Source organism: Bos indicus x Bos taurus, chromosome 13 (genome assembly GCF_003369695.1).
Source record: "Bos indicus x Bos taurus breed Angus x Brahman F1 hybrid chromosome 13, Bos_hybrid_MaternalHap_v2.0, whole genome shotgun sequence".
Taxonomy (NCBI): domain Eukaryota; kingdom Metazoa; phylum Chordata; class Mammalia; order Artiodactyla; family Bovidae; genus Bos; species Bos indicus x Bos taurus.
In genome coordinates, this window is record NC_040088.1 from 56,976,256 (window position 1) to 57,048,344 (window position 72,089).

The 72,089-nt window shown below is 42.3% G+C and overlaps 1 long non-coding RNA gene across 1 annotated transcript; it reads left to right on the plus strand.

The window, feature by feature from the left end:
• The first annotated feature begins 14,799 nt into the window (after positions 1-14,799).
• Positions 14,800-37,570, plus strand: LOC113903573. The gene is made up of 3 exons (XR_003514184.1): positions 14,800-14,953; positions 29,667-29,724; positions 37,235-37,570. It is a non-coding gene; the product is annotated as an uncharacterized LOC113903573 (long non-coding RNA).
• The last annotated feature ends 34,519 nt before the right edge of the window (positions 37,571-72,089 follow it).

The window sequence follows — 72,089 nt, forward strand, 5'->3', positions numbered from 1 at the left end:
CCAATATTCTTTGTGGGTGGGGGTAGTTTTTACCTCATATCCTTCTGGATGAACATCCTAATTAATAAATAAATAAAGTTCTAGGAAGATCATTTGGGGAAATAGATTTTCTGGTACTTCTTAAAAGGCTAGCCTAAATTGGAAAATTATTTCAATTTTCCCCCAACTTTCCTTTTCTGCTTTTCATTTAGAATAAGAACATGTCTTTCTTTTATAGTCAAAGAAAATAGCTGTCAGCAGTGACATTGTACAAGAAATGCCAAGCTTTTTCTTCTTCCTTGTGTTCTCTGAAGAGAAAATAATTACACTGTAGCTTGCCATTGATTAACTAAAATCATCCAACTATAGAGAATGTAGCACAGAAACCATAGCAACCTCTATGAAAATGATTCCCATAATGACACACTCTCAGAGTGTCCAGGCTCCCAGGTGGTAATTGCCCAACCTTTTTTCGTATGTTGCTGGGTCAAGCACAGTGGAGTTGGTTGGGACTCACTTTCGAGGGCTGTTCTGATGATGAAGAGGGAACTTATACTGGTTACTGAGATGTGGCAACAGAAAAATTGGCTTTTGATGTACTGAATTTGATGTATTGATCAAGATGCAAATATCTAGACTCCCATTACTGCATTAGGAAACTACATGCATCTTGTCTTAGTCTGATTAGGCTGTGGTAACAAAATATCTTAGAATGGATGACCTAAATAACAGACATTCATTCCTCACAGTTCTGGAGGCTGGAAAGTCAAAGATCAAGGCACTGAAAGATTTGGTGTCTGGTGAGGACCTCCTTCTTGCTATGTCCTTTCATGGAAGAAGGAGCAAGGGAGCTTGTCAGGGTCTCTTTTATGAAAACACCAATCCTATCCATGAGGGCTCCACCCTCATGACCTAGTCACCTCCAAAAGTCATCACCTCCAGATACCATCGTGTCGGGGATTAGATTTCAACATTTGAATTTGAGAGTAAACAAACACTCAGTGTACTACATATCTGCAAGCATTAATTGATTTTTAAAACAATTTGTATTTACTAAGTTATGGCTATGCTGGGTCTTTGTTGCTATGCAGGCTTTCTCTAGTTGCAGTGAGCAGGGCTACCCTTTAGCTGTCGTGCCCAGGCTTCTCACTGTGGTCGCTTCTCTTGGTGCAGAGAACAGGCTCTAGGGCACACGGGTGCCCATAGTTGTGGCCTGTGGGCTCAGCAGCTGCAGCTCCCTGGGCTCTAGAGCACAGGCTCAGTACTTGCAGCACACAGGGTTAGCTGCTCCACAGCATGTGAGAGCTTCCCAGACCAGGGATCAAACCCATGTCTCCAGCATGGCAGGTGGATTCTTTACCACTGAACCACCAGGGAAGCCCCATTAACTGATTTTTTAATTTCACTTAATCAACTAGAATTTGCTTTCCTTTCTGAAGAGTTATTCCCATTTTGTGGATCACAGATAGCTCACTCATCAGGGACTGCTCTTCAAGCATAGTTAAGAGTAAGAGTATTGAAATTTGCCAATGTTGTTTCAACCACTTATTTTATAAAGACATCTATTTCACTGCCAACCATAAACTTGAAAGATGAGAGACTAAAACTCTAGAAGTAGTATCACCTGGAGACCAGGAGGAAAGACTAGAAATAATAAATCTTCTTTCCTTAAATCTGAGGATATTTTCCCCACCATTTGGAATAATCATTCTTACTAGATTTTCAAAAGAAATGAATCCCCATACTTATACATACAAAGCCAAAAGAATACAGAGTCTTTCAACATCCTTGCTCTAATATTTAAGAATTTGTTGATGTATGGTGCAGTCATTGGAAATATAGATCATTTTAAATGCAAGCTCTTGCATTTAGAAGAATCAAAAGACATCTTATTCAAACTTTTATTATGTATTTAATCTTACATTTTAACATTGTTCTAAAGGAGACACTTATTTATTCACTCATTTTTTAAAATCAAACAAGCAGATAATATTGTATGTCTCAGTTCAGATCAGTTCAGTTCAGTCGCTCAGTCGTGTCCGACTCTTTGTGACCCCATGAATCGCAGCATGCCAGGCCTCCCTGTCCATCACCAACTCCCGAAGTTCACTCAGACTCACATCCATCGAGTCAGTGATGCCATCCAGCTATCTCATCCTCTGTCGTCCCCTTCTTCTCCTGCCCCCAATCCCTCCCAGCATCAGAGTCTTTTCCAATGAGTCTAGCATGTGCTAAATACTTTTCTGAGCAGGGGGACAGCCAAAGTAAACATTACCTTTCTTAAAGAAGCCTATAGTCTACAAATCCTCAAATTGCTACTGATTAAGAAATCAATGGATGGGACTTCCTTGTGGTCCAGTGGTTAAGACTCTGCCTTCTAATGCAGGGGATGCAGGTTTGATCCCTGGTTGGGGAGCTGAGATGCCACATGCCTCACAGCCAAAAAACCAAAACATAAAACAGAAGCAATATTGTAACAAATTCAACAAAGACTTTTTAAGAAAGAAATCAATGAATATCTAAAGAGTATAAGATATTTGCAGAATGAAGTTGGCTACCAGTTGAAATGGTCCCAGACACATCATTTGTTTTTTCTGAAGCTCTTCTTTTCTATACGCTGCTTAAGGCTTGTGTGCTAATCTTTTATTAAAACTACTTTCAAAACAAGGGATTATCATCTCCCTTGTTTTGAGAGTAGTTGTAATCTCCCATTTGATAAAGTTATAATCTCCCATTTGATAAAGAAAAACATGCCTCTGTCTAAGGTTTCTGTAGGCTGTGGTTAAACTGGAAAGAGCTAGCTTGGGCCACAATTAAATGAGAAGACAGAGTCAAGAAGTAACAGAAAGATTGTAGAAGCACATCATACCGTTTAGAAGTCATGAATTTTGAGTCATTTCTATACAATTTTTTTATTCATCTGTAACTGTTTCCATATGTCTAAGTCTTCTTCCTCAGTAAGACTTTACTTTCTGGGTAGACAAACTGTCTTACACTCCTATTTTCAATTCACAGTAGATAAGGAAGCTTAATAGATATTTATTGACTTGACTCCCATAATTTAAATTGTGATTTAAATGAATGGAACAATAAGAAACATAATGAGTGCAACCTGTGAGTTCAGAAATTTACAACACATTCTTTTGAGGTTTCATATCAGCTTCAAACTTGAAGCTGGGTTTTGGTTCAGTCAAATCCACTTTGGAGTTATGTAAGACTGTTTCTTGAAGCTAAATATGATGAACACATAAGTTTGCTTTTCACATTCTCCTTTTAAAGAACTAATTTAGCTTATCTCTCAGAAACAGGTTTGATTAATTTAAAATATGCCCTTGGATATTGACTTTTCAAAATGAAAGTCTGCTGTAGCTCATAAGCTGTGTACTGATCAGGGAAAATCAGAAACAAACCATGGAGTCAGCAGAATTCCTGCCACTTTCCAAGGGCTTGACCTCCAGCATCCTATAGTTAATGCCCAATTCTTTATCATCATTAATTATTGTTTTTAAAATGATCAGTTAATATGCAGGATGGTAGAATGGATATATAAATTGTTACATGAAAGATTTTTATGCAAAACAAATATATTATGAGGCAAGAATTCATGTAGGGAGTCTCTTAGCTAATCTTTTCCTTTGAGGTAAGCAGTATTTGTGGGGGACGGAGGGATAAACTGTTTATTTAATACTCACTGGCTGGCAGATTATTACAGTTGAAGTCATCTTAGAGATGATTTTGCTTACATAAGTAAAAATTGTATTTATCTGTACTACTAGAGGCAAAGAGGCATGGAAAATGAAAAAATTACTGTCCACTGATATTGAAATGCAACTTGATAGATAGGATTCTGAAAGAGATGACGAGTCAGAAGTTTTTTAAAAGGGCTTTTGCCTTTCATGATGATGAAAAAACATCTTTTTCTGGGGACTTCCCTGGTTGCCCAGTGGTTAGGATTTCACCTTCCAATGCAGGGGATTCAGGTTCAATCCCTGCTTGGGGAACTAGGATTTCAGGTGCCTCACAGCCAAAAAATAAAATGAAAATAAAACAAGGCAGAAGCAATATTGTAACAAACCCAATAGAGTTTAAAAATGGTCCTTGTCATTAAAAAAAAAAAAATTTCTGTATCTACCCTGTCTATAATGTGCAAAGAACAGATTTGTTAGTTGGTTTTTCTTGGACCTTGTGGGCATTACAGAGTCTGACTAGTAATTGCAAATTATTTAGTTCATGTACCTACCATTTATGTTTATTGGACTAGACATTTCATCAACTGGGCATTCGTTGTTCTGCAGGGAGCAAGCATGGGAGTCTGATGGATGGATGAGAGGCCACTCAATCTGGTTTTTAATCCTGGTTCTACCAGCTACTTGCTTCATGTCATTATACAAGTTACTTAATCTCTACAAAGTCAAGAATAAGCACTTAGAAAATGGTAATCATTGCACGATTTTATTAACATGATGGAATGTTGAAGTTTTAGTGTGGTCTGGAGTCACTGAGAGATGGAGTGGTGGTGAGGGGAAGAAGAAAATGTTTGATCCCTGGTTTTGCTCTAGGTAAGTGGAATTGTGTTTTAGTGTAAGGGTCCTTCAATAGCAGTACCTGTTTCCATTACACCAGAGACACTCGGAGATTATTTTTGACGTAGATTTCCTGTGCCTTCACTCTGTCTGCAGAACTGCTTTCTCTACTCCCCAGCTTACAAATGAACAAAACAGTAGTCTAGCTCCAACCCTATGTCAGTTTTCAGCAGTAGTTTTCATGACTATTTAATCACTTGGGATAAAACAAAATGAAATGCTTGCCTACATAACTCCAGGGTCAAAACAAATCTCAGCGTAATTGTGGGATATTAAGAAAGTGACAAACATATTGCAAATCAAACCCATACCATGAAGCTAAAGCTGTACTCAGAGACGGGCTTAACGCTAAGTCATTTACATTATCAAATAAGAAATAACTTTTTACATGAGGCATTTAAATAAAAAAGCTAGAGATATTATACCACAGAAATATAAAAAAAACCTGAACAAATGAGATAAAGTGAGTTATTAAACAGAAAAACAAGCAAAAAATAAAGAATTTTTTGTTTTAGTTGGGATGGAGGTGACAGACGTGTGTGCCATTAAGGAAAGGCAGGATACAAGTACAGTGAATGTGGAACCAAAGTAATGAAACATCAGCTGCTGCTGCTGCTAAGTCGCTTCGGTTGTATCCGACTCTGTGCACATCAGACGGAATGGTAATTACGATTACAACAAAATATTATATAGAAAGCCATTCTGTATAATCAATTGAAAATATCAGGATTGAAAATTTCCTTTAAAAAATAAAAAGTGCAAGCATTACTCCAAGAAATAGTGAGCCTCAATCGACCAATGGTAAAGGAGGAAATTCAAAATGCTGTCCAAAAAAAAAAAAAAAAAAATGATCTGCTGTACAGTAAAAACTAACACAGCACTGTAAAGCAACCTATACTCCAACAAGGATTAATTTTTTTAAAAAACCTTGAAAGCTTCCCATTATTCCTAAAATGTTCTAGAGCATTTTACATGTCAGAAGAACATATTTTTGTTGAATAAACATAAGGTTTCCCAGAGTCACTCCTCATGTTAATATCCTTAGAGGTGTTTCCATGAACATGATTCATGTTCCGAAGGGGAAGAATGGGTGCCCTGGTACGATCACGCATCACCCCCTTTCCAGGTGAAATTGATCAGACCATCTGACTGGAGGGCAGAGGACTCAGAATCATGTGTTCCCTGTGTGGTCTCCTGACTCTGTGGGCAGCCTATGATCAACCACACCACCCCCTGGTGACCATCTCCTGCTAAAGTCACTTCTCTGGAGATCAGGGGAGGGGTTCTATCCGGCGAGGGGTTCTGTCAGGGTGCAGGCATGATCAGACCCAATTTAGAAGGAGGTTGTAGCTAACTCAACCGCTGTTCATGACTCCGGGTGCTGCTAATCAGAGGCCTATTGTGAGGTGCCGTCTCTCCAGCAACTCTACTTTACATGCAAAATGATGTCCATTCCAGGAAAGTTCCTCCTGAGAAATGATCCACAGATCATGCAGAAAAGGTTCTCTAAGGGGCCAAAGTGTTGCCCCCCAGAACTGGTTCCTTCGACACGTTTCTCACTGAATGATGGCAAGAGGCATAGAACCAGCCATATGGTTTTAATCCCAGAGAACTTATTACTCATCTATTTTACAGATGAGGAAACTGAGGTCCACAAAGTTGAAATCACTTTCTTAAGGTTTCTCTGTTACCAGTGACTCAGTGAAGTTTCGAAACCAGGTTTTTTGGTTTTCTCCCTTCCCCCTTCACAACTCTCTTGGTCCACCAGTAAGTAGAATTGAATGTTCTAGACAAGGACCCTTGCATTTGGCTGTATGGTTCCAGGGATGGCCTTTATATAGACTAATATACAAAGAAAGCATGGTGCTGCTTCCTACCTATGGCCCTTGATTTGTACGATGCCAGGGACTCTCTCGGTGAAGGTGGGCATATACCTCTTCCCTGATTTTTGCTCTGATGTGAATTATTTTGTGAACACAGTTCCCTCTGCATAGTTACTCAAGAGAGACTGAGTTGAAAGATGTTCATGGACTGACAGAAAAATCACCCATTTTTTATGAAAGGACTGATGCTGAAGCTGAAACTCCAATACTTTGGCCACCTGATGCGAAGAACTGACTCATTAGAAAAGACTCTGATATTGGGAAAGATTGAAGGCAAGAGGAGAAGGGGACGACAGAAGATGAGATGGTTGGATGGCATCACTGACTCCGTGGACATGAGTTTGAGTAAGCTCCGGGAGTTGGTGATGGACAGGGAAGTCTGGTGTGCTACAGTCCCTGGGGTCACAAAGAGTTGGACATGAATGAGTGACTGAACTGACTGACTGACATTCTTTTTAAAATTATTATTGGAGTATATCTGATTTGCAATATTGTGTGAGTTTCAGGTGTACAGAATAGTCTTTCAGTCAGTTTTTTCTGATTGTATTCCATTAGAGGTTATTACAAGATACTGAAGATCATTCCCTGTGCTATATAGTAAATAGAACATAACATGTTCTTCCTAGTCCCATTACAGGAACTAATTCATGCCTCCTTAGGGTGAGTTATTTTGCAAAATTTTTTGTTCTTTGTGCAAAAAAATCTTTGGCTGGTTCATGCTTTTAGCCCATCAGTCAGGTATGTCTGCAAGTCAGCAGTGAATATAACTCAAGCTCAAGCTGAGAGTAGCCTCAGCATGATTATAAAGTAGATTTTCTAAAAGAATAGAACCTGCCAGACGAGACTTCTTATGAGTCAGTGGGTAAAAAAAATTGAACAAAGGGTTCAGGAACTCTGGGTTCTTATCTGACTCCAGCATGCACAGCCTGGGTGGTTGGGAAAGTTATTTCACCTCTCCAGACCTCATTTTCCCAACTCTGGATCAATACGATCTGGTTCATCGTTCCTTTCCTACAGTAAATAGGTGATTCCCATGTCATTTTTTTTCTGTGGTGTCTCATTCTCCAGCAACATTCCCATCAACCAGAGGTGAGAGCCCCCGCCAGACACCTAACTTTCCTATCACTCTGAATCAACAACCTTTGCAGTGGGCATGTCAGCTGCTGGTCCTCAAGCTTGTGGACTGTCGTTGCCCAGGGTCAATGTGAGCAGATCAGATAGGTAACTGGTGCAGCTTAGAAGGATGGTGGGAACTCACCTGAAAGTCTGTTTGTGGCTCCAGCTGTGGGACATGGGGCTGACAGGCCCCTGCAGTGACTGGAGAGGGACAATAAAACCTCTTCACCTGTCACTTCCCCTCTTCCATCCTGTCATGATCCAGGAGAGACTGGGCCTTGAAAAGGGATTCAGTCAGCAGGAATGCCCTGAGGACGGGTGGGGTGAGGCCCCATGTGACACCTCTGATAGCGACAGTGTTAGTCGCTCAGTCATGTCTGACTTTTTGGACCCCATGAATTGTAGCCTGCCAGGCTCCTCTGTCCATGGAATTCTCTGTGGGAGAGGGAGAGGGTGGGAAGATTTGGGAGAATGGCATTGAAACATGTAAAATATCATGTATGAAACGAGATGCCAGTCCAGGTTCAATGCCCGATACTGGATGCTTGGGGCTGGTGCACTGGGACGACCCAGAGGGATGGTGTGGGGAGGGAGGAGGGAGGGGGGTTCAGGATGGGGAACACATGTATACCCGTGGTGGATTCATTTTGATGTTTGGCAGAACTAATACAATTATGTAAAGTTTGAGAATAGAATAAAATTAATTAAAAAAAAAAAAAAGAATACTGGAGTGGGCTGCCATTCCCTTCTCCAGGGGATCTTCCCAATCCAGGATGGAACCCAGGTCTCCCACATTGCAGGCAGAGTCTTTACCATCTGAGCCACCTGGGAAGCCCATGACACCTTTAAGACCTGTATTTAACATTGAGTCCAGTTCCAGTGCCATCAGGGCTCCACTCGGGCATAAGCTGAGCCGCCACTGAAGGGACTGGGGCTCCCGAAATGAGAAAGCTCCAAACCCCAGCCTCGCCCACACTGTCCAATCCACCCCCCAGAACTGTAAAGTTTTTCAGATGTCACTGATGGAACAGGCAGTGAAGTGAAAGTGAAAGCGTTAGTGGCTCAGTTGTGTCTGACTCTTGGCGACTCTGTGGAATGTAGTCCACCAGTCTCCTCCATCCATGGGATTCTCCAGGCCAGAATACTGGAGTGGGTAGCCATTCCTTTCTCCAGGGCATCTTCTCCACGCAGGGATCGAACCTGGGTCTCCTGCCTTGCTGGCAGATTCTTTACCATCTGAGCCAGCTCCAAACTGCAGCCTCACCCACACTTTCCAATCCCCTGAGAACTGGGAAGGCTTTCAGATGCCACTGACTAAACAGGCAGAGTTGGCCTCAATTACCTCCTCTCATAGAAAAAAGCTCCCCTACCATCTGCACATATTAATTACAAATTTCAGGTTCGCTTGGCAATCTGAATAGTCGGGTCCCTCCTCCCATCACACGCCAGGCAGCAGCTGAAGGCACTTACTGCTCCATTCTATGCCAGAGTCTGAGCAACGCAGGCGGTGTGACTTCTGTTTCTATATGATTTCTGCCCGCTCTGCTGCCCTGAGCTTATCAGGAATCAGAACCTTCCAGAGGTTATTGTACAGATAATGCCAGCTCATCCTCATTTTCAGTTTCAGTGTTCATTGCTGTAATATCAAGAGTGTTTTCTTCCTTTTTCTCTTCCCCATCATGCCTTAAATGGCCACTTCCAACAAATTAGGTGAAGGATGAAAGATAAGATAGGTACGGGCAAATATATCCATGTGGAAGAAAAAAAAAAAAAATCCATGGACTAAAAAGTCAGTGCTTTGTGGCTACACATAATTTTCTTCTCTCACCAGCCATCCACAAAGAAGTAAGAGAAGGCAACATGAAAGCTTTATAATTTCACTATAATGTGTCAAACCTGGAGAGCAAAAGGAATATGTGTTCTTCAGAGTTATTTCTTCCTCTATTACTCATAATGCTAAAGATGAGTTTATCTGACAGCTTCTTCCTCCTAAAAACCACACCCTGAAATTGGAAAAGCCCAGTAAGATCCAATTAGAGTTTCTGACATCGTTGTCTTCCCTGAAGATAAGCCCTCATGAGGATGATAGGAAAAGGATAAAATAAACACAAGAAACTGTTCGGCTCAGAGTCTGCTTTTGCATTTCCGAGGGGACAGATTGTGCTGCGTTGAGCCAGAGGTTTCTGTGGAGTAGATTCTTGAGAGGAATGTGAGTCAGAGGCTGGAGGTAAGACAAGAGCTATGAATTCAAAAGGATAGGAAATGAGGGTAGGTGCTTACATTTAGCTGTCTCCACAACATTTTTCCCTAGTGTTAAAATCAGGCTCACTAATGAACCTTACTTTGCCAACAAAGGTCCGTCTAGTCAAGGCTATGGTTTTTCCAGTGGTCATGTATGGATGTGAGAGTTGGACTGTGAAGAAAGCTGAGTGCTGAAGAATTGATGCTTTTGAACTGTGGTGTTGGAGAAGACTCTTGAGAATCCCTTGGACTGCAAGGAGATCCAACCAGTCCATTCTAAAGGAGATCAGTCCTGGGTGTTCTTTGGAAGGGCTGATGCTGAAGCTGAAGCTCCAGTACTTTGGCCACCTCATGCGAAGAGTTGACTCATTGGAAAAGACTCTGATGCTGGGAGGGATAGGAAGCAGAAGGAGAAGGGGACAACAGAAGATGAGATGGCTGGATGGCATCACCAACTCAATGGATGTGAGTTTGAGTGAACTCTGGGAGTTGGTGATGGATAGGGAGGCCTGGCGTGCTGCAATTCATGGGGTCGCAAAAAGTCGGACACAACTGAGCAACTGAACTGAACTGAATGAACATTTTGATGGAAATTTTATCCATTGAATAATGTCAGATTAAGAGCTGTCAAGGATAAGCACAGGCATTCTTCACTCACTAGCTCTACTCTTCATACTAAGACTTAAAAATTTTTTGTTTGATAAAAGTTTCCTTGTCCTTCAAATAGTTGAAAGTGAAAGTCGCTCAGTCATGTCTGACTCTTTGTGACCCCACGGACTGTAGCCCGCCAGGTTCTTCTGTCCATGGAATTCTCTAGGCCAGAATACTGGAGTGGGTAGCCATTCCCTTCCCCTAGGGATCTTCACAACCCAGGGATCAAACTCAGGTCTCCTTCAGTGAAGGGGAATTCTTTACCATCTGAGTCACCAGGGAAGCTCAAAGAGCTAGACTGAGACGTTGAACAGTCATAACTGAGCCACCAGGATATTATGGAATAGCTTAAAAAATGTGGAATGAATATTTTCCTTCTTCTGGGATAGTTGGATTTAGTTTTATCTACCCATTGACAGTGGAATACTGGAAACAGGATTAGAATGACTATGGGCTTGGGTCTGTCCTCCATCCTCCCCTACGAGGTCTAGGTAGTAGGTGCTTGACTAGAAGTCATGAGTCTAGAGCCCTGACATTTTACAGGGCTGCCCATGGGTCCTATCTATGGAAACCAGTAGGCGTCTCATTCATTCATTTAAAAACCGATGTACCGGGACTTCTCTGGTGATCCAGTGGTTAAGATTCTGCACTCCCAGTGCAGAGAACCCAGATTCAATTCCTGGCTAGGAAACTAGAGCCTGCATGTCACAACCAAGATCACGCATGCTGAAACAAAGATCCCATGTGCTGCAACTAAGCCCCGGTATAGCCAAATAAAAACAAACAAGCAAACCTAGTGTTCTGAATGGCTGCTCTGTACCAGGTACTTTCCAGACAAGACGCATCGGTGGAGTAAAGACGCTTGTCTTCGTGGAGCATATGTTGTAGTGAGGAGACAAGCAACATACAACAAACAGTAACTAGTGTGTGGGAAACTGAGAAATGCTTTGAGAAAATGAATGAGCAAAAGGGGTGGGAAATGCATGGACACACGTGAGCGTGGGTTTCATGTTCTTAGTAGGGTAATTGGGGAGCTCTCATTAGAAAGGTATCAGTTGAATAAAAAACTGGACAGATGTGAGGACCTCAGCCATGTGGATATCTGGAGCAGAGCCTTCCAGGAGGAGAGAATCACTGATGTAAGGCTACAACAGAGAATAAGGAGGTAAGTTGGCTGAAGCAGAGACAGCCAGGCAGAGAGCAGGAGAGATGACATCAGACACAGACATAAAGCAAAAAAGGCGTAACTCTCCTAAGCCACTGTGGGAAGCTGGGCTTTTATTCTGAGTGAGTTGGAGATACTGTGGGTTGTGGACCCCATTATATATTAAATAGAGACTTTCATACATCAGCTGGGAGAGGAGCATTTTAGGTGATCATTGTGCAGGCCAACAGTTTGGTTTCAGCAATGTTGCTATTTGTGCAGAATGCTGGTGTAATTATGCATTAATTTTATTACATTTTTATTTCAAAATTAAATTCTGGCCCTAAAACAATTGAGATAAAATAGGAAATCGTATCTGTTGTTTTCAATTCTTACAGTGAATTAAAATGCCCTGAAGGGTTTTTACAGCTAATAAAGCCAGCACCCACCCCCAGAGATGCTGATTTAAGTGACCTGGGAAAGAGTCCAGGAATCAGCACTTAACACGCATGCACACAAACCAAAACAAGGAAACAGACTCTCCAGGTGATTCTAATGTGCTACCGGCATTGAACAATTTTACCTTATCTGTTTTGAAGGCAAAGATCTTTAGCTCATCGGCTCTAAACCAGCAGACTGTGTGTTTATTAGGATTTTTAAAAAACCAAGTCTCAAGAATATGTTTAAAATCCTCAAAGGTATCATCAGATATTCTGTTAAAAGGAATGATGCAATTAGAATCTTTATAATACTTTCCTCCTATGTAAAGGAAAACTCTACTTATGACATGGAGGGCTGTGGGAATTCCTTGCATTTTATTCTACTTAACAGTTTCTCACTAGTTTTTAAGAGTGAGGATTTGGGATCTCTGAAAATGTGCTTCTCTTTGATGATGACAGCTAGGGACTTAATTGTGTCCCCCTCATGAAATTTTTCTCTAGAAGCCCTGAACCCTAGTGTGATGGTTTATGGAGATATATGGAACGTTTTGGAAGTAATTGAGATTGAAGGAGGTTGCAAGGATTGGCCCCAATCCAATAAACTAATGGCCCCATGGAAAGAGGAGCAGAGTATCTGTGTACCAGGAAGGGCCATGTGAGGACCCAGTGAGAACATGGACATTGACAAGCCCCACAGAGAGCTCTCAGCAGAAACCAAACTAGCTAGAACCTTGGGCTCCTAGTCTCCAAGAACTGTGAGAATACAAGTTTCTGTTGTTTAGCCCTCTCGCTCTGTGGTATTTTGCTGTGGCTGCCCTAGCACACTAATGCAGTGACGGAGCCTGCAGAGGATGTGGGCAGGCCAGGCCTAAGTACACAGTGGACCCCTCGCTGGCCCCTCTCCTCAACAGCAGGCCCACTGCCCAGGCTTCAGCAGCAAGGCAGCCACTCTTCTTAGCAAGCATTTCAATTAATTAATTAGCATGTTAAAATAAAAACAAAACATCCATGTGTAAGGACAAAGCAAAGTAGTTGATAAAGAGCGTGAAGGGTAATTATTAGAATTGCCATGCAGCTCTTTGCCTCCCTGTATCTTAGGACAAGCAAGTAGGAGGAGTCTGTCTAGTATCCTCAGACACGGCATCATAGTAAAAGCACCTTTGCTTACTTCAAAGTGGATATGGCATTTTAAAAATCATCATCAGGGCTTCCTGGGGGTCCAGGGGTCAGGACTTTGCCTTCCAGCACAGGAGATGGCATTCAATCCCTGGTTGGGGAGCTAAATTCCACATGCCTCGGGACCAAAAACCCAAAACATAAAACAGAAGCAATATTGTAACAAATTTAAAAAAGACTTTAAAAACAGTCCACATTAAAAACATATTTTAAAAAACCATCATCATCATAGCTATATATTCATTATCTTATGTCATTCTCATGACAGTCTTAAAAACAAGTTATTCTACCTCCTTCTTATATATGAGGAAACCACATTTTAGAAAATTTTTCATTGGAGCAGCTAGTACAGAGAAGTAACTGACTCTGAGCCCCATACTCAGCCTCTCTCTCCTGTCCTATATCACCTCACTACAAATAAAAGCTGGGTTCTACACCCAATACAGTTCCTGTAAATTCCTAATAAACAGAAAATAGGCTGTGGTTGGTTTTGCTCAGTATTTTCTAAAGCTAAAATAGTCTCGGAATTCACATGTCAACTACTCACTGTAAAAATGGACAGAGTCCCTCCTGTTTTCCTCTTACACTAAATGACATGGGTGGCACCAGACACAGGCCTCTGACATCACAGGTAAAATGAACTATTTTGTGACTAACACTAGGTAAATTTCATCTTGTCCCTTCTGTCTGCTCATTTTGCCTTGATATGATCACTGCCCTCAAAATACAGCAGCCAAACTCCTATAGCATTCGGGTGGGGGAAAGTCTATTCTGGAGACAGGAGATCACCCAGATGGAACAGAGAAATCTGTTCCCGACCTCCAAATATCAACAGCGCATAATTAGCAGCTGCTAAAATAATAGAAGTCAATTGAACAAAAATATGGTAGGCTTAGCATTGATTTATTAAATACCTTATGTTTCCAAACACTGCTTTCCACAGTAGCTGAAAAGCCCATGCAGGGCATGACGGCATGTCAACCTGGGCACCAAACACAGAACAGACAGAGTTTTTGGGGGGGTTTTTGTATTTTTTTTTTAATAAATTTTTAAAATGAGCTATTACTACATCCCACAGACAAGCACAGACATGGCTGTTTTACATCTGCCTGATGAAAAAATACATTTGTTAAAAGCAGCCTTTAAGAGGGCTGCTGTTCTCAAAGATATCAGCCGCTGGTCTCCCTGGGAGACAGCAAAACCCTGCATTTATCTAAATTATCTTAGTAATATGACAGAGTGATTGCTCACTAATGGTCAGTAACAGTTTTCTTTGTCATTTTCCTAGCCATTACCTCCTCAGAATGAACTCCAGAATAAACTGCTTGCCATCGTGACTTGAATTCTAATTTCCCCCTTGGATCCGTGGATGGTTTTCTAAAAACATCTGTACTTGGCTATGACATTTTGACATTCCCATTTTGTGGAAAAAAAGAATACCTGCCTTAGAAAGCCTGATGAACACACAGATACTTTACATGCAAACAAGCAAAAAATACATACACTGTTTTTGTATTCCTGGGTTGTGAATTCTGTCTTTCATCTGCTAAAGCCTGTAGGGGCCGCCTATTCAGAGAGGGCTGCTGGAGGAATTTGCAGGGGTGGGCTTCACTCCTGTGGTTTTACCCAGCTATGCCTCAGATTTCCTTATTTCAAGCCATCCTCTGTTGAAGATATGGATGATACAGTAAAACCAAAGGCCCTTGAGAGCAGATTGCATGAATATTTTACTGTAGCCACGTGAGTACATGAATCCCTGGTCCTTTTGGAGGTGGGGGGCGGGCAGGGTGGTGACCAGCTGTTTGTCGTTATGTGTTTTTCTATCCAATAAAAGCCACAGGGAGAATGGTCAGAAAGCAGAACTTTTTTTCTTCCAATAAATAGAACTGAAGACTTTTTGGGAATTTTTATTTTGTATTGGGGTAATTAACAATGTTGTGATTGTTTAAGGCGAGCGGTGAAGGGACTCAGCCACGCATGTACATGTATCCGTGCCTACGTGCATGCTAAGTCACTTCAGTCATGTCCAACTCGACCCTAAGGGCTCTAGCCCTCCAGGTTCCTCTGTCCATCGGATTTCCCAGGCAACAATACTGGAGTGGGTTGCCATGCCCTCCTCCAGAGGATCTTCCTGACCCAGAGATCGAATCAACGTCTCTTACATCTCCTGCATTGGCAAGCAGGTTCTTTACCACTAGGGCTACCTGGGAAGCCCGCATACATGTATCCATTCTCCCCAAAACTCCTCTCCCACGCAGGCTGCCACATAGCATTGAGCAGAGTTCCCTGTGCTCTACAGGAATTCCTTGTTGCTTATCCACTCTAAATAAAGCAGTGTGTACATGTCCATCCCAAACTCCCTAACTATTCCTCCCCGTCCTTCCCCTACCCACAACCCCTCAACTTCCCACCACTGGCAGCCACAAGTTTGCTCTCTAAGTCCTTGAGTCTCTTTCAGTTTTGTAAATAAGTTACAAATGATACATTTCTTTTTAGATTCCACATACAAGGGATGTCCTATGATATTTCTCCTTCTCCATCTGACTTCACTCAGTATGACAATCTCTAGGTCCATCCATGTTGCTGCAAATGGCATCATTTCATTCTTTTTAAAGCTGAGTAATAGTCCATTCAGAGAAGGCAATGGCACCCCACTCCAGTACTCTTGCCTGGAAAATCCCATGGACGGAGGAGCCTGGTAGGCTGTAGTCCACGGGGTCGCGAAGAGTTGAAGAGTCGTACACGACTGCGCGACTTCACTTTCACTTTTCACTTTCCTGCATTGGAGAAGGAAATGGCAACCCACTCCAGTGTTCTTGCCTGGAGAATCCCAGGGACGGGGGAGCCTGGTAGGCTGCCGTCTATGGGATCGCACAGAGTCGGACACGACTGAAGCGACTTAGCAGCAGCAGCAGCAGTAGTCCATTGTATATATGCACCACATCTCCTGTATTCCTGAGGGTTTTTTTTAAGTGAAGATTTTTAAATGTCAAAGAACTGGGCAAAGTAGGTCATTGTAGTTCCAGTGGCCCCTTCACTGGGCAATTCAGCGATAAGAGCCAAAACAATTAGCCAGGACTCAGAAAGGGGGCAGCCGTAGCCTCTACAGGCAGGACAGGCTGTCTCTGCTGTCCCCCTTCCTAGGCAGAACTGCTAGCTCATGAAAGATGAAGTGAAGTGAAGTAAGACTTTGTAGAAATAAATATCTGGAAATATTACAACCAGTGTATTTATGTGCAAAGGATGTGGTGAGCAATTCAACAGACTGCTTGGCAACCCAGCTTCACTGCCTCTTTCATTGTTTTGACCACTTGTTTACTCACTTAGAAAGCAACTGTATGACCAATATTTTCTGCAACAGTCTTGACTTGAAAAAAATCCCTAATACTTGGATATTCTTGGACATATTATTGTTGTTGTTTAGTTGTTAAGTTGTGTCTGACTGTTTTGCAACCCCATGGTTGCAAAACCCTATAGCTCACCAGGGTCCTCTGTACAAGGGATTCTCCAGGCAAGAACACTGAAGAAAGTTGCCATTTCCTTCTCTAGGGGATCTTCCTGACCCAGAGATTGAACCCATGTCTCCTGCATTGGCAGGTGGATTCTCTACCACTAAGCCCTCTGGGAAGCCCACTTGGACATACTCTTGTCAGAAAAAGTATCCCACTTTGGGCTGGGGAAACTACGGTTACTAAACCTGCACTGTTTTCAAACCTGTGTTCAAACTCAGACGTATGCCCTGTCCCCTCGCCTTTACCTCCTTCTGTTCCATCTGGTCATGTGACCAGTCACTCAGCCTCACTCCCTAGAGCACACATATTCCCAACCACCAGTTATAACTGGCAGCCGCATGCCCCATGGGCATCCCGAAGATAGTTTATCCAGAACAATAAACTCAGTGTGTGTTATAGTCTATTAAGTCTCACAAGTCAGCGAACCAGTAGTCTTTCTAGAATCCATCTCCTCTTTCCCTTCCAATCAAACCCCAGGCAATTCGGCCTCACTCTCTGGAATAACTTCTCATCTCTCTGCATGGCTAATGCCACTGTACATTAGTCCTCCAGCCCTTGTGTAAACTATTCCAGAAACTCTTAACTGGTCTCTCTCTTACCAATTTATCAAATTCTTGACTGCTTTCAACACTGCGTTCTTTCTCTCTCTTTTTTTTTTTTAGTTAAAAAAACTAAAAATTACCTTGGCATTCTCCTAATTTAAGATACATAATACCCTCTCCCCAGTTTTCCAAATGACCTTTCATGGCATTTGATTTGAGCCCAGTTCAGTCTCTGCCATTCAGTCGCTAAGTGTGTTAGTGGTTCAGTCGTGTCCGACTTTTTGTGACCCCACGGACTGTAGCCCTCCAGACTCCTCTGTCCATGGGATTCTCCAGGCCAGAATACTGGAGTGGGTTGCCATTCCCTTCTCCAGAGGATCTTTCAATCTCTAAACTCCACTCTAAAGATCTTAGGCTCTCATCACACTTGTGTAGATGTCACTTTTCCTTCTGTTAATCACTTTTGTCAAAATTATCTTTCCCTATTCCCTCCATTTTAGTGCATCTTTTAAAAACAACTTTTGGGACTTCCCTGGCAGTCTAGTGGTTAGGACTTTACTTTGCCATGGAGGGAGGGTAGTCTTGATTCCTGATCGGGGAGTTAAGACCCCACATGACTCATGACCAAAAAACCGAAACATACAACAAATGCAAGATTTTAACAAATTCAATAAAGACATTTTAAAAATGGTCCTTAAAAAATTAAAAACAACCTTAAATCCTATCTTCTTTGTTTAAACTCCATTCCATCCCTTAAGTTAACCATACTTAACACTTTTTCCACTTGATTTTTTCTCTCCTTGCTTTCCTAGCTCAATCTCCATGCCTGTTACAGCACTCAGCACACTAGATTGTAGCTGTTGGCTTATGTCTTTGCTTCCTTCTAGTCTGTCAGCCCCTCAAGGGCAAAACTACTGTAACTCATCTGTGTATCTCAATACCTGGCATATCACAGAGCCACAATGCATGTTAAATTGAATGAGTACAGATGGTTATATTCGATATTTTGACTTGAGCTTATATTTTTCACTTAAAACAAGGCATTAATCCATTTTTTAAAAAAAGATACTACTTTTCTCATATGTTAGTTTTTCAACTCCGATGGTATTTTCTAACTTAATGATAATAACCTATCTTTTGTTTAGTGGTCAGGTATTGGCTAGTTTAGTCCCTCAGCAAGAATCCCGAATAAGAGTCTCTGAAGAGCAGAATCATGAATAAGGAAATGGACTAGACACACGGTTTGTGGGGCTGTGCAGAAAGCCAGTGGCCCCTGACCAGTGTGAGCTCAGACCTTATGTTGCCCTTTCAAAACTTTTTTCCCTAATCTGATATTTTTGCTTGAACCGGGAGTCCCTTGTTAGTGGAAAGTGATGTAAAATTGGGGGAAATTTGCTAAGGGCTGTTCATATTATTCCTCTCCTGATTAGAAGGGCTCTTGGCCATGCCAAAACCCGTGAACTTTGCTCTGAGAAGAGGCACATGGTGACCTCATTTCAGAGGAATGGGCTGAGAACATCATATATTAAATTGAGCTGAATCATACACTCGAGATCCCAATAGAAAGCCAACAAAAGCTGAACTCTTGAAGAGAATAAGCCCTGATTATAACAGAAACAGCCTTACCAACTCAGTGGGCCCAGAGAGCATGGCTGTATTATCACCAGTACCAGGACTGATATCCACAATGTTGACAGTGAGCCGCCGATGAAAGGTTAAATTATGTTCTGTCCATCTATTAAAGAAACCAGATGAGGAATTACTCTCAACATGGTATCATTCTGAGAATTTTATGGGTAAAGGAGGGAACTGCTGTTGCTTAGTAATTTACTTTGGGTCTGTTAGCTCTTTCTCTATTCATTCAAAATAAACTGAGGTCTTTATCATATCAATATACTAGCTGCAAGCTGGAAACAATCTTGAGATTCATTTTTAGGTGTAAATGGTTCTGAAGATTATTTATCCTTGTGAGAAATCCATCTATGGACCACCATCTATGTGGAAAAATGAACTCTGAAAAAATGCAAAGCATGTAAGCTAATTCCACAAGTCAGCTTTCAGTTTTGCCTTATTATAAATTATGGACTCTGTTTATGTCTTTGCCTTCCTGTCAAACTAGAAGAAAAGCTATTTGAAGCTGGACTCTGTGTAACTCTTCGTGTCTTGAGCAGCACCTGAAGGATATGGCTGACACTATTAACATTCTCAACGTTCCTAGCAATAAGGGACCACTAACAGGGAACGCTACCCTGTTCATCACACCAGCTCCTAAATTTATGAACCAGGTTTATCTCTTATCTGGAGCACCCAGTGCCATAAGATGTATCCTTAATGCTTCATGAAATAGAGGAGGAGGAAGTGAATTATGGTTAAAACATGGCCAAATACTTGCAGAGTCTAAGCTTATGTTAAAATAGAATGTAAGTGATAGCCACTTTTGGTACCACAATTAACTGTAATCTAAACCTCTGAATATCTTGAAATAACATCAACTAGAGAAGTTTTCTGGAAAAGGCAATGGCAACCCACTCCAGTACTCTTGCCTGGAAAATCCCATGGACGGAGGGGCCTGGTAGGCTGCAGTCCATGGGGTCGCTAGGAGTCGGACACAACTGAGCAACTTCACTTTCACTTTTCACTTTCATGCATTGGAGAAGGAAATGGCAACCCACTCCAGTATTCTTGCCTGGAGAATCCCAGGGACGGAGAGCCTGGTGGGCTGCCATCTATGGGGTCGCACAGAGTCGGATATGACTGAAGCGACTTAGCAGCAGCAGCAGAGAAGTTTTCCTTCTCTCACTAGTGCATATAAAGAGGATTGACTGAGATGATGAGGGCGTGAAACCAAGCCCTAGGGGAAAGTTTATTTAGCAAAAAGAAAGTAAATCCAGATGCCACGATATTTGAAGAACCATCATGCAAAAGAAAGAGAGAAAAATTGCTTCTCTTTTTTATTGAAGCTGGTGAAAGTAGAATCAATAAGCGAGTGACATTACAGACTAGCAGAGAAATGCATGTGTGAGTGTGTGTGTGTGTGTGTGTGTGTGAGAGAGAGAAACAGAGATGGGGAAAAGAGAGACAAAGAAAGCAGCTGAGGAGACAGGAAGATAGAAAGAGATGAGAGAGAGAAAGATAGTCCTATTTTCAGGTTTTCTGGGAGGGAATTTATAAAAGCGATTCTTCCCATTAGTAAAAGATCACACTAGCCGACATTTAATGTCCTTTCCAACTCCCAGTTCCATGATTCCTTGTCTGGATGCTAATTTGGCTCAGAAGGGAATGAATGATTGGCAGAAATAAAGACTCAGCTCCAAATGGAATCTTAACAGCTATTTTTTGTTGTCACAGCTATTCAACCCCCAACTTCTTAAAAAAAAAAAAATCCAGTAGCAGCACCCAGACAATAGGTCTCCTTGGATGTCCTTCCATCAAACAGCAGCAGGCTTCTGGGCTATACCACAGACACAAGTCTGCTGTTTGTTTACAGCAGTCACTGCAGAGGATCCTGGCAGGCTGCTCTACACACTCACACAAACTCATTTAAACCCAGGGGACACGATCGGTCCTCAAACTGACGGATTCACGTCCCCCTCTGTGCTGCCCGCCTGTGCTTCCGGATTCCGCTGCACTGCTGTCTGCATCTGTTATGAGACAAGCAGCTTGGTTTAAAAATCTGTTTACTGTGCAGAGAAACATTCTCAAGGAGTTGAACTCAAGAGTGATTTCACCAGCTTGGAGAATGGGGGTGCAGCACATGTGATGGGTTGCTCCTGGACCATAAACCATGGTTTGGGAATTAGTGACGCAATCAGTTTGGTATGGGCTAGGAGTCTCCCTTAAGAGATGGTCCTGAAGTTCCAGGGGCATCGAACCTCTGGAGAAAATGACGACCCATTTCCATACAGAGGCACTGGGCCTATCGTGGGAATATAGCTATATATCTTGTGATATAACCATCATCTGTCCCCAGGCTGCCTGTCCCCAGACTGCTTGTTCCCAGCCCATAGGCTTCTATGAAACAAGGACATTCTTTTCCTATTCGTTTAAAGATTCCGAGGTCAGAAGCCATTAGCTGGTAAATAAACCTCATGAATCTAGACATTCAGAAATTATCTATTAACTGTTCTTCAGAGCGGAAGAACAGGCAGTTTGTAGGAAGACTGCCACTCCGTTATCATGGAATGGTCTACAGTTGACATGGAATGTGGAAATCAACAACACATTAGCACTCCCAGATCTGTCAGAGCCAGCAGGCCTGCCTGCCATTCTCCCATGAACCAAGTTTTTGTCTTTCTAGAATAGGCCAGAGACACCACTTTAATCGTCCGTCATCCACTGTGCCTGTCTCCCCAGGTTCATTTTGCTCTAGGGGTGTGTGTTTTAATGGATAAGGCAAGACTCCCTAACCGTAACCCTTTGAGCAGGGTGACAGAGCACATTTACTTGCTCAAATGCCCTCGATACCAACTGTCAGCTCACAATGGCCCTGGAGGCCCTGGCACAGACTCCTCATTAAAATAATCCCCCCAAAACAAAATTGATAAATATATTACTTTCCTTTTCAGCTTTATTAAAAACCTTTACTTTTTGGCTTTGGAATATGATATTCTAATGAAAGCTCTTTGCTTCCAAAAACAAACACAAAACAGAAAAGGGTAGAACGAAATACAATAAGTATGTCTCAAGGAAATGAAGTCGGGCTTCATGGAAACAGTACTTAAAATCTGGGAAGTTAGGATCCAAGTTCTTTCTGTCTGTCTCTCCCCAACTCCCTCCCTCTTCTGTATGCGTGGGTCTCTCTGGCCACATGGCCTCACCCCTCCCCACAGTTTGATCTCTGCATGTTAACTTGACCCGTTTCCTCTTAAATGACTCCCTTTTCCTGGGGTAGTTGTAGCTTGTTCGGTGACCTTTCATTTCTAATGACCACTTCTGGCCTCTGAGTTCAAATAGTTAGAGATAGTAAGACAGTCACTGGCTGTTCAAATGACTTGGCATTTTTTGAGCTCAGTCACCCATCCCTGGCTTAACTGGTTAAAACATAAGATAAACTATGGGCCCTTTTGCCTGGGCTGGGGCTGGAGTGTGGGGGCAGAGAACGTGGCATGGCTGATCCCTTCCAGCTCTGCTGACCACATACAACAATGACCACAAGTCTTAGAAGTCATGTGCCTCAGAAAAGAAAACTGTGTATTGAGTTCAGCCTTCCTCCTAACTTTTGTCCTGTCATATTTATTGATCTTCATTATATTTACAGAAGATCTGCTCTGAGGTGGACACTGTACTGTGGGGTAAAATTTTTATCTTCCTCATCCCTTAATCAGATAGTATTTTGATTCTGACATATGAAGTCATCTTTTAATGCCAAATGAAAGAAACCAAAGAAAATAATTACGTTTTTGAAATGCATTTTTTCAACCTAAGTATGCTTCTTTGTCATTAGGCATGATCTAAACTGTATTAGAAGACACTTGGAATTTAAGAAATTCAGACCTTGATCCCAGCTAAACCCTTCATGAATTAAACATGTAGATGCAGGCAAGTCGATTAAATACACTTCGGTTTGCTCATCTCAAATGGGGACAAACAATATCTATTGTGCACACCTCACAGAGGGTCCATGTAAGAGGGTAAAAATGTAGATATTCCATATATGCAATGGTATGAGACTTTATCATTGCCCACAAAGTTTCTGAGTGAAACAGTTTTGGATTTGAGGGGAATTCCAACTGTGCCCCACCTCATTCCACTCCCATCACAGTGCTGTTAAAACACAGTTGGAGATTACTGTTTCACTTTTTTTAGCCGCCTCATTTTAAAGCTCCTAATGTCCAACACAGTGAAATCATAAATATATGCACTAGTTGATTCTTTTAATCCCTGAAGAAGAAAAAAGTGCAAGGATTACCTCAAGATAAAATTAGCCCAACTTTCCAGTTATTCCCCAAAGCGTGTAGGTTAATATAAACTTCCAGTAATCTCAAGTGTCTGTCCGGCACTTCTGCACGGCTACACTGAGCCCTTCCCCAAATCACAGAAGCACACAGCTCATTCTCAGAGAAAACTCCATTATTTTCAAGGCCAGACCAAAGGAAATAAATTTCAATTGAGGCCAAGACATTTTAAGCGAGACCTCAGAGAGACTCTCTAGTGGCGCTTGTATCTGTCCAATGCTGAAGGGCCTTAGAAACTTCTCGCTGAGGTCGATGGATTAGTCTAACTCTAATTTAGAAAGACGTATCAGGATGTTCTATCTCCCTGCTCTCGTTCTGTCTGTCTGGAATGTTCTCTGCTCAGCCTCTCTGCCCCTCTGGCTCTCAGACTTCTGATGCCCCATCTGTCAGCATCAGCCCCCACCTTTTAAAGCAGCCCAGACATCATTTCCTTCAGCAACCCAGTTAATCCTTTAATTCAAAATCTCGGGCAGACCTGGGGAATTCGTCTTTTCTGAAAGCCTGCCAGGTGCTTTTAGAGAATGTCGCCAGGGTTACACAGGAGCCACAAGGAAGAAACAGGGAGAGGCATTCTCAGAACTCAGGCACTGTTGAGTACAAGCCTCCCCTCCTAGTAGACGAGTGAGGTTTGCTTTGCTGGGTTGTTTGGGTCAACTTTGCAAGTAGCCACTTCTCCTTCGCCAGAGTGAGAGAACTGGTTGGTGTCAGAGGAGTAGTGAGAAGGCCAGCCAAGTCCATCGTCTCCAGTCTCCCAGGTATAATGTGCTTAGTTGCTCGGTCGTGTCCAACTCATTGCGACCCTGTGGACTGTAGCCTGCCAGGCTCCTCTGTCCATGGGGATTCTCCAGGCAAGAGAACTGGAGTGGTTTGCCATGCCCTCCTCCAGGGGATCTTCCTAACCCAGGGATGGAACCCAGGCCTCCCATGTTGCAGGTGAATTCTTTACTGTCTGAGCTACCAGGGAAGCCCAAGAATACTGGAGTGGGTAGAAGGTGGTCATTAATTAAGAGGAAAGATGTGGGCTGGAAAAAATGGTTTTGTGAAGCAACGGAAGTGAAGCAAGTAAATCTCTTTCTCCCTTATTTCTGTTGTCTTGAGTCTGAGGCCTCTGTTGTTGGTGTTTAGCCGCTCAGTCATGTTCGACTCTTTGTGACCCCATGGACGGTAGCCTACCAGGCTCCTCTGTCCGTGGGATTTCCTAGGTGAGAATATTGGAGCATATTGCTATTCCCTTCTCCAGGAGATCTCCCTGACTTAGTAATGGAACCTGAGTCTCCTGCATTGGCAGGCAGATTCTTTACCAATGAGCCATCAGGGAAGTCCCAGTGAAGCCTCTGCCTTAGTATAACTGAATTATACCAAGGAGGAATTTTTCTTTTCTTAAAATGTAGGCTATAGGACTTCCCTGGTGGTCGAGTGATTAAGAACCTGCCAGCCAATGCAGAAGACACATGAATTTGATCCCTGGTCGGGGAAGATTCCATGTGCCTCGGGGCAGCTACTTCTGTGTGCCACAGTCTGTGCGCCACAGCTACTGAAGCCTGTGCACCCTAGAGCCTGTGCCCTGCAACAAGAGAAGCCACCACAATGAGAAGCCTGCTCACCCCAACTAAAAAGTAGCCCCCGCTTGCTGCAACTAGAGAAAGCCCTCGAGCAGCAATGAAGACCCAGCACAGCCAAAAATAAATAAGGTAGTAAAATAAATTTTTAAAAAATTTATGTAAAGTATGTTTCTAGGATACCACACAGAAGTTTCAGCTTTATTGGTGTTTCTCAGAGGAAGTGTGGGGCTGCTCGCATCCAGGCCACCACCTACTGCATGAAATGCAGCTGCCAGAGCTCCAGCCCAGGTCAATGAACTAGAATCACCAGGATCGTGTTGGAGAATCTACATTTTCATTAGATTTTACTTATTCGTGTGTTCTTAGTGTGTTTTTGAAAGACATCTACCCTCTCAATAAATTGGGTTTGCTTTTTTTTTTTTTAATAAGCAATACAGGAGGCATGAGAAGATAGTCTTTTTTTTTTTTTTAGGCCACACCTTATGGCATGTGGGATCTTAGCTTGTGGACCAGGGATGGATCCTGAACCTCCTGCACTGGGAGCATGGACCACCAGGGAAGTCCCAGTCCGTCTTCTTTAAAGAAGAATACATGTAAATGACATAGCTCCTGGCTCCTTGAGGACTGTGGTGGCCCAGACGGCTGACTCATGGCAAGAGATACCAGGAAAGAGGCTCCTCCTGCTCCCATCATTTGCTGTTTTAATAGCCAACAATCTCTTGTTCCAGAGAGTGCCACTGTTTCACAGAGGAGTGAGAGTCTGCTTTTCATGGCTTAGTATCATCTTGGACCAAAGGATTTTGTTTGGCTGAGGGTGCCTTGAGGGCGTTCTCCAGGAAAGCTTAAGAAATTAGTTCAGTCAAAAGATAGTTTGAGGTAATATTGCTTTAAGAAGGCCAACTTGGGACTTCCCTGGTGGTCCTTGGCTAGGACTCCGAGCTCCCATTGCAGGGTGGCCTGGGTTCAATCCCTGGTGGGAGAACTAGATCCCACATGCTGCAACTGCAACCCAGTGTAGCCAACTAAATACATAAATATTAAAAGAAAAATAAATAAAAGAGGAAGGCCAACTTGATAGAGAAGCGGTAGACCATGGCCCAGGGAAGTAATTCAAGACCACAAAGTTAGTCCCCTTAGTCAGGCAGAAAGGCTTCCCAGGTGGTAAAGAATCTGCCTGTCACTGCAGGAGACATTAAGAGATGCAGATTTGATTCCTGGGTTGGGAAGATGCCCTGGAGGAGGGCATGGAACCCCACTCCAATATTTTTGTCTGGAGAATCCCATGGACAGAAGAGCCTGGTGGACCACAGTCCACGGGCTCACAAAAAATTGGAAACAACAGAAGTGACTTCACACACACAGCCAGACAGAGATCACACTCTGAACTGCAGACTCCCCCCTCTCACTAAGGAAAACCCCCAATGTCTCAGGAGCTGGCCCTTAGCTTAAGAAACACCTAGAAGAAGCAGAAGCAAAGAGAAGGGTCAGAATCCACTGCCAGCCACTCCCTAGTAGAGCTCCAAGGAGGAAAGGAACCATGCTTGTCTTTCTTTAAAAAAAAAAAATGCAAAGAGGTATTTTTTATCCTACAAACCACACGTGAATTCATATGGTTCAGGTTTATAGGATTTTAGAGTTTAATTCACAGATTGAGAAATAAAGCTCATTCACAGAGCTCCTTAACAGGGAGCAAAAGGACTGGGAACAAGAACATTTCACGTTCGGCCACTGGTCACCGGAGGCCACCTCCCGAGGCTGGAATGACCGGCAACTTGGCAACCCCACTGGCCATGAAAACGACACAGAATCCTAAGCCAATTTATTATTTTTTTATTAGAGTATAATTGCTTTACCATGTTGTGTTATTTTCTGCTCTACAACAAAGTGAATCAGCTATATAAATACAGATGTCCCCTCCCTCTTGAGCCTCCTTCCCACACCACCGGCCCACCACTCTAGGTAAGGATCACATTTTAAATGCCCCAATTTCAAGCTGTCAGTAGACACTTAGTGAATACTTGTGGATGTGATGTGTATAGCAATTGGCGGTGAGACAGAGCTCCTTTCCCAGCCAAGGCAGCTGCTGTCTATTTTTCATGGACTGTTTGTCTGGATTTGCTCCATAATAGACACAGCCTCACAATATCTGGCACCAAGACTTGATCTGAAACCAAATGGAAAAGAACCGAACAGGTGGGAAATATCCAGGTGTTTCTGGAGTTACACTGATATCGCCCTTGTCATCATCAGAGAGGAGACTTGAGATTAAACAGTAAGTAGCTCACAAAAAGTCAGAGGCTGAAACAGAAAGCAGGAGGAGCAGTTTGTTAAAATTAAGCCAATCCGAGTAGCTTAAATAGACTTTAAAAACCACGCACAGGAGCTCTGCAGAGCTTATAGGGATATACTAGTGTAACTTTTATGGATAGTTTAAACTGTTTCATTAGTATAAATCTTCCTTTAAGATGAGATGCATCAAAGGATAAACAGATGGCTGTCAAGTAAGCGCGTTCTATAAACGGGCTTACTACTCTTTAATGTGAGCCATGCAAATAGAATGCCTGCTTGATTCATTAATCCAATTGTTTTTATCCATTGTATCATAAATGACAGTGGTGCTGAAAACATCCCATTCACACCCAGCTGCTGGCCTTTCATGCCATTGATGTTGATTGTTAATCCATATTCTCTCACAGGCAAATGTAATCATCCCTTATTATGCAGATATTAAGTGCACAGCCCCACAGAATCAGAAATGGTTTCCTTCAAACTACAACATTAGGAGTGCATACACATAACCACGAATAGAACATTACAAAACAACAAACCTGTCATAAGACAAAGCATTCTATATGAGCAGTTGACTAAAATGAAACTGTGAAAACAGCATAAGCGCTGAGGTTTGCGACTCCTCTTGCATCAGGCCAGTCACCCAATCTCCAGTTCACGCCTCCCTTTCTTGCCTAGGAATTGTCAGTTAAAGCAGCAGGCTTCAGGAACATTAGAAGAAAGGAAGTACATTTAGGGAGTGAAGGGAGCAGGTGACCTGAACAGAGAATGGGAATAACCAAAATAGGAAAGGAAGAGATGTCTAATCATAATAATAATTAAGATGGATCATGGAACTTGGAATGATGACATATAGCAGAGCAAAAATACACAGGTTAATGAGTAAGGGGAGATTTTCTTATGACACGAATCTTCCAGATATTCAGAATATGAATTACTCTTTAACCAAACGATTAACTCCAACAAGTACTGCTCCCAATTAGACCAACTGAAAGCAGCTCTTGATGAAAAGCGGCCCGAATCATCGAACATAAATGCATAATCTTTCACCAAGATAATGCAAGAGCACATGTTTCTTAGATGACCAAGCAAAAACGGTCACAGCTTGACTGGGAAGTTCTGAGTCATCTATCATATTCACCAGACATTGCACCTTTGGATGTCCATTTATTTGAATCTTTTCAAAATTCTCTTAATGGAAAAAAATTTCAACCCCTGGAAGACTGTAAAAGACACTTGGAAGAGTGCTTTGTTCATTCAGAAAGATAAAAAGTTTGGGGAAGACAGAATTATGAAGTAGATTGAAAAATGGCAGAAGATAGTGGAACAAAATGGTGAATACGTAGTTCAGCAAAGTTTTTGGTGAAAACAAGAAAACAAAATAAAAATAAAAGTGGAAAGACTACATGAGACTCAGACTCACAGGGTATTGTCGTCTTACAAGGAGGAGTGACTAGTGGACAATGATGTCTTCCTTGCTTTTGAGTGTGAGGTGAAGTGAAGTCGCTCAGTCGTGTCCGACTCTTTGCGACCCCATGGACAGTAGCCCACCAGGCTCCGCCATCCATGGGATTTTCCAGGCAAGAATACTGGAGTGGGCTGCCATTTCCTTCTCCAGGGGATCTTCCCAACCCAGGGATCGAACCTGGGTCTCCTGCATTGCAGACAGACGCTTTTACCGTCTGAGCCACCAGGGAAGCCAAAGAAAGTGAAATTTGCTCAGTCATGTCCAACTCTTTGCGACACCATGGACTAATTCTCCAGGCCAGAATACTGGAGTGGGTAGCCTTTCCCTTCTCCAGGGGATCTTCCCAACCCAGGGATCAAACCCAGATCTCCCGCATTGCAGGTGGATTCTTTACCAGCTGAGCCACAAGGGAGGCCCTGTAACTTAGTCTAAATAAGTAACAACAAGATAAGGCAATAAAAATAGAGCGAAATAAAGTGTCTTGATAAGCATAGTAAATAAGTAAAAAGAAAAAAGTGGAAGACAGTTCAGGAGAAATGGCAATATTAATTTCATATAAGTGGGTATTATGTTTAAAGGCAACCCACTCCCATATTCTTGCCTGAAAAATTCCATGCACAGAGGAGCTTGGTGAGCACTATAGTACATAGGGTCGCATAGAGTCAGACACACTGGCTGGCAACATGTTTAAGGGAATTAAAATAGTGTCTAGGTAGAGGATCCTCTTCAGGGGCAGCAGAGAAATGTCCTAAGAGCTCCTCCCCATGGAGCTCACAGAAGGAAATTCTCTACATCAGACAGGAGCAGAGTGCAGGCAAGAACAGCCAATACTTTGGCAACTTGTGTGGAGCTGGTTGGGAAGTTTGCTTCTTGGATCCTTGAAACTTTATCAGAAGTTGATGTTATTTAGAGATGTAAATAAAGAAATAAGGAATGAATGTATATCACAGAATGATAATGCTTCATTACATCTGAAAAATTGAAATCTGTGGCACCAGAAAACTAAAGTCCTCTCTTTTGTATGATCTACATGTTGCAGAACCAGGAGGTGGTTCAAAAAATCAATTTGAATTATGCAAAAACAAAATATTCATTCATCTTCTACTTGCTTATCCTAATTCATCAGGTTTTGATTTCATGACGCTGTCCAAGAAGGCACCACAGAGTGTTTTTGCTTACACAAGGTAAGTCAACTAGAGAAAGAAAGTGAGAGATGAAAATAAACCCCAAGTACATCATCAGATCATCAAAGATCAGGTTGTCTTCCCTTCCTGGTTTCATTAAATCTAGGTATCTCAAAAGCTAATGATGCTAAATAGGTATAAACTATAGACTCTAGGACTTCACAGACTGTCTTACCCAATCACCATCTTTCACAGATGAAGAAATAGGTCCCTGGAAAGGTGAAGAGATTTGTACAAGATCACACAACAATTTAACAGCAATCAACACAAGAACTCTGGTCTTCTGGCTCCAGGACACCCTCATTCCACTACCACACACTGTTTTTCAGTGAGAAATGTCTCATTTCATTGGTTTCATTTATGTATCTACTCATGGAATGTCCCCACTGACCATAGCAAATGAGATTGGGTGCCAATTGCAATAAATAACATGTTCTCTAAACATGTCATCTTTCTGTACAAGGCATCTTTATCCACTCTGACAGGTCACTTTCACTTTATGCATTATAAAACATCTCTTAGAATTAATTCTAAAAAAAGAAAAAAAAAATCTTTACAAGTTACCGTTTTCCAGCAAGACCTGTGTCCCCAAAATCCTGATCCATATATTTAAAGTAATATCTTATAGAAGGGTAATGATTTTTCCAGCTGAAAGTCTTTTCACAGGTATGAAATCCCAAAAATGGGATTTTTACAGCCTGGCATGAGAGGTCAGACACATCTAGGTTGTAAAAGCTAAGACACAGCCAGGTAGTAAATCAACCATATCTCAAAAAAATCTAGGAATATTTTTAAGGCAGATATAAGCATAAACTATATAGAAGAATTATTATATATAAGAATGTTTATTGAGCTTACACCCTAATGTTTATTGAGTTTATACCAAAATAGATCACAGACCTAAATGTAAAATTCAAAATATACAATTCAAAAAAGATACCATAGGAGAAAATGTAGATGACCTTGGGTATGACAATGACCTTTTAGATACAATACCAAAAATACAATCCATGAAAGAAATAATTGATAAGCTAGATTTCATTAACATTCAAAACTTCTGCTCTTGTAAAGGTAACATCAAGAGGATGAGAAGACAAGTCACACACTGACTTGCAAAAGATACATCTGATAAAGTACTGTTATCCAAAATATACAAAGAACTCTCAAGACAACAACAAGAAAACAACCTAATTAAAAAATGGACTAAAAGTCTTAACAGATGTCTCATGAAAGAAGATACACAGATGGCAAATGAGCATATGAAAAGATGCCTCAAATCATATGTCATTGAGGAAATGCAAATTAAAACAATGAGATACCAAAACACACATTTAGGGTGGCCAAAATCCAAAACACTGACAATACCAAAAGCTGGCGAAGATATGGAGCAACAGGAACGCTCATTCATTGATGCTGGCAATGCAAAAAGGTGCAGTCACTTTGGAAGACAGTTTTGTGTTTTCTTACAAAACTGAACATTCTCTTATAGAATCCAACCATCGTGGGTTTTAGTATTTCCCCACAGGATTTGAAGACTTACATCCACACAAAATCCTGCAAACAAATGTTTATAGCAATCTTGTTCACAACTGCCAAAATTTGGAAGCAGTGAAGATGCTCTTCATTAGGTGAAAGGATAAACAAACTGTAATACATCCAGGCAACAGAATATTGCTGTTATTCAGCTGCCCAGTCACATCTAAATCTTTGTGATCCCAGGGACTGAAGCACACCAGGCTTCCCTGTCCCTCACCATCTCCCAGAGTTTGCCCAAATTCTTGTCCATTGCATCAGTGATGCTGTTCAGCCATCTCATCCTCTGACACCATCTTTTCCTTCTGCCCTTGATCTTTCCCAGCATCAGGGACTTTTTCAATGAGTTGTCTGTTTGCATCAGATGGCCAAAATACTGGAGCTTCAGCTTCAGCATCAGTCCTTCCAGTGAATATTCAGGGTTGATCTCCCTTAAGATTGACTGGTTTGACCTCCTTGCTGTCCAAGAATGGAATATTATTCAGTGCTAAAAAGAAATAGCCACCAAGCTATGAAAAGACATGGAGGAAACTTAAGCTCATTTTACTAAGTGAAATAAGCCAATCTGAAAAGGTTACATACTGCATGATTCATACATACTGTATGACATCCTGGAAAAGGCAAAACAATGGAAACAATAAAAGATTAGCTGTTTCAGGGGTGATATGTGGGTGACGAATGAATAGGCAGAGAACAGAGGGTTTTTAGGGATGTAAAAATACTACGTATGATACCATAATGATGGATGCATGTCATTATACATTTGTCCAAAGAAAAATACACCAAGAGTGAACCCAAGAGATTTCCGGAGCTGTCCAATGGTTAAGGCTTTGCCTTCCAATGTAGGGAGTGAGGGTTCCATTCTTGGTCAGCAAACTAAAATCCCTCATGTCTTTGGTCCAGAAAAACCAAAACATAAAACAGAAGCAATATTGTAACAAAGTCAATAAAGGCTTTTTTAAAAAGAGTAAACCCTAACATAAACTGTTTTTTGGTTGGTAAAGAATCCACCGGCAATGCAGGAGACCCTGGTTCAATTCCTGGGTTGGGAAGACCCCCTGAAGAAGGGATAGGCTACCCACTCCAGTATTCTTTGGCTTCCCTTGTGGCTTAGCTGGTAAAGAATCCACCTGCAATGCATAAGACCTGGGTTTGATTCTGGGTTGGGAAGATCCCCTGGAGAAGGGAAAGGCTACCCACTCCAGTATTCTGGCCTGGAGAATTCCATGGACTAAGGCAATGGCAGCCCACTCCAGTACTCTTGCCTGGAAAATCCCATGGACGGAGGAGCCTGGTGGGCTGCAGTCCATGGGGTCGCTAGGAGTCGGACACAACTAAGCGACTTCACTTTCACTTTTCACTTTCATGCATTGGAGAAGGAAATGGCAACCCACTCCAGTGTTCTTGCCTGGAGAATCCCAGGGACGGGGGAGCCTGGTGGGCTGCCGTCTATGGGGTTGCACAGAGTCGGACACGACTAAAGCGACTAAGCAGCAGCAGCAGCATACAGTCCATAGCGTTGTAAAGAGTTGGACACGACTGAGCAACTTGCACTTTCACTTTAACATAAACTGTAACCTTTGAGTTATTATGATGTGTCAATGTAGGCTCATCAACTGTAGCATTTGTTGATAATGGGGATTATGCATGTGTGGGAGCAGGTGAAACGTGGAAAATCACTGTAACTTCTCTTAATTTTGCTGTGAACCTAAAACTGCTCTTAAAAATTGTCTTTTAAAGAACAGGTTAAGCACAATACTTTGCAGTCTTTGATGTCTTGATGATTAGATATGTGGGCTGTAGGTCAAGTGACAAAGTATATTCAATAAGTAAGTGCTCAATGAAGTGAAGTGATTGTCACTCGGTCACATCCCATTGTTTGCGACCCCATGGTCTGTAGCCCACCAGGTTTCTCTGTCCCTGGAATTCTCCAGGCAAGAATACTGAAGTAGGTTGCCATGTCCTTCTCCAAGGGATCTTCTAGACCCAGGGATTGAACTGGGGTCTCCTGCATTATAGGCAGATTCTTTACCATCTGAGCCACCAGGGGAGCCTGAGTGCTCAATAAATGGTGGCGATTATTTTATCATTATTTTTATTTATGCAACTGTTTATATTCCAGCTGCTAGATTTTAAGTTCCTTGAGGAAAGGCACTATATTTTATTTCCAACGTGTGCTGGAAGTTGACGTGATAAATGATAAAAAGTTTGCTGCAATAATTCAGTTTTTAAAAATACATTTATTTATTTGGCTGTGTTGGGCCTTAGTTGCACCCCGAGGGATTCTCTCTAGTTGTGCCCATGGTTCCAGAGCACCCAGGCTTAGTAGTTGTTCCCTAGGAATGGGATCTTAGTTCCCTGACCAGGGATCAAACTCAAGTCCCCTGCTTTTCAGAGTGGACTCTTAACCACTGGACCACCAGGGATGTCCCAGAACAATTCATTCTTAATCAGATTTGTTCTTATTGTTTAGTCACTCAGTCGGGTGTGACTCTTTTGCGACCCCAGGCTCCTCTGTCCATGGAGTTTTCCAGGCAAGAAATGGGCTGCCATTTCCTACTCCAGGGAATCTTCCCAACCCAGGATCAAACCCTTGTCTCCTGCACTGGTAGGCGGATTCTTTCCCGCTGAGCCACCAGGGAAGACCAAATTGCCCCTAAATGTCTATTTGCAGAAAATTAAAAAAAAGAAAACTGGTTGTTTCAATTCAGATACAGAATATACACTGCTTTCTGTGCCAGAATAAAAGATGCTTTGGTTTAAAACTAAAATGAAGCATGACATTGACAAATAAGAACTGTGCTTAAATCTGCAATTAAGTAAAGGTAGCCCTCACTCCTACATCCTAATTACTGAAACTATTGATGCTTCCTCTTGATGACCCTGGTAATAATGACCTCTTCTTTCACTGGAGAAGTTTTCAAAGAAGAGGCTGTGTTAGGTAATGTAGCAAATAATTCTCTTAGGGATTCCTTTTCTTCCATGTCTCTTTATTTCCTTATTCCAGATATTTTGTCTAAAAGCCGTTTCTAAATACTGCAGGAAATTGATTTATCGAGTCATACAATTTAAGAGCTGCATGGGATCTTAGCAATCATGCTTCATTTTGCAGGTCACTGAGATCAAAAAAGATGAAGGACTAAAGGTCACACCGTGAGAGATGATTTTTGCAATGGAATCAAAACTAATTTTTCTGTTGTTAAGACAACAGGCACCAAAGGAAGCCACTGGTGCTAAGCCCCAAGCCAACACACTGAAACTTACTACCTTACTTGGTTTCAGCCTCTCCCAGGAATAGAATCTTAAACCTGGAAAGGACCCAGTAAGCACTAATGAGCTAGTATGTGTGATGAACCCTTACTGTCCTAAAGGAAGTTGACCTTGACGCAAACAGGTTTCTGCTGGTATAACTTCCTGGCGCTCTTTGATCCTCCACTCCTTCTGCTTATAAAAGTCTTCCATTTGCACAGCACCTTAAATTGCCTTTTTAGCTGCTGGCGGGGATGCTGCTGGATTTGTGAATCAAAGCCAATAAGATCTTTAAAATGTATTCAGTTGAATGTTTTTTAACGTTATTTGAGAAAGAAAAAAAAGACTATTTCGGGAAACAAGAAAATGTGCGTTTTAAAAATAGTCCCATGCAACCATTACAGAAAATAAAACAAAGCCAAAAATGTCTCTGCTGATTTGGAAATCGTAGAAGCAGCAAAACAAGAAGAAAAAAAAAAAAATGAAAAACGGGGACAATGAATAAGTTTAAACGTATATTTCCATAGCAAAGCATAAACATACAAAAGGAAATTTTATGTGTGGATTCCACCCCACGCCCCGCTTCGGAACGCCTGTGAACGACCCAATGTAAATCAATGGGCATTTCGCTCCAAGTCGCCTTCCCCTCCCTCCCCCCACCCCTCCCCCTTCAGTTCTAATCCTGCGTCTTTCTTGTATTTGAAAACCAAATCAGACGCTGAACAAATCACTCGGATCTGCTGACGTGGATCAGGAGCCCCCGCAGAACACGGCTTCCTCTTTCCCTGGCTTAACCTTCTCTTTCTTAATCCTTTCCGATGACCTGAGTCCACCGATTTTTTTTTTTTTTTCAATTTCTAAGCAATTAATTTTTTGGCCTGGGCGCGCGATCCACAGGTGTGGAGGCTGGCAGCGCGCTGATGGGTTCCATCTGTCGGCGCTGATAACGGCCTCCTGGGGGCTCCTGGGTGGGGTCTCCACCCTGAGAGAAGCAGGCAGCTTCCCCATCTATCTGCAGGCGGGCGGCAAAAGCCTGGCAGCTCACGCATCTATTCAACAGGAACAACTGGTCACAGACTGCACGTTTAGGGGGACAGTGGGGAGCCGCGCGGGTCAGGGAGGGGGCAGTGGTCCCACACAGAGCCACAGAGCGAGTGATGCTTCCTCCAAAGTCCATGGTGTTTTTTCCTCTTTGGGGGTGGGGGGAGTGGGGGGAAGACTGGATGGAGAAACAGGAATTTTGTGACAGTTCTAGGTGGAGAACTTGAATTCCTGACTCTCCTTGGCTTCACACTTTAAAAGAGAAAGATGAGGGAAGTGGGTAGTTATAATAATTACAATTATAATAATTGTAATATAACAACAATTATTCGTTGTGATGGGCTTCCCAGGTGACGCAGCGGTAAAGAATCTGCCTGCCAAGCAGGAGACCTGGGTTTGATCCCTGGATCGGGAAGATGCCTTGGAGAAGAAAATGGCAACCACTCCAGTATTCTTGCCTGGAGAATTCCATGGACAGAAGAGCCTGGCAGGCTACAGTCCATGGGTCTCAAATTAGAGTTAGCAACTAAAATTAGTCGCTAACTTAGTTAGCAACTAAGTCTAATTTGCTAATTAGACTTAGCAACTAAACAACAAAATACACAAACACAGATTGGTAAGGCTGGCATCAGAGCCTCTGGAGAGATTTGCCTGGACTGGTGAGTTTTTCTTGCAACATAAATAGCCACATTAGATGTTCTTTGAGGGGTACCCAAATGCGGGTGACACCCCACTTCTGCAGGAAGGTGAGTTAGGCATGCATTTAGGGTGGGGGGCTGGAGGAAAAAATGAAAACCTTTAATTTACTTTAACTATGAAACAGATATTTCATAGGCTATGGAGGATTGAGAGCAAAGATTTTCAAATAAGAAACATTTTAAACTTTTTCTTAAATTATTTATAATTAGCAAATATTTCAGATTTAGGCAAACGATATTTGCCTTAAGTAGTATTTGAAGACTTAAGAAGCAAAAGTTTTGTGCCTTTCTTATCTTGGTTTGTTCCCTCCGGTTTCCCTGATAGCTCAATTGGTAAAGAATCCACCTGTGATGCAAGAGACCCTGGTTACATTCCTGGGTCAGGAAGATCCGCTGGAGAAGGGATAGGCTACCCACCCCAGTAGTCTTGGGCTTCCCTCGTGGCTCAGCTGGTAAAGAGTCGGACACAACTGAGTGACTTTGACTTTCAATTTTGTTTCCTGGACAATTTAGCCTCAACTGAATGTACTATCCCACCCTTGCCAAAAGAAGCAATGATGTAAAGCTCATCTACTTTGATGTATGAAGTTGATGTTTTAAAGAGAAGCAGTGTTAAATGTGTTGAGTAGGATTTTCCCCCCTTTATGTATTTTCTTCCTGCCCCACCTCCCTTCTAAAATGTTCTTCTAAGATTCAAGTACATCTGGGACCTTTTTGAGTACAAGATTCTGAATGTCAGTCTGTCCTCATGGTCACACACCTCAGACCCTCTATTGGACCCACTGACATGCATCCTAATTCCTCCCTTGGTGCTTTGTCTACTTCAGAAGACAATCTATATGGAGATTTGAGAATCCCTAATGGGTAGGGAATTTGACTTAGCATATTTGCTAATAATCATATAAAATTACTCCATAACCCCTTTCACAGCTGATGATTGGAAGCTGAATATATTTCAATAAGCCTTTCTTTTCTACTCCTTGACTTAGAAAGAACTCGCATCATCTCCTGGAAAGAATCTCAGGTGAAGCAAATGTAACGGACCATTTGTCTAAACAGTGCTACGCTTGTGGACTTCAAGTGTGAAAACAGATCCAAGACGCAATCATCCACCTCCAACAGATTCAGGACGCAATCAGCTACCTCCATACTAGGGAGCAGGATGGTGAGGGGACAGGTATTTTGGGTGATATGACAACTAATTGTAATTAATGTAATTAATTACATGTAATTGTAAATGTAAATTTACATTTACAATGGATTGTTTGCAGGGTAGGTATACATTTTCATGGTCCTGATAATTGACAAGACTCACGTGTCTGTAAATACTGCTTATTAAAAAATCTCTATGATTCACATTGATTTTTGCTTCTTGTGTCCTGTTCTTGGCAAAAAAATATAATCTGGTCACTTCTTTCTGGGTTGTTTTTCTATTCAGCTTCTCTGTCAACACATCTCTACACCTTATTTTGTTTTCTATCCTACATTCCAATCCCAAGTTTGACGTCCACAATTCTCAAACACAGTCAAATGAAAGTTCTGCCCTTTCCCTACCTTTTCCTGGAGGGTAGATCGAGGGAGGCATCAGGGTTCAGGGGAAATGAATGTATCCGTGCATAGGGGTGGTCCATAGTCACAGGTCTTTCACGATAGATGGTTATTTCTCTGGCTGAGACTCTGCCCCAACCTCAGCTCTAAGGCCAGGGGAAACTCAGGGTTACAAGGGGCACAGCACCATCCCCTAACTCCCTCATCACCTTCTCTGTGAGAGGCCACCCACCGGAGAGGCAACTGAACAGACGCTAAGGTTCTCACTAGCTTTCTCAATGTGTACAGTAAGTTTCCCTCCCATCTCTTGTCCCCACAAGAATTTGAAGGGGTTGACTGGAAGAGAAATGTTCTTCTACCATAAAATCTCCCCCTCTTGCTTCAGGCTTTATTGTCTCATTCCCTAAGTGTCACCTTACAAAGCTAAAGAGTATGGAACAGCCTCTACAATATCATGGGTGTTCTTTAGTTTAGCTGCCAGTTGGGGTGGGGGTAGGTGTGCACCTAATCCAGACAAGCAGGAAGAAGCACACTTTCCCATGTTATATCACAATACGAAGCTGTTTGTATGAAGTTGTTAATATATGCTGTTAAGGATTAAAAGTCTGAGGTCTCACATGAGAATAAAATATTGGGTTGGCCAAAAAGTTCAGGAAAACCCAAACTTTTTGGCCAATCCAAGATATTAGTATTTGAGACAATTTGTGCAGTTTATAATCTAAATTCCAAAAATCAAATTAAAAATACAGACAGTAAAGAAACCAGGCTGATCGGGGATATATATAGTTTAAAGGTAGATTTTTATAAATGTATAATAAAAAGTAAACATATGAGTCATTACATAGCTCTGAAGGCAGTGCACTTATAATTTGCTCATATCTGGGAAAGCAGCCTGTTTAGGATTACTACCATACATGATACTGGGAACACACAAAAACCCCTTGAAGCAGGGAGCCTAGCCTGGCACTCTGTGATGACCTAGAGGGGTGGAATTCCAGGGAGGAGGGAGGCTCAAGAGGAAGGGGGTGTATATGTGTGTGTGTGTGTGTGTGTGTGTGTGTATAGTTATGACTAATTTGCATTGATATATGGCAGAAATCACCACAACACTGTAAAGCAATTATCCTCTAATTAAAAAAAAAAAAAAACTGTTAAATAGGAAAGGTCCTGAAAGTTCAGGCATGATGCAATCCCCAGGTAGATGACTCTGTAACACTGTAAAAAAAAAAACAAAAAAACTTACCCCAAGCAGGTGGGAACCTGGGAGGAGTCAGGAAAGGAAACAAATGAAGGTTTTTGTTTTTGTTTTCTGGTTCAGGAGAGGATGCTACTATATGTGCTGGAAACACACCAGTTGGGAGCACGCTGGTTCTTTCTGTGGCTTTGCACTCGCTGGCTGTGACCTTGGTCATATCTTTTAACATCTCTGGGCTTCACTTTTCTCATCTGTTAAGTGAGAACCATGCTCCCTGAAGGGCTCTCCAGGTGGCTCGGTGGTAAAGAATCCACGTGCCAAGCAGGAGAGGCAAGGGATTGCAAGTTTGATCCCTGGGTCAGGAAGATTTCCCTGGAGTAAGAAATGGCCACCCACTCCAGTATTCTTGCTTGGAAAATCCCTTGAACAGAGGAGCCTGGTGGGCTACAGTCCATGGGGTCACAAAGAATCATACATGATTGAACATGCATGCATGCTCTCTGAAATTACACGCTGAGGAATAATTTCAAATCGCTACAAAAAGAATCATAGATTCCAAGCCTAAAAATATGCTGAATGATTATAATTATTTATAGGTGTGTGTGTGTGCGTGTGCATGCGTGTGTGTGTATGTTTATTTCTCCCCAAACTGTAAACTTTTTTAAAAATACAGATAATGTGTCTTTCATCTATATAGTCCCCATTTAGTCCCAGTACTGGACACGTATTGGGTGTTCAGTGAACGTTGAATGAATAAATGAAGAAGAAATACCTCTATGATAAGTCAGGGAACAGGTAAAACATAAATGAGGCTGTGGATCTATGGAGAAACTGGACAGTCCTCTTGTACTTTTCCATTTAGTTTTCATGGAGACTTTATTGGTATAAAAAAATGTAAACTGTTTCCTCAGATTCTGCAGAAAGGTGCTGAGCAAAGATATTTTTCTAAGAGCTTTATTTATGCCTTTTGTCAAATCTTTAAAAACAGTTCTGAAGTGTCTGAGTTTACTTTTTTTTTTATTCAAACAATTAGCATGTTGGTTTTGACCTTGTAATACCTAGAGATGGACACTCTGAACATAAATAAGCAAAACCGTGATGTGGGAGAATCAGTTAGAATCTGCACTGGGTGTAGAGCATTTTAGGTAGTTCCTTGGGCAGTGAAACGACTGCTATTCACTTTTTTACAACCCTTACCTTTGTTCTCTTTCATGTGGCAGGACCAAGATCTGGCTAATGGAGCACTTTATTTCAGTGTTTCACTGAACGGATTTAATTGATTCCAATTACATAAGTCATATTTAACCCGAGCCATAGATGCGCCTTTTCACATCATCAACTCCTGCTGAATTTGTCTTCCTTTGTGATGAGGCTCATACATTTGCTCCATTCTGCTGGGTGAGCAAACAGTTAAGCATCTTGCAGTTTGCTTTGCCACCCAGGGTTAGAAAGAAAACAAGTCATTTATCCTCAAAAGCCCCCATGAGGCCTGAAAGAGGGTGTGCTACTTTTAAATAGATTTCTGTAGCAAAGTGCGCAGTCATTTTCAAGCTCGTGATGTATTTTGAGAGTTACTCATTTCCTATCTGTCAGCCCTACCTTTCAGTTTAATCTTTCCTTCTGGTGCCCAACAGTTAAGGCCAAGTTGACTCACTGCTGCCCCCAAGTGGCATTTCAGAACATGGGCCCAGAAAGGAAAAAGCAAACAAAGAACATAAAAATGAAACACATTATCAGAATTCATGGTGTATCTTGAATTAGTTGTCCTGTTCCTATTTAAAGAGAATATCTTATGCAATGAAATAAACTGCAAACATCTTTGCAGAAGCTTCTCTCTGCAAAGCCCTGGGCTCTGTGTAGTGGATACAAAGAAACAGAAGACAATTCAAGCTTTTAAAAGCTTTTAAACAAATTAAAGAGACAAGAATGGATAAAAAGATCAATGAAAATGACTAATAGATGTCACCAGATCTATTACACAAACTTAAAAACAATGCAGAACAATCTAACCAGTGTAGCTGATTTTTAAAAATATACAATGCCATTTTCCTACGCATTGTGCTAAGTATTTTGCATTCATTATCTCTTTGAATCCACACAGTAACCCTGTGATGATGGTAATAGTGTACCTTTTAATTTTTTTTTTCCTGAATTAAACGGAGGCTCATAGCAAGGTCACCCAGTGATGACATGGCAGAGCTGAGACAATAATAGGTTTGGCTGGACCAAAAGCCTTTGCTCTTTCCTGAGATGCTGTGAGGGTCTCAGATGCTAGAGGAGGGTGGCGTCACTCAAGCAGAGGTGGCCCCATGGGGTTTCCCATGGGCATGGAATTTCCTCGGCTCTTTAAGCTCCCGTAAAACTTGGAAAGCTTTGAAAAAATGAAGTAAATCAGGGAGGCACCAGCTTTTAAAATGAAGCAGCAGCACTGTGTGGTTGTTCAAAGGAACAAGACGTTTTTAATCAAGCAGACCTATGAGCCTCGGTTTGAATCCCAGCTCAGACTCTTAATTTGTGACTTGGGCAAACTTCATCAGCCCAGCTTCCTTTCCTGTCCCATAAGGATACAGTAATCCCTATCCCTGGGATTTCCAAGTTGTCCAGTGGTTAAGACTATGTTTCCAATGCAGGGGGCATGGGTTCAATCCCTGGTCAGGGAAATAAGTTGGTGAGGCAAAGAAAATAAATTTTAAAAGAATAAAATAATCCTTATGTTTCAAACATGTGTGATGTGAGTTTGATTCATTGGCAGCATCTCCTAATTTAAGTTCCCTTCTTCTTGCTCAGAGAAAACAAGTCTTGGAACCAATGGCTCAAGGCCACGAGGGCCAAAGATGTGAATTCGGAATATGTTCTCTTTCTAGGGATTTTTTTTTTTTTTTTTGGCCCGATCCTCGCAGCATGCAGGATCCTACTTCTCCAACCAGGGATTGAATCCATGCCTCTTACAGTGAAAGCGCAGAGTCTTAACCACTGGATCACCAGGGAAGTCTCTCTAGGGGAATTTTTATAACACATTCAGGCTACTGGAGATATCACAGTTTTATAGATTATGCTTTTACAAGTTTATACTTTCAAACCACAGCCTAGAATGTATTGATTTCTTTCCATAAATGTCTCTGGTCTAATTCCTACAAACTCCTGGGGATGTAGCTGAGAAAAACACACACGATAACTATAAAAGATGGAAAGAAAAATCATGAAGGTCTTTCTAAATCAGATTCACACCTTTTATTTATGAGTCTCTCTAAGCCATTCATTACCATATGTAAAATTAGATCATATCCAGGGAAATTCAGATTATTACATCACTCTGCAGAGCTCAAATATTTTGCTAAGATGTTACAGACATAACACAGTGTGGCGGGCCCCTGGGTGTTGTTCTGCAACGCGGTGAAGTCCTTCTCTTGGAAAGTATATTGTCAGTGCTCGACAACTTTAGCACTTTCAAAATTGCTTTTGCTAGCTGTGTGATCTCCCTGCTGACTTGAAATAGTTAATGTGCTTTTTTAAGTACCCAATTTGGGCTTGAGCTCTGACTCAGGCTGTGCCTGCGTGCGGAGCTGAAAATGATCTTAGCTGTTTGGTCATTTGCTCTTGACTTCATGGGGCTCTTTCTGCCTGAGTGAAACTTCCCTTTTGCTGAAAACTACAGTAAACCAATAGGCCCCACATCATTTCAGTGAGATTTGCTTGAATTTAGAGTTCCTCTTTTAAAATAATTTTTTAATTTGAAAATAATCCAATCAACAGTTTTACACAACCTAGCAGAGAGAGTCAGTGTTTATGTCTGTTTACTAGGGGCGTTCAGTTCATAGGATTCCTGCTTTTTTATTGGTGAATAATTTGTTTAGCTTATATGAACTTTCTAGACGAGAAGGAGGAGGGGGGTGGAGGAATTCTCTGACTTTGTACTTTGATTCCAAAGGAAGGTGGAATTTTGGTCCCTATTGCATTTGAATTCCTTGCATAATCTGGGAAATTCCCATAGGAGATTCCTAATCCACTCACTTTATTCTTCCAGTTTTTAATCTCCCTTCAGGGCTCATTTCTCTTCCTCACCATGATTCCATGGCCCATTATTAGAACTCTCTCGCATACATTACCAAATCCTCCTGCTTCCTTTTCCCTTCAACCTACTTACCTGGCCAAATCCATCCACCACTATATGGATTCAACCCACTTCTCTGCCTATTTCACTCTTGTGTCCAAGGAACTGAATACAGATGGAGAAAAACACAACCAAGCTGGCTGTGTGGCTGTGAATTTATGAACCCAAACTTCCAGGAGTTCTCAGCATTGTCCACTATTTCCTGGATTCCCTCAGCTACTCTCCCAGAGGGCTATTCACACCTCTTATCTAGCAAATCTTTTCCTTCTCACTCTCAGCTGATTTTTTCCTGATGATAGAAATGATCAGGAAAGAACTTTCGGTCTTTGCTGGTGGTCCAACTGTTAATAGTCCGCCTGCCAATGCAGGACACAAAGATTTGATCCCTGGTTCAGGAAGAGCCCAGGTGCCACAACTATTCTTTTGAGCCTGAGCTCTAGAGTCTGTGCTCTACAACCAGAGAAAGCCCTCATGCATCAACAAAGACCAAATGCAGCCAAAAATAAATAAAATTTTTTTAAAAACAAAAAAAATCTTTCATTTCTTCCTGTCTTCAACTTTACTCACTATGTACATCTCTGCCCATAATCCTCTCTTCCCTCTCATGAGATGGATAAACTGCTGGTAGCTTTGTCTGAGGTCAGCCCCTCCACTCTGCATTGACTCCCAGCTCCTTTCTCCTCCTCAAGGATGATGCCCTACAAATAAATTAAAGTTTCCTTTTTCATCTCTTTGTCAAGCTACTGTTTTGTTTCTTTGTTTCTTTTATAGTGAAATTCCCTAGAAGGTTTGTCTCTGCTTGCTCTTGATATTTTTCTTCCCAGCTGCTGCTGCTAAGTCGTTTCAGTTGTGTCTGACTCTGTGCGACCCCATAGACGGTAGCCCACCAGGTTCCCCTGTCCCTGAGATTCTCCAGGCAAGAACACTGGAGTGGGTTGCCATTTCCTTCTCCGATGAATGAAAGTGAAAAGTCAAAGTGAAGTCACTCAGGCATGTCCGACTCTTAGTTGACCCCATGGACTGTAGCCCACCAGGCTCCTCTGTCCATGGGATTGTCCAGGCAAGAGTACTGGAGTGGGGTGCCATTACCTTCTCCAATTTTTCTTCCCATGTTCCCTTAAATACATTCTGACCATCTTCAACCCCATCTCACAAACAAATAATTCTCATCTGGGTCTCAAGGACTCCTGAGGCATGGAGCCAATACTGAGTTCTTGGCCCTGACCTTCCTTGGCTTTGGCACAATGCATAAACAAGGAGACTCCCCAGATCTCATGCATGAATGACTTGGCAAGCACTGGGAATGCATCCTTTCGCTCTATCAATACAAAGCTCCTCTACTGAGATGTTCTGTAGCATTCCATCTACAGTCATTATTTGGATCTATAGCCTCCTTCGATGGCTTTGAAGATGGTCTTTGTCTATCAACCATATATCAAACTCTCATTTAGAGATCTTAAGCTTACCAGTTCAAGATTTGGGTTTAAGAGTATTCTAATGAGGGACTTCCCTGGTGACCCAGTGGTTTAGACTCCACGCTGCCATTGCAAGAGGCAGGTGTTTGATCCCTGGTCAGGAAACTAAGATCTCACATGCTGTGGAGTAGTGCCAAAAAAAAAAAAAAAAGAGTATTTTACTCACTGAGTATTACTTACTAACCTTATTAGTGTCAAAAGTTCAGAAATAGCCAAAGCAAAACCAGTGAATCAGGACAGTAGTAGCTAGTTGGAAGGTTATTGTGCAGACACCAAAACCCAGTTTGCAAACCAGGAGCATTTAAACCCAAACATGAAACATTATAAAGTAGCTTATATAAAGGAAAGGCAGTGACACAGTGATTGGTTATAGTATTAGTTTCCTTTAAAGATAAGGAACTGATTAGTGCTTATCTCCTATAGATTTGAGGAAACAGTTTAAGCTTTGCTTATGATTTCCAGAGGCAGAAGCAAGAAGCAACCAGGTCAAATTAGTCTTGCAAAAGAAACAGCATCAAGGTTTGCTTGTATGATGAAGCTGGTTTTGTCTGCTCAGGGGATTTTCAAAGCTAATCTCCTTTTTTTTTTTTTTTTTAACATTAGTAATCAAATTTCATGTAATTGCCCATTTTGTTGTAGGAAACACCTAAAGTTTTGCTCGCTCTAGAGAACCTGACTATTCTGTTATACATATTTTTATCTCTTTTTTTTTGAATTTTATAAATGTTAATTTTCTATCACAATGTTGTTTATTAACTGGACTCCAATATAAAATTTTTAAAAGAAATGTTAGTTTTAAGAAACTGTTTTGTGTATTGCTATCTTCATTGCTATTGTGATTTTCTTTATTAATTAAAAATGATCATTTTAAAGAAGGAAATTGAAGTATCAAGATCCCTAGCATCTCTAGACTGATGACTATTCAGTAAATAGTCATCAGTAAAATGGAAAATCAGTAAAAATAAATCATTTGTGAACAGCTCCCGAATACAGAAATATCCAATTCAGTTGGCAAGAAGTACCTGCCCCTTGGTTTGCCAATATCTCCCTCAGCATTTCCCTCAGAAAGCTGAGAAGAGGATCTCACTGCCCAGGCCTCCTTTTTTTTCCCCTTCTCCAGATTCAGGTTCAGGAAAGAGATGGGTTCTCGTGATTTGAGTCACTCCATCATTTCTAATCACAGAATGCCAGCTCAGAACATGGCCAGAATGCAGAACAGTTGACCTGTTTTGACTCTATGAGTCACTAAGAGAAAAATCCAAGTGAAAACAAGGGAAACAATTATCTCTGAAGGAGTTCCCTGTGGAAAGCTATATGTAGGTAATGCAACCCTCACCTTACTCTAGAAGTGTGTGCCTAGGGTCACATATAAATTGATTTCCTGGAATTCAAAGACTTTCCCCCCCAAATGTCCTGTTATTTATGGTCCTAGGTGAGGGAATAGCCATTTATTTCACCCATAACAACATCGGTTGAGTTGATTGGTTGCACTGACCTCAGAGCACAAAGGCTGAAGTTGAAAAGAGAAAGAGAGAGAAAGGAGGAGGAGAGAGTGGTGAGGAGAAGAAGGAATTTCATATTTTCCTGGGTCCAAGACCAGCCTAAATTAAAAAAAAAAAAAAAAACACGTGGCACTTGGCGATGGTTTTCCCCACCTCCTTTTCTGAACCCTTCTCCGTGCTGTCCTGAGCACTTCATTGTTGCTCTCTTTCTTCCAAAGGGATTCTGTTGCTGCTCAGTCACTCAGTCATGTCTGACTCTTTGCAACCCCATAGATTGTAGCCAGACAGGCTCCTCTGTCCATGGGATTTCCCATTCAAGAATATTTGGAGTGGGTTGCCATTTCCTTCTCTAGGGGATGTTCCTAATCCAGAGATCAAACCTGTGTCTCCTGCATTGTAGGCAGGATTCTTTACCACTGAGCCACCAGGGAAGCCCCCCAAAAGGGACTCAGGCTCCAAAATTATTTCCTACACCCTCCCCTCCCATACTTATCCAAATGATCATTCCCTGAACACATTTGGTCTCCATTAAGGCATCAGGAGCCTTGCAAATTGATTCAACTAATTAACTTTACAGTAATAGCTCTTTCAACATCCCAGAAATAGCCCCATTTTTTTCTAAATGCATTTCTAAATGTGTGGAACATCAGATTTTCTCCAAGCAAAATGAGAAAAGAAGTCTTGGAGGTCTGTATTGCATGTGCTATTTCTGTCTGTTTTAGTCCCATTCTCTCCTTTCCTTCTGAAATATGTAAACATTTGGTCATCATCACAACTCAGCAGCAGTCAAGTGGGGATAAGAGGTGGGAGGGGCCCATAGCAGCATCTTCTCTGAGGGAATGAGTTCCAAGTTAGGTTCTGCTTTGATCAACCCCTCCAACTCTGAATGTCTCCCTGTATTGACATAACTTTCTAACCTAAGATGCTAAATGTTTAGGTTTCTCCTCAAATCCTTTCTACATCTTCGTTAGATAACGACAGTCAGAGGGAGTGAAGGGAACACAGGGAAAAACAAGCTCCCTTAATGATTAATTGGAACAGTCCATATTTAATCGAAGCCCTCAACTCAGACTTTATAATTTAAGCTCCACTAATAGTCTCCTTGATTTGTCAGCCACTTCTCCAGGCTGTCTGTGAACTAAGAGCCTAGATTATCTTTGGAATTAAGCAGGCAGCCTTAGCCTCCAGTCTTCAATTTGGTGTGAGTCACTCAGTGGCTAAATCAAACAATGTGTCAGGAAGCAAATTGGCTTCCCTGGACCTCAGTCACTGATAATAAACCAGACAATTCTTCTTTAACACCTTTGGGCTAATTCCCCAGTTCCTTGACATGCTGATTTCCATAAATACATTTGAGGTCTCAAGTACACAAGTCATTTTTGGTATTACTATAGAAGAAGGTGCTTGACATCCAATACACTTTTGGGAAATAAACACGGAACCAAAAAGTAATAATTTAGATGACCTTCCTCACATTACATGTTTTTGGCAACTATGCTACCACCTGTTGGCTAGGAGAACACATCTTCCTTATCTGTGATCTTCAGCGGAGTGGGAATGTGAAATTTATGTTAAGAAGACAGTTTATCTTAAAGATCTGCCTTAAACTCTTTGTGAATAAGGTTACTCAGCTTTAAGAAGTTGTATTTGCTTAAATATTATGGAAAGGCAAGTCATCAAATTCTGATAGACTCCTTAGAGAAATGTAAATAGCATTTACTTATTGAGACAGTTCAAATCAAATTCAGATGGAAAGAATGTACTTATAGTTCTGAAACAGGATTTTAGTACAGAATCCTAATGCTCATAAAATATAAATCCTATACGATCTGAAGTAGCAGGAATGATTTGAAATTAAGTCACTTTTCATAATTCAATATCATGCTCATCCATATAAATAAGGATGTTTGAATTTTCATGACTTCATCAATTTGACTTTAACATCGTCATCTTAATTCTATGTGGGGATTAACTGAAAAACAGAAAAACTCTAGGCTGAATGCTATCCTATAAAATAACTAAAATATCAATTTATGGTACCTGAGGGGTGGGGAGGAAGAAAATTAAACATTTGTTTCTAATATGGTGGCTTGCATAATGGAAACACTTTGAATGATTACTTACCATGGTGATAAAAATAATTAAATCAGCTATCACACCATTTTCAACTATGCAAAAGTTATTAACATTTAAATAGAAGAATTTAAGTTGTTCCTAAGGAGAAACGTCAGTGGCATCCCACTCCAGTACTCTTGCCTGGAAAATCCCATGGACCGAGGAGCCTGGTAGGCTGCAGTCCATGGGGTCGCTAAGAGGCGGACACAACTGAGCGACTTCACTTTGACTTCTCACTTTCATGCATTGGAGAAGGAAATGGCAACCCACTCCAGTGTTCTTGCCTGGAGAATCCCAGGGACAAGGGAGCCTGGTGGGCTGCCGTCTCTGGGGTTGCACAGAGTCGGACACGACTGAAGTGACTTCGCATAGCATAGCGTAAGGAGAAACGTCAGGAAGAAAGTAGCGTCTGGGATTTGGCTTGGAAATTAAACACTGGGCAGTACCTCGTGAAATGAGTGGAGGTCACAGAACACACAAACTAAACAAACCAGAGGCTTCGTATGGACGCGTTTATTCAAAATGTCTCACCTTGGAAGATTTTTCTCCTGCCTTTGATGTTCTCCTTCCTGGCAGAACAATGAAAATCCTACTGTGAGAACGTACACACTCACCGAACAGCAAAGTTTTCACTCTAGAAATGTATGGAAATCACTGTGGGGGAGAGCTGAAGGAATGTTGCCTATGACCTTCTTTTTACAGATTTGTTCTTCCTGAAAACAAGGTTCGTGATAAATCACCAGTTGTTCAAGAGTTTTCTAGAATGAAATTTTGAGATGATTCTCTCTTATCATTCTCCAACCTGAAACTTTTATTAATTTTCACCTCATGATACCAATTGCATCTCAATGGCTATGAAGAGTTAGCTGCATATTATAAATCTGCCTTTTATGAACTCCAAAAAGCCATGAAATCATCAGCTTCCCCACAATTTCACATTTCAATCAAATCAATTGTGTGGAAAATCAACCAGTCTGGCAACATTGCTAAAGGGTATGGTCCAAGTTCCATGTGCTTTTTCTTTTTTAATAAACTTTCTATTTCAGAATAGTTTTAGATTTATAGAAAAACTGTGAAGATGGTACAGAGTTCCCCTATACCTACCACACTCAGCTTTGCCTATTATTAACATCTTACATCACTACAGTATATTTACCAGAGTTAAGGAACCAATACTGGTGCATTTGTGCTGTATTGTTGCGTCACTAAGTCGTGTCTGACTCTTTGTGATCCCATGGACTGCAGCATGCCAGGCTGCCCTGTCCTGCACTCTCTCCCAGAGTTTGCTCAAACTCATGCCCATTGAGTTGGTGGTGCTGTCTAACCATCTGTCATCCCCTTCTCCTCCTGCCTTCAATCTCTCCCAGAATCAGGGTCTTTTCCAGTGAGTCAGTTCTTCGCATCAGGTGGCCAAAGTATTGGAGCTTCAGCTTCAGCATCAATGCTTCCAATGAATATTCAGAGTTGATTTCCTTTAGGATTGACTGGTTTGATCTCTTTGTGGTCCAAGGGATTCCCAAGAGTCTTCTCCAGCACCACAGTTCAAAAGGATCCTCTCACATCCACATATGACTACCGGAAAAACCACAGCTTTGACTATGCAGACTTTTGTTGGCAAAGTGATGTCTCTGTTCTTTAATACGCTGTCTAGTTTGCCACGGGTTTCTTTCCAAGGAGCAAGCGTCTTTTAATTTCATCGCTGTAGTCACCGTCCTCAGTAATTTTGGAGCCCAAGGAAATAAAATCTGTCCCTGTTTCCACTTTATCCTTTTCTATTTGCCCTGAAATGATGTGACTGGATGCCATTACTGTCTACCTAACGTCCTTCTCTGTTCTAGGATTCCATCCAGGACAAAACATTACATTTAGTTCTCTGTCTCCTTAGACTCCTCTGGACTGTGATGGGTTTTTTAGACTTCCCTGGTATCTCAGTTGGTAAAGAATTTGACTGCAATGTGGGAGACCCTGGTTCGATTCCTGGGTGAGGAAAATCTGCTGGAGAAGGGATAGGCTACCCACTCCAGGATTCTGGCCTGGAGAATTCCATGGACTATATAGTCCATGGGGGTCACAAAGAATCAGACACAGCTGAGCGACTTTCATTTTCTTTCACTTTAATTTTTAATGACATTAGCAATTTTGAGGAATGTGTTATGGCTGGGTGTTTGTAGACTGTCCTTCAATCTGAGTTTGTCTGATGTTATTTTTGTGGTTAAATGAGTTATGTATGGGTTTTCTGGGGGAAGATTTTGGAGATAAAGTGCCCTTCTGTCAACATGACTTATGCTTGATGTTTACCTTGACCACGTGCCTGAATTTGTCAGGTTTCTCCACTATAAAGATGCCCTTTCCCCCTCTTACCATTAATAAGGAAGTCACTGTATGCCGTTCACATATATGGGATAGAGAGTCATCTCCCACTTCCTTCAGAATTAAACTTTCTCACATTAAAAAAGTTCTATTTAAGAGAGCATCCAAAAAAATAAAATACCTGAAATTATAAAACTCTGAGAATAAAGATAAGAGAAAATCCTCATGACACTAAATATGGCAGTGATTCTTTAATGTAATAACATCAAAAGCTTAGGCAACAACAGAAAAAGTGATAAATTGGACATCGTCAAAATTTAAAAATTTGTGAATCAAAGGATACTATTGAGAGAGTGAAAGACAACCAATAGAATGTGAGAAGATATTTGCAAATCGTATATTTGATGACGGATTAATATTCACTGTATATGAAGAAGTCCAACAACTCAACAACGACAAAAACCAAACAGCCCAATTCAAAGATGTGCAAAGGACCTGAATAGACATTCTTCCAAAAAAGATGTCCAGTACGTACATAAAAAGATGCTCAACATCACTCATCACTAGGAAAATGCAAGTGCAAATTAAAACCACAATGACATACCACTTCACTATTAGTGTAATATATATATAGATATCGATATAGAATACTAGGAGAAATTGGAACCCTTGTGTATTGCTGGTGAAAGTGTAAAAGTGGTACAGCCCCTGTGGAAAACAATCCAACAGTTTGGAAAAGAGTCAAATGTAGGGACTTCCCTTGGTGGTCCAGTGATTAAGAATCTGCCTTGCAATGCAGGGGATGCAGGTTCAATCCCTGGTCGGGGAACCAAGATTCCACATGCCACCAAGCAATTAATCCTGTGCGCCTCAATGACAGAAACCCCCGTGCTCCAGAGCCCATGCAACACAACTGTGGAGTCTCTGAGCCACAGGAAAGATCCCACATGATACACCTAAGATCCAATGCGCCAAATAAGTAAATGAAATATTTTTTTAAGTTAAAAAAAAAAGTAAAATGTATAATTAACATATGATCCCACAATCTTACTCCTAGTTATATATACAACAGAATTGAAAGCAGGACTCAAGTGGATATCATACACCAATATTCATAGCAGCATCCTTTATAATAGCCAAAGTTAGAAACGCCTCAAATAACCATCAACTGATGAACAGATAAACAAAATGTGGTATACACACACAATGGAATATTATTTTAAGGGAAAAAAAGTCTGGTACATGCCACAACTGAGATGAACCTTGGAAATATTGTGCTAAGTGAAACAAAGGTCATATATTGTATGAGTCCACTTGCATGAGGTACCTAGAATTGACAAATTCATAGAGACAGAAAGCAGAATAGAGGTTACCAGGGGCTGGGAGAGAGGAATTATTGTTTAATGGGTATAGACTTACTAGCAGGATAATGAAAAAATTCTGGAAATGAATAGTGATGACGGTTGTAACAACATTGTGAATGTACTTAACACCACTGAGCTGTACACTTCAGTTCAATTCAGCTGCTCAGTTGTCTCTGACTCTTTGCAGCCCCGTGGACTGCAGCACACCAGGCTTCTCTGTCCATCTCTTTTCCAGTGAGTCAGTTCTTCCTATCAGGTGGCCAAAGTATTGGAGCTTCAGCTTCAGCATCAGTCCTTTAAAATGAATATTCAGGGCTGATTTACTTTAGGATTGACTTGCTTGATCTCCTTGCAGTCCAAGGGACTCTCAAGAGTCTTCTCCAACACCACACTTCAGAAGCATCAGTTCTTCAACGCTCAGCTTTCTTTATGGCCTAACTCTCACATGCATACATGACTACTGGAAAAACCATAGCTTCAACAAGGCGGAACTTTGTCAGCAAAGTAACGTCTCTGCTTTTTAATATGCTGTCTAGGTTGGTCATAGCTTTTCTTCCAAGGAGTAATCATCTTTTAATTTCATGGCTTCAGTCACCATCTGCAGTGATTTTGGAGTCCAAGAAAATAAAGTCTGTCACTGTTTCCATTGTTTCCCCATCTATTTGCCATGGAGTGATGGGACCAGATGCCATGATCTTAGTTTTTTGGATGTTGAGTTTTAAGCCAGATTTTTCACTCTCCTCTTTCACTTTCGTCAAGAGGCTCTTTAGTTCTTCTTCACTTTCTGCCGTAAGTGTGGTGTCATGTTCGTATCTGAGGTTATTGATATTTCTCCCAGAAATCTTGACTCCAGCTTGTGCTTCATCCAGCTCAGCATTTCGCATGATGTACTCTGCATGTAAGTTAAATAAGCAGGGTGACAATACACAGCCTTGATGTACCCCTTTCCCAGTTTGGAACTGTACACTCAAACACAGTTAAAATGGTAAACTGGTCACTACATGTGTTTTGTCACAATAAAAAAAAAATCCATTGACAGTATTTATGTAGGTTTATTTTTGGAATCTCTTTTCTGTTCACTGATCTATGTGCTTGTTTTTTCATAAATATCACACTGTCCTGGTGACAGTAGCTTTAAAGTATGTCTTGAAACCAGAAAGAATGAGTCCGGCCATTCTGTTCTTCTTCAATCTTGTACCCCAAGTTCTTCTCAGTCATTAATTTCCTTTTGCTTTGATAAGATGATAGGAACAGAGCGTTCTGCTCCCTGCAGGCTACCCAACCAGCCTGCAAAAGAAACATGCATGCTTTATGGTTCTGTTTGTATGAAGTTCAGCAATAGGCAAAACCAATCTATGAGAGAACAAGATGAGAACGGTGGTTGCCTCCAATGGTATAAGGTGCAGATTGACTGGAGGTTGAATGGTAGAAGGGAAGTCTGTGACAGAATCTTTCCTTTCCCCAATTCTACATGCTAAACTGAGAGAGAGAAGTCATATATCAATGGAATGGAAGCAGTAACAGGAATGTGGCAAGAAACCTAAAGGAATGTGGCTTCATAAAGTCAAGACAAGAAATTGCTTTGAAAGTGGGTGGCCCATGGACAGTCCTGAGGGATGGGGTGGGCAGGGAGGTGGGAGGGGAGGTTCAGGATGGAGGGACGCATGTGCACCCTGGCTGATTCATGTTGATGTATGGCAAAAAACCACCACAATATTGTAAAGTAATTATCCTCCAATTAAAATAAATGAATTAAAAAAAAAAGAAAGAAAGTGGGTAGTTCATGGTGTCCAGACCTGTTTTGTGAGTTCAGAACTGAACAACTCTCCACTCTCCTCAGGTTTAGCAATAAGGTCATTGTAAACCTTGTGTAAACAGTTTAAATGCCCTCGGGGTTCAGGAACAAAGCAGCATGTCTTATGCAAATGTAAACCTGTGATTTCTGAAAATCTGACAAGAAAGCCTGAAGCAATGAAAGTAATTATCAGAAATAATACAGTGTGACTGCTGAGAATAGTAGTTTCGATTTCTGAACATAGTTCCTTCTGTTGAAAACAACCCAATCCTGTTTCCTGTTCTATTCAGATATTTCCACAACATACCAGAAATCTCTCATAAGAATAGAGAATGTTTAAGAAGCCTAATGTATAATCACAGTTCATGACAAAGTATGGTGTCATGTCCTTGAAACATATTAAGTTTACCTGTCTTCTTATTCTGGAAATGGAAACATAAGGCCAGTTTCAGGACCAGACTAGGTTTCGTTTTCAGTAACTCCCCCTGCAGGAAAGAACAGCCATTTTTCTCTACATGTGAAAGATGTTATTCTAGGACAAAAAAAAAAGAAACTCTTCAAATTTTAAGACAGTGACATGCCATCTGGAAGCAGGGTGGTTGCTGTACTTCAGACACTAAGTCTAAGTCACGTCTGACTCTCTGCGACCCCGTGGACTATAGCACGTCAGGCTCCTCTGTCCTCCATTGTCTCCCTGAGCCTGTTTGACCACATCCCATTTGCCTTGATTCACGGGCCTCACATTCCAGGTTCCTATGCAATATTGTTCTTTACAGCATCGGACTCTATGTTCACCACCAGACACAACCACAGCTGAGCACTGTTTCTGCTTTAGCCCAATCCCTTCACGGGTCACAGCCTTGTCATGGCAAAGGGTTTTGCATAACTCAGTGAGGCTATGAGCCATCCTGTGCAGGGCCACCCAAGATGGACAGGTCATAGTGAAGAGTTCTGGCAAAACATGGTCCACTGGAGAGGAAATGGCAACCCACTCCAATATTCTCGCCTGGAGAACCCTTAGAGTAATATGAAAAAGCCAAAAGATATGACACTGGAAAAGGAGCCCCTCAGGTTACAGGATGTCCAATATGCTGCTGGGAAAGAGCAGAGGGCAATTACTGACAGCTCTAGAAGAAATGAAATGGCCGGAAGCAGGATAGCAGTGTCCTTACCATTGTCACTCTATGCTTTGCCCTGGTAAGCAGGCCTTTTGAACCATGGGCTCTGGGGCCTTCCCTGGTGGTCTAATGGTAAGACTCCACCTTCCAATTCAGGGGGTTTGGATTGGATTCTTAGTCGGGGAGCTAAGATTCGGCATGCCTCACGGCCATAAAAACCAAAACACAAAACAGAAGCAATATTGTATCTTCCCAACCCAGGGATCGAACCCAGGTCTCCTTCATCACAGGCGGATTCTTTACAGTTTGAGCCACCAGGAAAGCCCAATAAAGACTTTGAAAGTGAAAGTGAAAGTCACTCAGTCATGTCCGACTCTTTGCAACCCCATACAGTCCATGGAATTCTCCAGGCCAGAATACTGGAGTGGACAGCCTTTCCCTTCTCCAGGGGATCTTCCGACCCAGGGATCCAACCCAGGTCTCCCACATTGCAGGCAGATTCTTTACCAGTGGAGCCACAAGAGAAGCCCAAGAATACTGGGGTGGGTAGCTTATCCCTTCTCTAGCGGATCTTCCCAACCCAGGAATCGAACCAGGGTCTCCTGCATTGCAGGCAGATTCTTTACCAACTGAGCTATGAGGGAAGCCAATAAAGATTTTAGTCCACATTAAAAAAAAAAAAGCATATTAAAAAGCAGAGACATTACTTTGCCAACAAAGCTCCGTCTAGTCAAGGCTATGGTTTCTCCAGTGGTCATGTATGGATGTGCGAGTTGGACTATAAAGAAAGCTGAGTGCCAAAGAATTGATGCTTTTGAACTGTGGTGTTGGAGAAGACTCTTGAGAACCCCTTGGACTGCAAGGAGATCCAACCAGTCCATCCTCAAGGAGATCAGTCCTGGTTGTTCATTGGAGGGACTGATGTTGAAGCTGAAACTCCAATACTTTGACCACCTGATGAGAAGAGCTGACTCATTTGAAAAGACTCTGATGCTGGGAAAGATTTAGGGCAGGAGGAGAAGGGGACGACAGAGGATGAGATGGCTGGATGGCATCACCAACTCAATGGGCATGGTTTTGGGTGGATTCCAGGAGTTGGTGATGGACAGGGAGGCCTGGCGTGCTGCGGTTCATGGGGTCGGAAAGAGGGACACGACTGAGGGACTGAACTGAACTGAAAAAAAAAAAAAAATCTTACAGAAAGACTCTGGTCCTCGGTCCAAAGAGATCTTAAGACAAAGCCTGAAGATAAAGAGCTTTAAGTCATTCCATCTGCTATTTGCTAGTCTCAGCTTTCTTTTAACAGTTATACCAGGCTGTGTTAATAATCGTAGTCATTAGAATTAGCAATGCTAACATTTATTGACCACATACTATGTCTCAGGTGTAGTTCTAAGTGCTTTAATCAATTACTACTCACAAAAATCAGATGAAGTGGGTAAAAGGATTATCTTTCCTTTAAGGATAAAGAGACTGGGTCTCAGAGAGGTTAGGTAACCTGCTTATGAGCCTGGAGCCAGTGGGTGATGCTGAAAAAGATGGGACTGGAGCACTCAATCTAGATTTCCGTCTGCCTGAACCACACCCGGCCCCTGACCTCCTTGTGTGTAAGTGACTCAGGATTACTGTTTCAGCTGCTGGACAACATCAAGGACCACGTGGTCCAGGTACAAGAGGAGCCTTCCGGTTCTGCAGGCGCTGTCAGGCTCAGCCCGAGAGGACGGCTAGAGTGGCCGGAACCGAAGCGGCACTCAATGCAGTTTCCCCCCGGGTGCAGGCCTCGAGTTTCTCTCACTCGCCACACTCTGGAAACAGAATCCCACAGCACCAAGGGAATGAAGAAACAAGGTACGAAGTGCTGAGTAAAGGAGAGGATAAAAAGGAAGAAAGAGAGAGATGGAGAGGGAGAGGCGAGAGACAGAAAGGGAGCGAGATAGAAACAAAGAAGGAAGGAAGGGAGGACCTTTCACTGAACTCATGGCTGGCAGAACCCTTTTCCTGTCCGACCCTGTAAAATATTTCTGCTGTAACAAATGTTCCCTTTGTTTAAAATAATAAATGTTTCGTCCAAGTATTTAGGCACTCAGGGTTACTAACTTTTGTTCTTCACAAACCCGAAAAGAGGAAATCTCAACACACATAGTTTGGAAGGCAGAGAAGAGGTCAAATACTCATGTAATTACTTAGCATTGTGGAAGGAAAAAAAAATGCAAAGCCAGTGTTTTTCCATAGACTGCCACCTAGTGGCCAGGAGTGGATGAGCTTGTATATTAAAATCAATCACCTTGGAATTAAGAGTAAAAACTGGCCAGACAAAAAGTACTGAACAGAGAGGCCTTGGCAGTTTCCGTCTCAGTTTCCTCTTGATCCGTTTTGAGGGACATCTACAACTGTAGTTGTACAACTTATCATTCAAAATGAAAATTATTTTTTTCCAAAGGGCCAAATTTAGAAATTATTGTTGCTGTTGTTCAGTTGCTAAGCAAAATGTCCAACTCTTTGCTACCCCATGGACTACAGCACACCAGGTTTCCCTGTCCTTCACTATCTTCCAGAGTTTGCTCAGATTCACGTCCATTGAGTCACTGATAGAGGTAAATTTAATGACATTATCTGCTGTCTCAGATCACACGTATAATGGTAAAGGCAGTAACAAATAATTTTTAAAAATAGATATAGTAGTAAAACTATTTTAATACACCCAACTTATACTTGCTTTATTTCAAATACAATTAGATAATGATAAATTTTAACTGTTAATAAAATCCTAATTCTAAAGAGGTAATCTAACAATTTTTCAGGAAAGCATGAAAATAGCAGCATGATTGAAGCTAAAAAACTTGCAAAAAGACTAAATGTTCAAAGTGTCCAATAGATTTTATAAATTATGATACCATTATTGCATACAAAACTGAGCAACTGTTAAGAATAACGTGGTGCAACATTTATTCACGTGGAATTTTTCACAATGTACTCAGTTCGTTAAAGCTAAGTTTTAGAACCGTATCTCAATATATTTTATTATATATTTGTGTATATGTTAATTTGTGCACAGGCTAACGTACTTGTGTGTCTCTGCATTTATTTCACATTTTTTCCCTTCACATTTGTTCTAAGATCAATCCTTTTGACTGAACACTCTGTGGTAGTATAACTGGGTCCAGGTACTCCAATCCCATGATCAGACCTCAGACTCTCTTCGTGTCTTGCCTTGGTTTCCTCTGGGCTCCTGCACTCCCAGCTGTACTCGCCCCACATCGTGGCTGTCGGTTACCAGAAGCTCCAGGCTGACGAGCCACCAGCAGAAAGAGACGGGATCCTTCGCCTTGATCAAACAAAAGTGTAGAAGTGAACTCCCTTGATTTTTTACCTTGTTTGGATCCTGTGCTCCTAATAGAATATTTGGAATGGAGGGCCCTGGAGCCAGAGGGATTGACATGCCGTCCTAGCCCAACACATGGACAATGAGTGAGGTTGGGGTGATCCCAAATCAACACTGAGCTAAGAGACTGACAGATGCCGGATAAATGGAGGCCAGGCAAAAAACCACAGACATCTATTACAGTCATACTTAAAATGTTTTTCAAGATGACCTGGACTTCTTGTATGTAAATAAGTAATATCGAAATCTTCAATCTTTTTCTATTCTGGTAGATTTTTCAAAACACAATTTATGTTTCATTCATCCTTTGACTCCCAGCATAGAGCACAATTACTGACACTGTAACAGTTCACTGTATTAGAATCAAAGTATCTTATCAAAAATAAAACATCTCCCCCCCAAATAAAAAAATAAAATAAAAAATCCATAATAAAATTGGCCACAAGATGTCCCTACTGCTCTAGAAGATCCATTCTATGCGTCTGTAGGCAGGCTTTTTCATTTCAATTGATTTACCTGGAGAATGTTAGCCAGGTGCTATTTAATGAGTTTTGTTCTAAATCTCATTTTAAAATGTTATACCCCTAAGAAATCAGGCATTAAATGTTTTGACTGGTAGACATTTCAAACCAGAGTTAAAAGAATATTCCCAAATGGCAGTCATACATTTATCTCTAAAAGGTCCATGCTAAACTGGAGTTTTTCTTAAATTGTGATAGCCCTTTGTGGCCATTTTGAATTCTTAAATGATCAGAAAATGTTATTACTGTAATATGGAATTTACAGCAATATTACTGTCTGTAAAAGATAATAAAAAGTAAAGAATTAAGATATGTCCTATTAATGTTTTCTTGTAAGATACAAAAGAAATACAAATGTTGCATTTGTTTTATTTATAAATATGAGCTCTGAGGAATACTGAGCCTGCACAGAAAATAGGGAGACTTGGCTTAGTTTTACCAACCAAGTCTAAATCGTGGTTATTCCAGCCTATAAGCTAGGATCTATTCTCTTCCTTACAGGCCACTTACAAACCCCTGGATCAAAACAGGTGGTTAATGAATATTTTGTTGCTTCCAGAATTCCTGAAGTGGAGTGTTCTGAAAAATAACTTCTAAACCTAATGCATACATGAATTGGAGGAGAAAAATATATTTACTAAAAGGATTGGGAAAATTGAGGCAAATTTTGTCTAGAGGCAAATAGACTTTATGCACCCCTGAAGTAGGATCCCTTTTATAATCTAGATTATCTTTTTAGTCGACTTATGAGTTTTTTCTTAATCGTGTTTGAGTAGATTATGGATTAAAAGTATCATTACAGAAATCTAGGCACATGTTGATTAAGCCTGAGTTTCTCTTTTGAAATGGAAGAAGTGGAAGGTTTCAATACTTTTTAACCCACTCATGAGCAGGGTCATGGGTTGAATTATGTCTCCCCCAAAACGCATATGTTAAAGCCCTAACTCCCAGTATCCCAGAAGTTGATCTTATTTGGAAATAGGCTGGTGACAAATGTAATTAGTTAAGATGAAGTTATATTGGAGTTGTTATAGTTGTTCAGTCTCTAAGTTGTGTCTGACTCTTTGTGATCACATGGACTGCAACTTGCCAGGCTTCCCTGTCCTTCAGTATCTCCCGGAGTCTCCTCAAACTCATGTCCATTCAGTTGGTGATGTTATATATTGGAGTAAGGTGGGTTATAATGGAGTAGGGTGGGTTACACTGGAGTAGGGTGGGCCCCTACTCCAATATGACTGGTGTTCTTATAAAAGGGGGAAATTTGGACAGACAGGCATGTAGGGAGAATGCCAGGTGAAAACTGGAGGGATGCTGCCACAAGTCAAGGAGCTATCAGAAACTGAAGAGAGACCTGGAACAGAATCTGTCCTCGGAAGGAGTCAGTCCTGATGACACTCGATCTCAGACTTCCAGGCTTCAGAACTGTAAGGCAACAAATTTCTCTTCTTTAAATGGCCCAGTTGGCATCCCTTTGTTATGGCCCTCCTGGCAAGCTAATACAGGTAGTAATTGCCACAAGGAAGTGATCAGTGTTAATAAAACTATACACAAAATACCAACCAATTATTCTGCTAATTGTTTTTCTATTTATTGGTATTAATCCTCATTCAATATTTAGCCATTATGTAGTCATGATTTGAATTTAAATATTTCCTTGGGAAATATACATTATATAATTTTCTCTAGAGTCATAAGTAGATTTGAGTCCAACGCCACTAAATAATACAATTTTAGAATCATCGTATCTTTCCTTATTACACATGAGGAAATTAAGGTAGAAAGGTTGCTGACAAAGCTAAACTATGGAAGTACTTTCTGTCCCCAAAGAGGTAAAGTGGGAGAACCTGCAGATCTCTTCCGTTTTAACTGACTGCCTCATAGCACAAAAGCAGACTTTTCCAGGCATGAAGGCTCACAAGTGTATTCTGGATACTCTTGAAATGCGGGTGTACTGTTAGTGCTATGGCAAGCAGAACATAGATCAAAGAGGACCTGAAAACCTTGAAACTGAGCTTTTTTTAGTGAACCCTCCAGAGGCATCTGGGAGCTCCTTACTACCTTGGCTCCCTGTAGCTGGTGTTTCTCCCTCTAATTAAAGGCAAGTTAAACTCTCTTTCACCCAAGTTACACCTCATCTCTTGAGCCTTTCCCTGCACCGATATATGCATTCTCTCTTCCACCTCCATTGATTCCTTCTCTTTGCTTGGCTAAGTCCTACATTTCTGTTATGGGCTGAACTTGTCCCTCCAAAATTTTCATGTTGAAGTCTTAACCCCTAGGATGTCAGAATATGACTATCTGGAGACAGGGTGTTTAAAGAAGTTACTTAAATGAAGTCATTAGGGTGGGCCCCAACCTGATAAGGCTGTGTCCTTGTAACAGGAGGTGGTCAGGACACAGATATCACTCAGGAGAACAGCAGGTGTGAACACAGGGAGAAGGGGGTCACCCTCGAGCCAAGGAGGGTGGCCTCAGAAAACATCTTGATTTTAGACATCCAGCCTCCCTTTCCAAACCACGAAGAAATACATTTATGTTATTTAAGACCCCATCTGTGATCCTTTGTATGGCAGCCCCGGCAAACTAATACAACTTCCTTGAAGACTCAGACAGCTTTTAACTACCACATCATTTCTACTCACTTAGGGCAGGGCATATATTAAATTGTTTTTCTCCTTAGCCTTATAGAGTTTCTCCCCAGTTCCAAACATAGAACCTACTAAGTGCCATGTTGTCAGAAGAAGTAAATCATGAAAGAAATATTCAATACGAGATTATGCACAAGTATACCTCTAAGAATCTCAGCATAGCTGAGTCTGTTATTGCACTCTTTTCATAACATATTTTAAGCAGAAGTAACTTTTAAAAAATTTTCTTTCTTTTTGGCTGCTCTGGGTACTCACCACTGTACCTGGGCCCTCCCTGGTGGCGGCAGGCAGGGTCATTCCCTGGCTGCGGTGCACAGCTTCTCATTGTGGTGGCCTCTGTCATTGCAGAGCATGGACCCCAGAGCCAGGGCTCAGTCGTTGTGGCCCACATGTCCAGTTGTTGCCCCATGACATGTGGAATCTTCCTGGACCAGGGATTGAACCTGTGTTTACTGAATTAGCTGGCAGACTCCCAGTCGCTGGGCCACCAGGGAATTCCTGTGCAGAAGTAATTGATGTAAATTTAATTCTTTTTTTTGTCTTTTCCAGAGTCTGGGCCTGGGCTTAGAGTCCCAAGTTCTGAATATTATTAGCTGAATTCCTTCCAACGTGTATTAATTATCGTGTGTGTGTATGTGTGTGTGTATGTGTGTGTGTGCACAGTCATGTCTGACTCTATGTGATCTCATGGACTATAGACCCCCAGGCTCCTCTGTCCATGGGATTTTCCAGGCAAGAATACTGGAAATGGTGGCCATTTCCTATTCCAGGGTATCTTCCTGACCCAGAGACAGAACTGCATTGGCAGGTGGATTTTTTATCACTGGGCCACCTAATTATAGCACTTCTTAATCATAGGGAGTTTGATAAACCAACCCATCATCTTTGATGATAGGTGATGGATGTTACAGAAACATGCTATTCATCCTCCCACATTATATATTTCTAGGGAGCAGGAGTTTTCCGGAAACCAAGCCTTAATGCAGAAGAATTACTTTAATCTCAAGAACTTCGGGTGCTATGGCAGAATCAGGGGTGTATAGTTTTATCCCATAAGGCTCTTCAGTATCTCTAATCATGGAGTTGTCTGTAAGGGACCAATGTGTCATCCTGACTTCCCAAAATCTGGTAGTAGCCTTAGTTGTTGTGGGAAGCATAGTAACGACCCCTCAAAGATGCTAATCCTAGAACTTATGACGTGGCAAAAGGGACATGGCAGACAGGATTAAGTTAAGAATCTTGAGATGGAGAGCTTATCCTGGATTATCTATGTTCACCCAGAGTAGTCTCAAGGGTTCTTATACATGAAAGAGAGAGGCAGGAGGGTCATGTGACTGATGACATCAGAATGATGAGGTCATGAGTCAAAGAGAGCAGGTGGTTCGTGGGAGCTGGAAAAGGCGAGGAGAGATTCTTCCTCGATCTTTCAGAAAAAGCACCATCCTGCCAACTCTTTGATTTTATTCCCAAGAGACCCATTTCAGACTCTGACCTCCAGAATCGCAAGGTCATGAATTTGTGTTGTTTTAGGCTACTTAAGGTTGTGGCCATTTGTTCCAGCAGCAACAGGAAGCTCGCAGCCATCTGGTAACCTGGTCACGCAGCCTGGTGTCTGAAATTGCAGCGCTCCTAAAAAAGCTGAGTTCAGACAGCCCTGGGGACCTCAGAAGTCCTTTGCACCAGCCCCAACCCCAGACACACTCTGCAGGCAGGACCTGGGGCCCTGGGAAGACCTCTCATTTCCTGACTGTGACAGCTTCAAAATAGCAACTTGAGTGATCTGATCTAATCAGATGACATTTCTAGTCACCTAATTTAATCAGGTTTGATCCAACTGGCTTATTATCTGCTTGATCTGATTTTTCAGCTAAATTGATTGATTAATTTACCAAATTAATTCATAAAGACATATTCATGTCTGTTAATGCCTAAATAAATTACTGCATTTAGATTTTGTTTCAGGTTTGTTGGTTTTTTTTTTTTTCTTAAAGGATAAAGTGTCAGGCACCAGACTGGCAGAGGACTTTGTGGTTGTTTTCTCTGAGAGGATGAGGGTTTGGGGAGAGCCATACCTCACAGCAGGCTCTGCTGGAAACAGGCTCAGTGTTGGGGAGGGGTGAAAGGAAGACCAGGTCCCCAACTCATCATAAGGACCAGTCCATGGGGGAGGGACATTCTGAGACCCAGAGCGATAAGCCCGAAGAGCCTGGATTTCCTCTGTTGCCATAAAGTTTTAAAACCCCAATCTGGAGATTTCCCTGGTGGTCCAGTAGCTAGGACTCCTCACTCTCAATGCAGAGGACCTGGGTTCGATCCCTAAGCAGAGAACTAGATCCCACATGCTGCAACTAAGACCCAGGGCAGCCAAAGAAATAAATAAATATTCAAAAAATAAAAGAAAGCCTCACTCTGGGTAGAGATGCATTTGAGCTAGGTGTGTATGGTGGACATACTGCAGATATCAAGTGAGCCTTCTATTCAGCCTACCCCAATACAGGAGCAAAATGCGTGTGTGTGTGTGTGTGTATTTGTGTGTGTGTGTGTGTGTGAAGTGATGAAGAGGAGAGGAGGGCTGGCTTTAATACAGGAGGTACCTCACAACAGCAGAACAGATAGTATCTTTCAATGCCTGTACATCCTGCCAGGTGCCCAAACCTTGAGCTAGGAGGGGAAGCCTCCTGTGGAAGGGTATACAGCCCCTCGCCTCCAGTCTGTGATCTCTGAGCATGTGTTTAGAGATAACACGTGCAAGTCTCATTATGCAGAGCCGGTCACACAGAAGAGACAGTCAGTTAATGACCGAGATGCAGATGATGGTGAGGGTTGTTAACGGCAACAGTGCTGGCGAGGTAAAGTGCTTACCCTCCCATTACTATTTCCTTCTTTCTCTCTTATTTATCCATCTTTTCATAACTTTCTTATTTTTCGTCAAGCAACCCAATGTCTTTCAAAGAATTTCAGGTTTAAAAATCTCCAGAGCACCCACAGACTTCTGGAGAAAAAAATCAAAACTGAAAAGTCTTTCAACTCCTACTCCTTTTCACTTCTAATCCACCCAAGGTATTAATTAGCCTCGTTTCAAAAATTATGGACTATTCATGAAATCTCAGCCTGATATTCACAGGTCTTCCTGGCCATCTAGCTCTTGCCCCTTCTCCAGCCAGAGGCAGTGACGCTTAGATCTTCTGAATGAGGCTGTAGAACAGAATTCAGAGTTTCAGGGCTGCTGGCTCATGATGCCTTTGCATGCCATGTATTGGGTTAGCCAAAAAGTTCATTCTGTTTGTTCTGCACCAGGGTATAGAAAAACCCAAACAAACTTTTTGGCCAACCCAATAGTTACAGCTGCAGTTTCATAAGAGACCCTCAATGCTCTAAAATTGCTGATTTTAAAAATTATATTTTGGAGGAAATCAGCACTGAAGACAAAGTTGGGAAAAAAATAGTTATATTAGAAATGTCAGTAACGATAATAGTTTATTAAGCATTTCTGTGAGCTGGGTACATTCTAAGTCCTTTATAGATATTAAGCTATTTTGCAGATAATAAAACTGAAGCCTAGTGAGGTCAAGGAAACTTCCCAAGATTATCCAGCTGTAAGTGGTGACACCTGGGATAAAACTCTAACGGCATATCCAGTTGACCCTTGAACAACAAGGGTTTGAACTGAGTAGGTCCACTTATAGGTGGATTTTCTTCGCTAAAGATAATCTACAGTATTACACGATCCACAGCTGCGTGGGTTCAGGGATGCAGAACTGTGGATTCGGAGGATCGACTACAAAGTTATACACTGGTTTTTGACTGCTCAGAGGGTCAGCACCCCTAACCCCTGCGTTGTTCAAGAGTCAACTGTATCATAATCACAGTTCCAACCATGGAAGCAAGAGAGCAAACGAATGGCTGTATTTGTTATCAATAGCTGTGTAATAAAATCCCCCCCTAACGTCACTGCTGGGAACAAGAGACATTCATTGTCTCACAGTTTCTGTGGGGCAGGGCTCTGGGGGGCTTATCTGGATCCTCTTCTCGATGCCTCTCATGAGGTTGCAGTGAAGCTGGGCTGCTATACCTCCAGTCTCCACTGTGTCTAGCATATCCACTGTTATGGCCTCTGGCAGACCGCAGTTCCTTGCCATGTGGCATCTCCGTACACTGCCCATGTGTCCTGATGATGGGCAGTTAGTGACCCCAGCCACAGAGCACCTAAGCAGAACCCACAGCTTCTTATCCTCATCTCAGAAGTGCAGACCATCATTTACCACATTCCAATCATGAGAGGCAAATCAACAAGGCTGGCCACACAGATGGCAGGGGGTGACCGGAGTACCAGAAGGCAAGGCTGACCAGGAACACCTGCCACAAAAGCCTCTGGAAGTCGGGCAGGTCAATACGAGCAGAGCAGGTAAACGTGAAGCTCAATGGCCAGAGATGTTTCCCCCATATTTTTCATTACAGTTTCCAATACAGGGGAATACCGTTTTGTTTTGTTTTCCTCTTTCGGGAAGGAAGATTTAGTTCTTATTTTTCTTCTATACTTCTGCCTTTTCTGAAATGTCTCCACTCTTTGGGAGACTTGTGCCTGGAATGATTGAGTTCAGCACTGTCTCTTTGGAAGATGAGGCAATAAATAAAGCAGGATGACATTTTTGCCTCCATCTGGTACCAGATAAATACTTTATGCATCCCTCTGGTACCAACTATCTCTTCCTTTCAGTAACACCTCACGTCCCTGCCATTTCATTGTGAGGCATTAAAACTAGGTCAACCTGCTCTTTCATTAAATTTCCCTCAAATATAGCACTGTCAATTTCAGAATGGTTTTTCTGGGCCTGGTCAGTCAATGAGAAAGCCTGAGGAGCCTTGGGGGTTGCCATGGCAACCGCCAGAGAAGAAGGGAGATGACACACAGGTTAAATTAGCTGTCTCCTGTCACCCGGAGCGGCTCGGGGCTGGGGCGGGAAGGCGGAGGGCTGTTCCTGCAGCCGGGAGCCAGACTGAGATGCTGGATGCATACAGAGCAGCAGGGAAGGACCAGAAAGGCAGGCCACAGATGCAGGTTGGCCAGAGGGGCTACTCAGCCGGCGGAGCCCAGCCCTTCGTGGCACTGAGAATCGGGGGCACTCTTCCTTACCACCCCAGCCTCCATCTCCCTTTCTCAGAAACCCCCAGTCTGCATGTGCTGTGAATCTAACATCTCCGGTAAACAACTTCTCCTGAACAATGAATAAGAAGCATGGGCTAGAAAGAGGGGCAGGGGCTCAGGAATCAAGGTGGGTGGGACTGGAACCCCGCCCAGGTCCTGCGATGAGTGTGCTTCCCTGTCCTGCAAGACAGGCGCAACTTTGTGCTGTCTGCTTCCGCGCATGTCCGGTTTTCTTTCTCTCCCTTCTCTTTATTTTTAACACAACCTAAATAATGTCTTTTCCTTGCAAGATGTTCGTTGCCATCTGCTGACCAGACTCAGTCACTGCAAATAAAACTGCAAACCTGATACCCAGGCAAGAGGTGACTGCAGGTCCCTGTGTCCCTGTGTCCCAGAGCTTCGGAATTAATGAAACGAAGGCTGATGTCCCTGTTTAGACAGGGTCATGGTGGTTTGAGGACCAAGAAGCAACGGTATTCCAGGTTGGCTTGATAGGAGATTGAAGAGAGAGGAACGAAGAACGTAGATGCCAAATCAGCGAGTTCATGACAAAATGACATCACCATTTAGCTCTTCAGATATGTAAACAAAGGGCAAGCATCCTGATATTTCTTTATTAAAGTTAGTTGATAATATCACCATGTCATGTTTTCAGGAGGAAATGATAAATGCAGACATGATATAAAATAAAGGGGAAGTGAATAAACATGAGTTGTTAGGATTGATCCTCTCAGGGGCCAGGCTGGGGGGTCAGTGACTAAGGACAGAGGCAGGGACGAGACCAGGCTGCCCCCACCTGTACAGACGCAGGTGTGCACGTGTCTAATACTTAAAATGATAAACCCAGCTATAATCTGTTATAGAAAATATATCCTATTCTCCTCCCTTGAAGAGGGCTTCCCTCATAGCTCAGTTGGTAAAGAATTCCCCTGCAGTGCAGGAGACCTTGGTTTGATCCCTGGCTTGGGAAGATCCCCTGGAGAAAGGAAAGGCTGCCCACTCCAGTATTCAGGCCTGGAGAATTCCATGGACTGCATAGGCCAAGAGGTCACAAAGAGTCGGACTTGACTGAGCGACTTTCACTTTTCCCTTGAGGAATATGGCTTCATAATGACATGGAGAGTTGAATTAGAATTCAGCCCTCGGAATTCTTCGATCTGAAGTGCCAGAATGACAACCTGAAAAGACATCCAGCCTCCATGCCCCTGGGTTTGGACTCAGAGGCCTTCTGTCCTCACCCCTGGGTCCCTCCCGCGGGATACGGCGGCTGTGATGTGTGGTAATCCCAGCATCACATCCAATGTCACGCGGCCTCAGGTACACACGCTGGAATCCCGTTGGTCCTCCAGAGGACTTTGTGGGGGAAGAGAAAGACGGAGATGCTGAGTTGATGTAGGGTAGATAATTCTAGGGTCCCGGGTCCCCATGTGCGTGATCCAAAAGGGGAATATGGCCCCTCGGCCCCTTGGGCTCTTGTCAGGTGGGGAGGAGCCTGGCTGGGGAGAGGAAGAGCAGTCCTTCTAAAGTTCGGCGCTGGGGCTGGGAGTCTTCTTGGCCCCATTTCCAGGCACTGCTGATGTGACAGGAGGTAAGACGTAGGAAGGCCTGGCCAGGGGCAGAGACTGGGAAAGTCCACTGCCACTCGTTCCCCCACATCACCTGCACGGATCCCTTTCCTGACTCTCCTCAAATTACACCCATTATTGAAAGTTATTTGTGTCAAAACCTCTTTGCAATCTCCTGGCATGATAGCTTCAAACTTCTCTGCTGGTTGCACCCTTCTTTAAGGTGCTCGATCTCCTGGGCTCCCGTCCATCCTTTCTCTCCCTGCCTCGTGTACTTTTGGAGAAAGCCTGGAGACTTTCCCATCACCTGCCCCACAAACCCTTTGTCTGATCACCTCTAGCTCCCCCCTCCCCTTTTTTTAACTGCGTCCCAGTGGCATGTGGGATGTTAGTTCCCAGACCAGGGATCAAACCTGGACTCCCAGCACTGGAAGCACAGAGTCTTAACCACAGGACTGCCAGGCAAGTCCCCATCCACCCAGCTCCTGAGAACCACCATTCAGCTGTCTCTATGGAAGGATGCTGACTTCCTCTGGCTGGTTTGGGTTGGGGAGGGTCTTGGGGTAAGGTGGGTGCCGTGACACAAATCTTCGCAGCCACAGGACTGTGGGTGAGGGGGCAGTTACCCTTGAGGGAGGAGCAAGTGTGTGAATATTCCAAGCCTTGATCTGTGAATTACATGCCTATTTCCCTCCACACTCAGCGGAAGACTCTCTTCTCCCAGGAACCTCCCTGTCCAATTTAGATGACCTCTTTCCTTTTGTGACCTTAACACATTCTTCTATGATAACATTAATGACCTTGATCTATTATTTCCGATAGATGTTTAGTCACCTGGGTAGAGGAACCACATCCCATTTTGCTTTGTCTAATGCCTAGCACAGCACGAGTAGGTAATTCATAAATGCATGAAGTTGAGTGCACCAAAAATGCCCAGGAGACTGGGAAAGTCAGTGAATGCTTAATGCATGAATTACAGCTTGAGCTGGGCTCATGCATGAATTACAGCTTGAGCTGAGCTCATGCATGAATTACAGCTTGAGTTTTCTCTAATTGCCTTGGACTTTTTCAAGATTAGAAGTGATTCTTCCCCATTAATTGTGGTCAAGTGGATCCTGACCTCATGGCAAGGTGAACACACCCTTCCTGACCCTTTCTTGAAGCTCTTTGCTGCATCAGCACCATCTCCAACCACCCCTCCCCCCAACCTCAACCCTAACCCCGCATTTACACTCCAAAACCTCCCCAGGACTTGGGACCTATCCAAGTTCTATCCAGCAGTCTAGGGCCTTTAAAGCCAAGGGCAAAATAAAATATCAAGACAGGATCAAAGAATTCTTGATGGCAGGATGGTAAACTGAGTCAGAAAGGAGATGGAGGTGGTCAGAGCATTTGCCATTGTGATGGTGGAGGGTGGTTCAGTGCAGGGCATGATGGAGAGAGAGGAGGTTCGCACGATGTGACCCAGTGTTCAGGTCATGCAGGGAGCACCGGCCCTGCCTGCAGTCTGGGGGGCTGCTGGTGGGAGGGGCTGCTGGGGAGACCCGGGGCCTTCTGGGCAGCACAGACAGGCCTCGTTCTTCCCTGACCGCTTGTCATTTGTGTGACAGGCTGCTATTTTAAAAGATTCTTTTTGGCTTCCTCCATGCTCTCCTTGTTGGTCATCCTCGCTGCTCTGTTACAGAGGTGTTGGGGCAACTTTTTTTTTTTTTTAAACTTTCTCTCCCTCTATCTTTTATTCTTTAAAAGGAGCATGTCCAATTTTTTTCAAAACAATAAAGGAGTTTATGAGAAGAAGAAAAAAGAAAAGTGAGGCCAAAAAAAAGGAAAAGCAAATAGGGATTCTGAGACCCATTTCTGTTCAGATTTCATAGCCCACTGAGCACTGATCGGCCCAACAGAGCCAGCCTCAGTTAGAAGAGCCTACTAGAGGTTGTGACTCTGTCTGCTCCTGGTGCTTGTCTGTAGCTGCCATATGGTGAACTCAGAATCTGCCCCACTCAGCAGGAAGCCTGGAGACTTTCCTGGTGATCCAGTGGTTAAGACTTCACTTTCCAAAGCAGGGGATGCAGGTTTGGTACCTGGTCAGGGAGATAAGATCCCACATGCCTTGTGATCAAAAAACAAACAAACAAACAAACAAAAAAAACCTACGAAAACAGAAGCAATACTATAACAAATTTAATAAAGACTTCCAAAAATGGTCCACATAAAAAAAAAAAAAAACTCAACCAAAAAGAAAAAAAAAAGAGGAAGCCAGGCATGGAGTTGAAGGGGTTTCAATGTTATTTTTTGGCTTGAAAAAAAAATCCACCGTGATTTTTTAAATTGCTTTCGATGTTATGAATCCTCACTCAGTGACCTTTGCTGTGTGTTTTCCACACTCTTGGTTTCCCTTATATTACGTTTTCCTTCCTTGACTTATTTCTGAGAAGGAGACCGGAATGTTCTGTGGCTTTTCTGAGCAGCAGGAACTTGCCATCAGCTCCTTGGCGTGAATCCGCACTTTCCTCCCAGCAGACTTAGTGATCCTTTTTAACAAACACGTCCAGCACATCGATCTTCTGCTCAAAGCTTCCCATGGCTTCCCAGCTTCCTCAGAAGAAACCTGAGGAAGTCCTCCCTGTTGTCTATGAGGTCCATCAGGATCTGTCCCGGACACCCCTCCGCGTCTATGGGCATTGCCTTCCTGTCTGTTTTATGCGGCTCCAGCCCCATTAGCCCCACCTTGAGGTCTGTCATCCCTTGAAGGACATGTCCACTTCTGGCCACGACACTTATTCTTACCACTGCCTGGGTCACGCTCCCTTCACAAAGCTCTGGGGCTTTACACCCTCGTCCCTTCAGATCTCTCCTCAGACGCCCACTTCCTGAAAGATCTTTCAACTGCCCTACATAAACCTTCCAATTGTCATGCTCCATCATCTTTATTTTTCTTTGAAGAACTCATCTCCAACTGTCATAATATCTTTTTCCATTTATCTATCTACCTATCCGTCTTTCTGTTTTGTGTCAAGCCACTAGAATATAAGCTTCAGGAGATCAGAGACTTTCTTTTTTTTAACCACTGTATCTTTACTATATAGTATCAGTCCATGGGGTCACAAAGAGTGGGACAGGACTGAGCGACTGAACTGAATAAATGCTCAATAAATCTTTCAGTTCAGTTCAGTCACTCAGTCGTGTCCGACTCTTTGCGACCCCATGAATCGCAGCACGCCAGGCCTCCCTGTCCATCACCAACTCCCGGTGTTCACTCAGACTCACGTCCAGCGAGTCAGTGATGCCATCCAGCCATCTCATCCTCTGTCATCCCCTTCTCCTCCTGCATCAGCGTCTTTTCCAATGAGTCAACTCTTCGCATGAGGTGGCCAAAGTACTGGAGTTTCAGCTTTAGCATCATTCCCTCCAAAGAAATCCCAGGGCTGATCTCCTTCAGAATGGACTGGTTGGATCTCCTTGCAGTCCAAAGGACTCTCAAGAGTCTTCTCCAACACCACAGTTCAAAAGCATCAATTCTTCAGCGATCAGCCTTCTTCACAGTCCAACTCTCATATCCATACATGACCACAGGAAAAACCATAGCCTTGACTAGACGAACCTTTGTTGGCAAAGTAATGTCTCTGCTTTTGAATATGCTCTCTAGGTTGGTCATAACTTTCCTTCCAAGGAGTAAGCGTCTTTTACTTTCACAGCTGCAGTCACCTTAGTGAATTAATTAATACATGGATGACAGTCAGACTTAATGATATTCCACTTATTAATAAAAGTGTCCTCTCTATTCCTATGTGTCTATAGAGAACAGGGTTTCTAAACATGAGGACCAGAGGATGGCTGTTTTAGAGGGACTGTTTAAAATGCACATTTCTGGGCAGAGCGGCTGAGTCTGAAAGCTTGGGTAGGGGCAGGGTGAGCTCTAACATCTGTGTTCATAGCAAAGTCCTCAAGTGATTCTCTCACCAAAGCTTGAAATCCTTGGGGCTATCCCACTGTATGAAAGAACAAACAAGAGAGAGAATGGGGACAATGCAGACAACCGAGTTCCTTCT